Source organism: Aegilops tauschii, chromosome 5, assembly GCF_002575655.3.
Source record: "Aegilops tauschii subsp. strangulata cultivar AL8/78 chromosome 5, Aet v6.0, whole genome shotgun sequence".
Taxonomy (NCBI): Eukaryota; Viridiplantae; Streptophyta; class Magnoliopsida; order Poales; family Poaceae; genus Aegilops; species Aegilops tauschii.
In genome coordinates, this window is record NC_053039.3 from 473,331,423 (window position 1) to 473,402,874 (window position 71,452).

General features: G+C 48.3%; 3 protein-coding genes across 5 annotated transcripts; 2 read left to right on the forward strand and 1 right to left on the reverse strand.

Annotated features, from left to right (window-relative positions):
• Nucleotides 1-16,699: 16,699 nt before the first annotated feature.
• On the forward strand, nucleotides 16,700-18,191 carry LOC109782595 (uncharacterized). Its single transcript, XM_020341211.4, has 3 exons — nucleotides 16,700-17,334; nucleotides 17,438-17,537; nucleotides 17,628-18,191. The coding sequence occupies exons 1-3, from the start codon at nucleotides 16,870-16,872 to the stop codon at nucleotides 17,960-17,962; spliced, it is 900 nt and encodes a 299-aa protein (XP_020196800.1). The 5' UTR covers nucleotides 16,700-16,869; the 3' UTR covers nucleotides 17,963-18,191.
• A 263-nt stretch (nucleotides 18,192-18,454) lies between these two features.
• On the reverse strand, nucleotides 18,455-22,443 carry LOC109782596 (uncharacterized). 3 transcript variants are annotated; one of them, XM_020341216.4, is made up of 8 exons: nucleotides 22,234-22,425; nucleotides 20,771-20,904; nucleotides 20,618-20,677; nucleotides 20,463-20,513; nucleotides 20,219-20,313; nucleotides 20,028-20,094; nucleotides 18,881-19,018; nucleotides 18,455-18,747 (listed from the first exon to the last, which is right to left on the reverse strand). In XM_020341216.4, the coding sequence occupies exons 1-6, from the start codon at nucleotides 22,325-22,327 to the stop codon at nucleotides 20,091-20,093; spliced, it is 438 nt and encodes a 145-aa protein (XP_020196805.1). In that variant the 5' UTR covers nucleotides 22,328-22,425; the 3' UTR covers nucleotides 18,455-18,747; nucleotides 18,881-19,018; nucleotides 20,028-20,090. The 3 variants fall into 3 exon arrangements, with proteins under 3 accessions (XP_020196805.1, XP_073354279.1, XP_020196802.1); XM_073498178.1 differs by having other exon boundaries at nucleotides 20,028-20,313; nucleotides 22,234-22,443; XM_020341213.4 differs by lacking the exon at nucleotides 20,028-20,094.
• A 12,319-nt stretch (nucleotides 22,444-34,762) lies between these two features.
• On the forward strand, nucleotides 34,763-35,545 carry LOC109782602 (ethylene-responsive transcription factor ERF084-like). Its single transcript, XM_020341222.1, has 3 exons — nucleotides 34,763-34,939; nucleotides 35,157-35,336; nucleotides 35,501-35,545. Exons 1-3 carry the CDS (start codon nucleotides 34,763-34,765, stop codon nucleotides 35,543-35,545), a joined length of 402 nt encoding a protein of 133 aa, XP_020196811.1.
• The last annotated feature ends 35,907 nt before the right edge of the window (nucleotides 35,546-71,452 follow it).

Below are 71,452 nucleotides of genomic sequence, written 5' to 3' on the forward strand. Positions count from 1 at the left end.
TCTGGCCACACACCGACGTGCTCTGCCACTCTCTCCCCATGCGCAGCCACCGCTGATGATCCTCCCCTCTCTCCCCAAGCCTAGCCGCGACGATGGGCGAGCGATTCCCCGGCGATGGGGCGGCGGCCAACGGCTTCGACCGCTGCTCGTTGCACGCATGGGAGGCGTATTTGCTCTTCGAGGCCAACATCCCGGCGCCTCCAGACATGCGCGCAGGGCCGGGCGGGTGGAGGCTCAGCGCCGGTGGCGTCCCCATTCCCCCGCCGCCCGATGTCAATGCGCGCACCGACTACTTCGCCGACGAGGTCGACCGCGTGCGAGCGTCGCTGACCAAGGAGCAGCGCGCCCTCCCGCAGTACGCCGCTAACAACCATGAGGCGTGGGCGGCGTACTTCCAGCACCGGCAGGCGCAGCGGCTGGCCTCCGCCAATGGGGCGCCGGTGGTGGGGGCACCAAGAACAGCGAGGGGCGTCGCCTGTGGTGGGCGCCCCTGGCCGCATGCTCCACGAGGTTCTTCGGCACCTCGAGGGCGGAAACAACCCGCCGCTGACATACCCTCCCGCGGACGCCGCCCCGGTCCCCCGCTGGAGCGTCGGGCAATGGATGCCCAGGAGGTTCGGCCCCTCCTCGTCTTCCTCCCCCCGCTCCTCTTCCCACTCCTCCGGCTCGCCGACGGTGTTTGCCGTCAAGGTCGATCCCGCAGCGGAGACGCCGCTCGGCCGGCGCACCCGCAGCGCCGGCATCATCATCAACAAGGGCGGCGGGCGCGCCTCCTCCTCGGCTCCTCCCCGCTACGTCAAGATGAAGACGGAGCCGGGGCTCGCCGCCATGAAGAAGGAGCCAGGGCTCGCCGGCGCGTGAAGGAGGAGCTCGACGACGCGGCGGCCTTGAAGTGGGTGCGTGAAGACTGGGCGTGGACGGAGCTGGAGCACCAGTGCCGCGCATATGAGCAGTTCGTCGCTCAGCGCCATGGCCGCGACGAGGAAGGCGTCGTCGTCCTCGACGACGCGCCACCTCCACTGGTCCGCCAGGGCGACGCCAGGCAGGGGTCCAGCAGGGGCGGCCGCGTCAAGGAGGAGAAGGACGGCGAGGACGATGGCGAGGATGGAGGCAACGTCGGAGACTTCGCCGCGCTCAGCACATTCTTCGGCCCGTAGTTGTAGTTGCGGCCCTTTTTTAAAAGTACTTCACTTTGCTATGTAAAAAACTATGTAGGTCGCCCAAGTAATGTCATGATCGCTGAATTTTAGCCGAATCTTTGTCCCGTTTGCCAAACTTTAGCCGAATTCCTTTTTAAAAAAACCCCGCCTTCTGGGGGCGACCCTGGGGCCGGCGGCTGATACGTCCATTTTGCATCATGCTTTTATATTGATATTTATTGCATTATGGGCTGTTATTACACATTATGTCACAATACTTATGTCTATTCTCTCTTATTTTATAAGGTTTACATGAAGAGGGAGAATGCCGGCAGCTGGAATTCTGGGCTGGAAAAGGAGCAAATATTAGAGACCTATTCTATACACAACTCCAAAAGTCCTGAAACTCCACGGAAGTTATTTTTGGAAATAATAAAAATTACTGGATGAAGAAAATACCAGAGGGGGGCCACACCCTGGCCACGAGGGTGGGAGGCGCGCCCCCCTGCCTCGTGGGCCCCCTGGTGGCCCTCCGGTGCCCATCTTCTGCTATATGAAGTCTTTCGTCCGAGAAAAAATCATAAGCAAGCTTTTGGGAAGAAACTCCGCCGCCACAAGGCGGAACCAATCTAGGGCTCCGGCAGAGCTGTTCTGCCGGGGAAACTTCCCTCCGGGAGGGGGAAATCATCGCCATCGTCATCACCAACGCTCCTCTCATCGGGAGAGGGCCAATCTCCATCAACATCTTCACCAGCACCATCTCCTCTCAAACCCTAGTTCATCTCTTGTATCCAATTCTTGTCTCTAAGTCTGAGATTGGTACCTGTAGGTTGCTAGTAGTGTTGATTACTCCTTGTAGTTGATGCTAGTTGGTTTATTTGGTGGAAGATCATATGTTCAGATCCTATATGCATATTAATACCCCTCTGATTATGAACATGAATATGACTTGTGAGTAGTTACGTTTGTTCCTGAGGACATGGGAGAAGTCTTGCTATTAGTAGTCATGTGAATTTGGTATTCGTTCGATATTTTGATGAGATGTATGTTGTCTCTCCTCTAGTGGTGTCATGTGAACATCGACTACATGAAACTTCACCATTATTTGGGCCTAGAGGAAGGCATTGGGAAGTAATAAGTAGATGATGGGCTGCTAGAGTGACAGAAGCTTAAACCCTAGTTTATGCGTTGCTTCGTAAGGGGCTGATTTGGATCCATATGTTTCATGCTATGGTTAGGTTTACCTTAATACTTCTTTTGTAGTTGCGGATGCTTGCAGTAGGAGTTAATCATAAGTAGGATGCTTGTCCAAGTAAGGACAGCACCCAAGCACCGGTCCACCCACATATCAAATTGTCAAAGTACCGAACGCGAATCATATGAACGTGATGAAAACTAGCTTGACGATAATTCCCATGTGTCCTCGGGAGCGCTTTTCTCTATATAAGAGTTTGTCCAGGCTTGTCCTTTGCTAAAAAAGGATTGGGCCATCTTGCTGCACTTTATTTACACTTGTTACTTGTTACCCGTTACAAATTACCTTATCACAAAACTATCTGTTACCGATAATTTCAGTGCTTGCAGAGAATACCTTGCTGAAAACCGCTTATCATTTCCTTCTGTTCCTCGTTGGGTTCGACACTCTTACTTATCGAAAGGACTACGATAGATCCCCTATACTTGTGGGTCATCAAGACTCTTTTCTGGCGCCATTGCCGGGGAGTGAAGCGCCTTTGGTAGGTGGAATTTGGTAAGGAAAATTTTATATAGTGTGCTGAAATTTACTGTCACTTGTCACTATGGAAAGTAATCCTCTAAGGGCTTGTTCGGGGTATCTTCACCCGGACCAGTAGAGCAAAGAGTTGCTCCTCAACCTATTGAACCTACTGAAAATGTTTACTTTGAAATTCCTTCGGGTATGATAGAGAAACTGCTAGCTAATCCTTTTGCAGGAGACGGAACATTGCATCCCGATTTACACTTAATCTATGTGGATGAAGTTTGTGGATTATTTAAGCTTGCAGGTATGCCCGATCATGTTATCAAGAAGAAGGTCTTCCCTTTATCTTTGAAGGGAGATGCATTGACATGGTATAGGCTATGTGATGATATGGGATCATGGGACTACAAGCGATTGAAATTGGAATTTCATCAGAAGTTTTATCCTATGCATCTTGTTCATCGTGATCGTAATTATATATATAATTTTTGGCCTCGCGAAGGAGAAAGCATCGCTCAAGCTTGGGGGGGGTTAAGTCAATGTTATATTCATGCCCCAATCATGAGCTCTCAAGAGAAATGATTATTCAAAAAATTTATGCTCGGCTTTCTGACAACAATCGCTCCATGCTCGATACTTCTTGTACTGGTTCTTTTATGATGAAGACTATTGAATTCAAATGGGATTTATTGGAAAGAATTAAACGCAACTCCGAAGATTGGGATCTCGACGAAGGTAAGGAGTCAGGTATAACACCTAAGTTTGATTGTGTTAAATCTTTTATGGATACTGATGTTTTCTGTAAATTTAGCACCAAATATGGACTTGACTCTGAGATAGTAGCTTCTTTTTGTGACTCTTTTGCTGCTCATGTTGATCTCCCTAAGGAGAAGTGGTTTAAATATCATCCTCCCATAGAAGTAAAAGTAGCTAAACTTATTAAAGTTGAAGAAAAGACTATCACTTATAATGATCCTATTGTTCCTACTGCTTATGTTGAGAAACCACCTTTCCCTGTTAGAATAAAGGATCATGCTAAAGCTTCAACTGTGGTTCGTAAAAGCAATATTAGAACTTATACACCTCCTGAGCAAGTTAAAGTTGAACCTAATATTTCTATGGTTAAGGATCTCTTGGCTGATAATATTGATGGGCATGTTATTTATTTCCGTGAGGAAACTGCTAGAATTGCTAAACCTGGTGCTAAAGATAAACATAGACCTGTGGTAGGCATGCCTGTTATTTCAGTTAAAATAGGAGATCATTGTTATCATGGCTTGTGTGATATGGGTGCTAGCGCTAGCGCAATACCTATTTATTTATACAAAGAAATTATGCATGATATTGCACCTGCTGAGTTAGAAGATATAGATGTTACAATTAAACTTGCCAATAGAGATACTATTTCACCAATCGGGATTGTTAGAGATGTTGAAGTCTTGTGTGGAAAAACTAAATATCCTGCTGATTTTCTTGTTCTTGGTTCCCCACAAGATAGCTTTTGTCCCATTATATTTGGTAGACCCTTCTTAAACACTGTTAATGCTAAGATAGACTGCGAAAAGGATGTTGTTACTATTGGTTTGGGTGATATGTCTCATGAGTTCAATTTTTCTAAATTTCGTAGACAACACCGTGAAGAGGAATTGCCTAGTAAGGATGAAATTATTGGTCTTGCTTCTATTATTGTGCCTCCTAATGATCCTTTAAAACAATATTTGCTAGACCATGAAAATGATATGTTTATGAATGAAAGAAGGGAAATAGATGAAGTATTCTTTAAATAGGGACCCATTTTGAAACACAACCTGCCTGTTGAAATCCTAGAGGATCCTCCTCCACCCAAGGGTGATCCAATGTTTGAGCTTAAACCGTTGCCTGATACTCTTAAATATGCTTATCTTCATGAAAAGAAGATATATCATGTTATTATTAGTGCTAACCTTTTAGAGCATGAAGAAAAGAAATTATTGAAAACTCTGAAGAAGCACCGTGCTGCTATTGGATATACTCTTGATGATCTTAAGGGCATTAGTCCCACTCTATGTCAACACAAAATAAACTTGGAGAAGGACGCCAAACAACAAGTTATTGATCATCAGCGATGGTTAAATCCTAAGATGAAAGAAGTAGTAAGAAAGGAAATACTAAAGCTCCTTGAGGCAGGTATAATATCTATCACGTTGTTGATAGTCAGTGGGTAAGTCCTGTCCATTGTGTCCCTAAGAAGGGAGGTATTACTGTCGTTCCTAATGATAAAGATGAATTGATTCCGCAAAGAATTATTATAGGTTATAGGATGGTAATTGATTTCCACAAATTAAATAAAGCTACTAAAAAAGATCATTACCCCTTGCCATTCATTGGTCAGATGCTAGAAAGATTATCCAAACACACACATTTTTGCTTTCTAGATGGTTATTCTGATTTCTCTCAAATACCGGTGTCAGCTGATGATCAAGCAAAGACCACTTTTACTTGCCCTTTCGGTACTTTTGCTTATAGACGTATGCCTTTTAGTTTATGTAATGCACCTGCTACCTTTCAAAGATGCATGGTGGCTATATTTTCTGACTTTTGTGAAAAGATTTGTGAGGTTTTCATGGACGATTTCTCCGTTTATGGATCCTCTTTTGATGATTGCTTGAGCAACCTTGATCGAGTTTTGCAGAGATGTGAAGAAACTAACCTTGTCTTGAACTGGGAGAAATGCCACTTTATGGTTAACAAAGGAATTGTCTTGGGGCATAAAATTTCTGAAAGAGGTATTGAAGTTGATAAAGCTAAAGTTGATGCTATTGAAAAGATGTCATGTCCCAAGGACATCAAAGGTATAAGAAGTTTCCTCGGTCACGCCAGTTTTTATAGGAGGTTCATTAAGGACTTCTCAAAAATGTCTCGGCCTCAGACTAATCTATTACAAAAAGATATACCTTTTGTCTTTGATGATGATTGTGTAGAAGCATTTGAAATACTTAAGAAAGCATTGATTTCTGCACCTATTGTTCAACCTCCTGATTGGAATTTACCCTTTGAAATTATGTGCGATGCTAGTGATTATGCTGTAGGTGCTGTTCTGGGGCAAAGAGTTGATAAGAAATTAAATGTTATTCAATATGCTAGTAAAATTCTAGACAATGCCCAGAGAAATTATGCCACTACTGAAAAAGAATTTTTAGCAGTTGTTTTTGCTTGTGATAAGTTCAGACCTTATATTGTTGATTCTAAAGTGACTACTCACACTGATCATGTTGCTATTAAATATCTTATGGAGAAGAAAGATGCTAAACCTAGACTTATTAGATGGGTTCTCTTGCTACAAGAATTTGATTTGCATATTATTGATAGAAAGGGAGCTGAGAACCCCGTTGCAGACAACGTGTCTAGGTTAGAGAATGTTCTTGATGACCCACTACCTATTGATGATAGCTTTCCTGATGAACAATTAAATGTCATGAATGCTTCTCGTACTGCTCCATGGTATCCTGATTATGCTAATTACATTGTTGCTAAATTTATACCACCTAGTTTCACATACCAGCAAAAGAAAAAGTTTTTCTATGATTTGAGACATTACTTTTGGGATGACCCACATCTTTATAAAGAAGGAGTAGATGGTGTTATTAGACGCTGTGTACCTGAGCATGAACAGGAACAGATCCTATGCAAGTGTCACTCCGAGGCTTATGGAGGACACCACGCTGGAGATAGAACTGCACATAAGGTATTGCAATCCGGTTTTTATTGGCCTACTCTCTTCAAAGATGCTCGTAAGTTTGTCTTATCTTGTGATGAATGTCAAAGAATTGGTAATATTAGTAGACGTCAAGAAATGCATATGAATTATTCACTTGTTATTGAACCATTTGACGTTTGGGGCTTTGATTATATGGGACCTTTTCCTTCCTCTAATGGGTATACACATATTTTAGTTGTTGTTGATTACGTTACTAAGTGGGTAGAAGCTAATCCAACTAGTAGTGCTGATCATAACACTTCTATTAAGATGCTTAAAGAAATTATTTTTTCGAGGTTTGGAGTCCCTAGATATTTAATGACTGATGGTGGTTCACATTTTATTAATGGTGCTTTCCGTAAAATGCTTGCTAAGTATGATGTTAATCATAGAATTGCATCTCCTTATCACCCACAGTCTAGTGGTAAAGTAGAATTGAGTAACAAAGAGCTCAAATTAATTTTGCAAAAGACTGTTAATAGATCTAGAAAGAATTGGTCCAAGAAACTTGATGATGCATTATGGGCTTATAGAACTGCATATAAAAATCTTATGGGTATGTCTCCGTATAAAATGGTTTATGGAAAAGCATGTCACTTACCTCTCGAACTAGAACATAAGGCATATTGGGCCATTAAAGAGCTCAATTATGATTTCAAACTTGCCGGTGAGAAGAGGTGATTTGACATAAGCTCACTTGATGAATGGAGAACCCAAGCATATGAGAATGCCAAGTTGTTTAAAGAAAAAGTCAAAAGATGGCATGACAAAAGGATACAAAAGCGTGAGTTTAATGTAGGTCATTATGTATTGCTATACAACTCTCGTTTAAGATTTTTTGCAGGAAAACATCTCTCTAAATGGGAAGGTCCTTACGTCATCGAGGAGGTCTATCGTTCTGGTGCCATAAAAATCAATAACTTTGAAGGCACAAATCCGAAGGTGGTGAACGGTCAAAGAATCAAACATGATATCTCAGGTAATCCCATAAATGTTGAAACTAATGTGATTGAAACCGTAACCCCGGAGGAATACATAAGGGACACTTTCCGGAACGTTTCAGACTCCGAAAAGGAATAAGTACGTGGTACGGTAAGTAAACCGACTCCAAAACAGTTCAAATGGCAATTTTTCTCCGTTTTGGAATATTTAAGAAAATAGGAAAATAAGAAGTAGTCCGGGAAGGACATGAGGCTTCCACGAGGGTGGGAGGCGCGCCCTACCCCCCTGGGCACGCCCCCTGCCTCGTGGGCACCTCGTGCGCTCTTCGGACTCCGTTTTCTTGCACGATGCTTCTTTCGGTCGGTAAAAATTCATTATATAATCTCCCAAAGGTTTTGACCACCGTATCACGCAAATATCCTCTGTTTTTGTTTCGAGCTGTTTCTGCCGCAGATTAGAGCAAGATGTCTTCTCAAGAGTCAGTCGGGGAGAGTCGGGTGTCTCATCCGACACCAGGTCCAGGGGCAAACAGCGATGCCTACCACTTTGGGCCCTCAACGGAGGAAGAGATGGAAGCTGACTTGAAAAGGATAGATGCCATGGAAGAGGATCAAGAAGTTTCTTCTCGTTTCCAGGCAAGAGTCACGATGGGGGAACTACAGAGCTCAGCTATCCCAAACTCGGTCATCCCCTCCAATGTTAAATTTCTCTCTTATGAAAATATGAAAAGGAGTGTTACTTGTTCTCCCACAGCTATGCAGCATCCATGGGTGCAAGGAGCTTTAACCGTCACGGGTAAGCTCCGTAGGGAAATGATGGATCTTAAGTGGCAAGTCAACAAGCTCGAGGAGGAGAATCGTATCTTGAGGGGTATCATAGCCAAGAATATCACATCACCACCTCCGAAGAAGGAGACATAATCACATGGGTATGGGCACTCCCCTTGGCAACTGCCAAGCTTGGGGGAGGTGCCCCGGTATCGTATCACCATCACACTCCTATCTTTACCGTTTTTCTTAGTTCGATCCTTTTAGTAATATCTTGATCTAGTAGAATAAAGTTTTTAGTATGGTTTAGTTTTGAGTTTTGCCTTATGATCCCTTTATGTAATCAAGTCCGTGAGCTATATAATAAAGATTAGTGCTGAGTCAAGGGCTTCATTATCTTGCTATGATCTTGAGGGAATAAAAGAAAAGACAAAGAATAAAAAGAAATAAAGAGATCATATTGATCTTATGGAAAGTAATGACTTCACATAGAAAGAGTATGATGATTAAAATTTGTTGAGAGTTGACAAATTTAGTTTTGGTCATCGTTGCAATTAATAGGAAGTAATAAAGAAAGAGAGGCTTCACATATAAATATACTATCTTGGACATCTTTTATGATTGTGAGCACTCATTAAAGTATGACATGCTAAAGAGTTGATGTTGGACAAGGAAGGCAACGTAATGGGTTATGTTTTCTTATATCCGAAATAAAGTATATTGTCATGGATCATCCAACATGTTGAGCTTGCCTTTCTCCCTCATGCTAGCCAATTCTTTGCACCAAGTAGAGATACTACTTGTGCTTCCAAATATCCTTAAACCCAGTTTAGCCATGAGAGTCCATCATATCTACCTATGGATTGAGTAAGATCCTTCAAGTAAGTTGTCATCGGTGCAAGCAATAAAAATTGCTCTCTAAATATGTATGACTTATTAGTGTGGAGGAAATAAGCTTTATACGATCTTGTGATGTGGAAGAAATAAAAGCGACGGACTGCATAATAAAGGTCCATATCACAAGTGGCAATATAAAGTGACGTTCTTTTGCATTAAAATTTTATGCATCCAACCATGAAAGCGCATGACAACCTCTACTTCCCTCTGCGAAGGGCCTATCTTTTACTTTTAATCTCTTACCCTTATGCAAGAGTCATGGTGATCTTCACCTTTCCTTTTTACATTTTATCCTTTGGCAAGCGCATTGTGTTGGAAAGATCCTGATATATATATCTAATTGGATGTAAGTTAGCATGAACTATTATTGTTGACATTACCCTTGAGGTAAAAGGTTGGGAGGCGAAACTATAAGCCCCTATCTTTCTCTGTGTCCGATTAAAACTCTGTAACAACAAGTATTGCGTGAGTGTTAGCAATTGTGAAAGACTAAATGATAGTTGAGTATGTGGACTTGCTGAAAAGCTCTTACATAGACTCTTTCTGATGTTATGATAAATTGCAATTGCCTCAATGACTGAGATTACAGTTTGTTAGTTCTCAATGAAGTTTCTGATTCATACTTTACATTGTGAATAGATTGTTACTTTAGCATAAGAAATAATATGACAATATCCATATATGTTGTTGTTATAAGAATGATCATGATGCCCTCATGTCCGTATTTTATTTTATCGACACCTCTACCTCTAAGCATGTGGACATATTTATCGTTATCGGCTTCCTCTTGAGGACAAGCGAGGTCTAAGCTTGGGGGAGTTGATACGTCCATTTTGCATCATGCTTTTATATTGATATTTATTGCATTATGGGCTGTTATTACACATTATGTCACAATACTTATGCCTATTCTCTCTTATTTTATAAGGTTTACATGAAGAGGGAGAATGCCGGCAGCTGGAATTCTGGGCTGGAAAAGGAGCAAATATTAGAGACCTATTCTATACACAACTCCAAAAGTCCTGAAACTCCACGGAAGTTATTTTTGGAAATAATAAAAAATGCTGGACGAAGAAAATACCAGAGGGGGGGCACACCCTGGCCACGAGGGTGGGAGGCGCGCCCTACCCCCCTGGGCGCGCCCCCCTGCCTCGTGGGCCCCCTGGTGGCCCTCCGGTGCCCATCTTCTGCTATATGAAGTCTTTCGTCTGAGAAAAAATCATAAGCAAGCTTTCTGGAAGAAACTCCGCCGCCACGAGGCGGAACCTTGGCGGAACCAATCTAGGGCTCCGGCAGAGCTGTTCTGCCGGGGAAACTTCCCTCCGGGAGGGGGAAATCATCGCCATCGTCATCACCAACGCTCCTCTCATCGGGAGAGGGCCAATCTCCATCAACATCTTCACCAGCACCATCTCCTCTCAAACCCTAGTTCATCTCTTGTATCCAATTCTTGTCTCTAAGTCTGAGATTGGTACATGTAGGTTGCTAGTAGTGTTGATTACTCCTTGTAGTTGATGCTAGTTGGTTTATTTGGTGGAAGATCATATGTTCAGATCCTATATGCACATTAATACCCCTCTGATTATGAACATGAATATGATTTGTGAGTAGTTACGTTTGTTCCTGAGGACATGGGAGAAGTCTTGCTATTAGTAGTCATGTGAATTTGGTATTCGTTCGATATTTTGATGAGATGTATGTTGTCTCTCCTCTAGTGGTGTCATGTGAACGTCGACTACATGACACTTCACCTTATTTGGGCCTAGAGGAAGGCATTGGGAAGTAATAAGTAGATGATGGGTTGCTAGAGTGACAGAAGCTTAAACCCTAGTTTATGTGTTGCTTCGTAAGGGGCTGATTTGGATCCATATGTTTCATGCTATGGTTAGGTTTACCTTAATACTTCTTTTGTAGTTGCGGATGCTTGCAGTAGGAGTTAATCATAAGTGGGATGCTTGTCCAAGTAAGGACAGCACCCAAGCACCGGTCCACCCACATATCAAATTATCAAAGTACCGAACGCGAATCATATGAACGTGATGAAAACTAGCTTGACGATAATTCCCATGTGTCCTCGGGAGCGCTTTTCTCTATATAAGAGTTTGTCCAGGCTCGTCCTTTGCTACAAAAAGGATTGGGGCATCTTGCTGCACTTTATTTACACTTGTTACTTGTTACCCGTTACAAATTACCTTATCACAAAACTATCTGTTACCGATAATTTCAGTGCTTGCAGAGAATACCTTGCTGAAAACCGCTTATCATTTCCTTCTGCTCCTCGTTGGGTTCGGCACTCTTACTTATCGAAAGGACTACGATAGATCCCCTATACTTGTGGGTCATCAGCGGCTGGGAACCCGAAAGCCCCCACACCGATTTTAGCGTCGGTTCGCCCCAGGCAGCGATTTTACGCGCCCCCTAGGGGGCCAACGGCTAGAGATGCTCTCACATCTAGTAGTACTGAAACAGCACATCATGTACTCGGTTTTAGTTCTACTAAGCCTAAACCCTTTTGATTGCAAGGTTTATCTTCATAACTTTAACTTCCTATTTACCCCCGTCCGACTATCGTCAACTAGCACCACATCATACCCAAAGAGCATACGCCATGGGATATCTCCTTGTATATCCCTTGTGACCTCATCCATCATCAAGGCAAAAAGATAAGGGCTCAAAGCTGACCCCTGATGCAGTCCTATCTTAATCGGGAAGTCATCAGTGTCGACATCACTTGTTCGAACACTTGACATCATTCGATTTTTAATACACAGAAAATCTTATTTTGAAAAAGTGAATATTATTTGAGGTCATTTTTTAAAACCATGAATAGATTTTGGAAATGCGAACATTTTTTAAAATTGTGAAAATGTCTTGAAAACACGAAAAAATTGGAAAGTAAAAATAAAAATAAAAATTGAATTTGTTCGAAATCATGATTTTTGTTTTGGAAAGGTGAGACTTTTTCTGAAAACATGAACATTTTTTAAAACACAAAAATTTTCCATTTGATTTTCAAAAGTGGCCATTTTTTAAAAGGAAACATAGAAAAATGATTTTTCAAAAAAATAAAAGAATTGAAAAATATAATTCGAATGCGAGTAATTGTTAAAACATGAACAGTTCTTGAAAGCACGAATAATTCTTTAAAAGTTTGAACATCTTTTGTTCCAAAAAAAAATTATAAAATAAATTCCGAAAAAAACTAAAAATTTTGAAATAAAAAATGAAACCATAATAAAATTCTGCGAAATAAAATAACTGGAATAAGGAAACTCGAAAAAAGATAACATAAAATTCCAAAAACCTGCCAGGGCCCAAAACCAGGTCCAGTACGTGGGGTAGGACCATTTCCCTGGTTCACTCACTCTCCTCTGTGCGTTTCAGCGGCAATTTAACGCAACAAATGTTAAATAGGGAATGCCCTAAGAAGCGAAATCACTAGTTAAATGTACCCCTTAACTAGGTCACTCCTCCATCTTTTCTGATTTGATAAATGATCAATCCATGTACGAGACTTGTCGCTATCTAAGGGGTTGTTTGGTTACGTAGATTATAGAGAACTAGTTTTCTTTAAACTCGATTTCAGTTGTAACAACCAAAAATCTTGTTTGGATTGCCTAACAGAATCGTGGATATACAAAACTAAGTTTTACAAAAGCCCAAAAACCGAGTTTATGGAAAAACGACTAATCGACGTTTTTCTATATACTCGTTTTGGCTGAACACGGAGTCGGCCACGAGCACTGCGACGTTCTCCCAGGTACAACCATGGCGACGCTGAAAGTCCATTTGGAGGGTGAAACGTTCTATGCCAGGACATCAATGAAGCGCTCGCACCACTGGCGAGCTCGCCGCTAGGGGTCCGGACGTGGCCGCCGTCGTGTTGGGAGTTGGGACGGCAAGATGGGAGCGGCCGCCGAGGGCAGGGTGAGCATGGCCGACAAACTCCTCTTCCTGTACACCGGCGACGGCTACAACCTGATCTCTCCGGTCGCTGCACTCCAGGCGGAGGTTCATGGGAACTAACTACTGAGTATAAGTTAATCAACCAGCAAGGAAGTAATTCAACATGCACTTGAACAGCACGAGAACGGAGATGTAGTTGAAGGCCCATTCCAATCCTCCTTTTTGTGAAATTTGTAGCAACAAGAGAGCTCGGTAGAGCAGCGAATGCAGCGACGTCACACCAACTGCACTGCTCTCCGCCCTGACATAGCAGGGCGTGCATCCCGTCGCCGGGCGGTAGTGCCTCTGCACCCTAGACCCTAGTTCCTCTCCGGCTGCGGTTGAGGCGGGGTCGCGCGGCAAGCCGCCTGTTGCACGCCCTGCGTAGCCGACTAGCCCGCCACTTGGTTCGCTTCGTCCTCGACAACGCCGTTGTCGCGTGGTTCGCTTGGTCCATGGCGACGCCGTCCTCGAGGAACTGGCCCAAGAAGAGAGACTAATCGTGTTTTCTTTTTGTTTTCTATCCAAACAAAGAATTGTATACACTCACCTTAACAGAAAAACTAACTAAAACTGGTTTTCCTAAGAATCCTCTGAAAACTGGTTTTCTGAAAACTCACGTCTAATTCTTGGCATCCAAACAACCACTAAGAGTTCCTTTTTTTAGATTCGTTCTTTGAAAACGTTTTATATCTTGGACTGTCCATCCGACCGAACCAGATAAGATTCAAGTCTCTATACTCACTATGCTAGTATGGATCAATATCTAGCACATAGTACATGATGTAATATCAAAAAAAATCCACAGCGCCACGCCACCGAGATCCGCCGCCATCAATGTATAAGATGAAGCACCGCTCCATCAAAGAAGATGTCCTCTGTTCCCTCGAGCCCGTGTGTACCTCCATGAATGACGCCACCAAGGGGGAAACGACACCAGAGCGTCGTCGTCATCTGGTCTACTGATCTAGGGTTTCCCCCGGAGGTAGCAAAGAGGGGCCTTGAACTTCTCCACGGCGATGCCTTCAAGAAGGGAACGACGCAGACAACGCCACCACCGCCGGCCTTGGCAGTAGCCCAAAGCAAGTTTTCACCCATATCTGTTCGAAGAAACTCCATCTCTCGTGCACGGGCTGCCGCGTCCTGCGACGTCCCCGGGAGCGAGCTCCCAAGATCCGCCGCCACCGGTGCCGCCACAAGGACCAACCACCTGACTGCCATCCCTGACGAAGGGGGCGGCGCCACCAACGTGTTCGGATCCGGCACCACGCCAACGCCTCCGGCCGCCCCAATCACATCGGTGAAGGAGGACAGCCGACGCGCGCCCACCACCGCTTAGCGCCGCCGAACGGTGCGCGAGCCCGACCACCCGGAGGATAACCGATCTGGGGTTTCCGCCACCGCCAGCCCCCTTAGCACCGCCAGGATCCCATCGGCCGCCGCCCAAGCGCGCCAACTCCGCCTCCATGCCGTACGCCCAGGGGCGCCGTCGCATCTCAACCAGAGGATCCCCTCGTGAAGAAAGGAGGAGGGCCTGCCGTCCGCCGGGCGAGCTTCGCTCGCTGGCCTCCTCCGGTGGCGGCAGGGAAGCAGGGGAGGAGGGAGGTCGAATGCGGCGGTGGCTAGGGCGCCCAAGTCGCCCCCCTAGAGGCGACGCGAGCGGAAGCGTTTTGTAAGAGACACTACTTCAATATCTGGTTTTAGTGAACTGTTTGAAAATTGGGGGAGAATTTCACTTCAGAAACATATTGCTTGACTTTGGCTATGGATATATTTGGAGAGTCAGCCGACATCCTCTAATATTTTTATTGTTGACGATGACGTAGGAGAAGGCTAACCGTGAGATGGTCATCTCTGGTGGATGGGAATATGGCGGAGATGTGAAGTTGGGGAAGAAGATGCTTTGAGATGGGTGTTAAACACATGTGTTATTCTGGATGGGGTCTCCCGTGATGGGAAAAGAGACCTGGTCTCAGATGATATTTTTCATGTTGAAACTGTACAATGATAAAAAAAAAATCAAAAGTACAAAGGACTATTGTGTTTTTACTTGTTACTCACATGAATATCCGGTTTATATGCTTTGCATGATTAAGATAAATGTCTATTAACTAACTTGACTACGTATTAACCAAGCTCGAAAGAAAATTGGTGGCAGGGACATGGCATGAAAAAATGACATAGAAAAAGTTTGCATTATACATGCTATGTCTCCTAGTTTAGCACCATGTTTTAATGACATGATTTTTTTTCTTCGTATTTTTATAAAGGAAAAGGTCCATATTAACCGTACAGACTTGTTATCCATGCCCTAACTATCAAGAGGTAATAGTAATACAAGCCATCAGGTGACGTCGAATGGATGGTTCCTATTAATTGTTCAATCCAAGGGCTAACCCTTGTTGGCATTTTTTTATAGGAAAAATTCCGCGAGCACCACGCATCGGAGCCGGGTGTTTCTTTTTCGTGCCGTTGGTACCTGCTGTATTTGATCAAAACACGCTCGCGCACACACACAAGTGCCCGGCCGTGTCCATGATTGATGTGCCATGCCGCCAATAGCCGAGATGGAACACATTTATTTGCGAAATTGCAAGACTGACAAGTGTGAGAGGGCGCCTACACGCTGCTCACACAAGCTCTGGTGACTAGTCTGGACCTGGGATACTCCCAAGAGAGCAGGAGCCCCTTCCCATACGCTCCAGCTGGTAGCTAGGTTCTAGAGACAAAAGCACCAGGTGCACCGACCCCGAATGCAGCCCCCGCGCCCGCGAGAATGACAAATGTACGAACGACCACACACTTGCCCGAAAAGCTTCAAGCTTGACACTTGAGAGTCTGCACCCGTACCTTTCGGCTTGCCACCACGGAGTGTGGCTCCGTCCTCGTACCAGCAGGAGAGAAAACGAAGACGGCGAGCGTTTTGCATCACGTGCCCGCGGACGAGGCCGGAGCGGCAAGGAACGCGCTGCCGCCGCACACGCGTCCGTCCGCCCGGCGGCTCGCCCGTCCACCTCGTATCGCCTTCCGCTGCCATCTCGCTCTCGTACCTGCCGTGACACACGAGCCCACGCGCGCGTCCGGCCGACCTTTCCTAACAGACGGCCAGGTTTAGACGGGCGCGCCAGCGTTCGCGCCCGGCGAAAAATCCCTGGATCTTTCTGGCCGGAAGGAAGTTTGCGCACCAAGTTGCAGCTTCAGGCAAACCTTTCCTCCTTCCTCCACGCGACATCGCTCTCTCGTGCTGCAGCTGCTGCTACGAGAGCGGTAGGTGCGCACAACGACTCTTCGTTCCTGTCGTTTCTCGCGCCAAATGACCATCTACGAGATACCAGCAGCACGATGCCGCCGCGGCACGGAAAAAGTACGCGCGCGCGCGCGGGCGCTAACACGTCAACGGAACCCTGGGCACCGTTGGTGCGGTTCGGCGCCGCGACAAAGCTTCTCCAGCCACAGGAACGAGACGCCCGCCATTGGAATCGTCCGCTCCTGATCTTCCACACGCCCAGCTCCTTCACCGCCACGGTTCATTCGCCCCGTCTATTCTTGGAACCTTCCCCGCCTTCTAGTTGCTGCACATGTTCCATACCATGTCATTCCTCCCTCCCAGTATTTATACGGCCTCGTGGTTCGAAAGGTCCTCTGCACAGTCAATACTTCAGCTTCAACGCAGCGCAGCACAGGCAACGTTGGTTGAACACAAGGAGCTGACCGAGTCCAGCAATGGCGGCCAGGGCTGCAGGTACCGGCAGGCTACTCAGAGCGGCCACCGCCAAGGACAGCCGTCTGCCGTCGTCGTCTCCGGCGGCCAGCCGGCCGTCGTGCCGCATCCCGTCTCTCAAGTTCCCGTTCCTGTGGGACACCAAGGCGGCGAGGCGCGGGATCGGCCGCGCCGCCGAGCAGAGGGCGGCGCTGATAACCCTGGGAGCGACCACCGCCAGCACGACGGAGGAGAAGCAACGCCTGCCGGGGGAAGCGGGCAGCGTGGATCTCCTGCTGCCTCTAGCGTACGAGGTCACCCGGAGGCTGGTGCTCCGGCAGTTCGGGGCGACGTGGCTGGCCCTTACGCGGCGTCGCTGGGCCAAGGTCGTCGAGGCCGTCATCCACCAGGGCATCGTCAGATGCCAGTCGTTCACGCTCATCGGCGTCGCAGGATCGCTCCTCGGTTCAGTCCCATGTTTCCTCGAGGTAACCAACTAAGCGCTTCTTCATCCTCCTATATGTGTGGCCATATATGCTGCAAGTCAAGTCTTCAAAGACTGATCAAACCTTTCTTCATGCGTGTCTGTAGGGTTGTGGCATTGTTCTGCAGTCGTTCTCCTTGCAGTTCCGTGCCATGTCGCAGACGATAGATCACGCCGAGATCATCAAGCTGCTCATCGAAGCATTAGGTACGTACCCGTACTTTTAATCACACACAAGGCACCCTGCGCCATCAATCTGATCGAGTCTGTTAGTAACTATTTTCTGTCCTCGTTCAGACATGTTCCTGATCGGCACCGCCCTGCTCACGTTCGGCATGGGGATGTACGGCATGTTCTACGGCTCCCAGCGCGTCCAGGAGCCCATCTACGAGAGGCTGAAGAAAGGGGCGAGGATCCGGTCCGTCACGCAGGCCAAGTCGAGGTTCGGCCACGCCGTCATCCTGCTGCTCCAGGCAGGCGTCCTCGAGAAGTTCAAGAGCGTGCCGCTCGTCACCGGCCTCGACATGGCCTGCTTCGCCGGAGCGGTGCTCGCCTCCTCCGCCGGCGTCTTCCTGCTGTCCAAGCTCTCGGCCCATCCGCAGACACGCAACAAGCAAGCCTCCTTCGCGTGAACGTGTCCAATGTCCCTGCTGCATAAGCAGCATAACATGCATTATTCATTTGTTCTTTCATTACAAGTTAGCAAAGCAAGACATAGTACTTATTAATAGAAAAGCGAAAACCTATGAAGCTCTTGTGCCTTTTCCTCTTTTCTCTCACTGCCCGTAGCGGTTTAATTTGTAGCTTGAGAGCAATGTCAATAAAGATTTCGGAGCGACTCTCTCTCGTGCTCTTTTGTCATCAGCCACGTAAAAACTCGTGGTGTGTTTCACTTTCACGTTGCCTCAGGAAATTCCAGTGGCCGCGTTCCGGCATCGACTGGGATGGGCGGCCGAGTGATTTCGATGGCAAAGGCGTGAGTGACGGTACCTGTGGCGCCGCGGCGTCGGCTCTTCCTTATTCGACCGTTCGCGGATTCTGCTCCGCCCCTCGCTATCGCGCTGCCGCTTACAAGAGGGAAGAGGCGGTGTGGCGCGAGGAGGCAGGGATCACCGGCTCAGGCGTGGTGGTAATTTTTGGGACTGTCTATTTGATATTTGACTGTTTTACAATTTGAGAACATTCAAAAATCCTGACAAATGAACATATGACACCTGTACAGTCACAAAAACAGCTGACAGACATAAAGGACGTCAAAACGGGTCAGAGAAAGTAGCTGACCCGGTAACCCTGGACAACAAACCGCTCCAGAAAAATCGGCGACCTACCCCTCTCTTGATCTTCAGGGTCACACAGGACACAGCATGTGCCCAGCTTGCAACCAAAACCCTCCCGCAAACCACTGGACAGATCTCGCCTAACAGCACAAAAAGCGAATCAGAAAGGGGGAGAAGAAAAGAAGGGAGAACATGGAGGCGGCCATGGGCGATGGGGCAGAAGAAGAAGGAGGGCAAACAGAAACCAGAAGAGCTTCGAAGAAGATGTTGTACCTGACGAGCAGCAAGAAAGAAGGACATCAGAGGGAAATCGGCATCATGATCCACAGGTCAGCAAAAACAGTCCCAACTGCTCGCCAACTTCTCTCTTCACCTCTCACATGAACAAATCAGGGGAGGAAATTTCTTCATCTACAAAAAGAGATAGATCAACATCTGCTGTAATTCTAGGAAATTACATAAATTTTGGGATCAATTACATTGACATCATCATGGAAATTACATTGAAAACACTGAAGTTGTTTCGAAATGGAAAAAATACAGTGTAAAAAAATTCAGAAAACTTACAAGAATAATTACAGAGGAAAATAAACAAATTCCAGTGTAAATCCCTAGTAAATTCTAGCGTAAGTAGCTGGTAATTTCCAGTGTAGATCCCAGTATAAAACCTACTGCAAGTATCTTGTAATTTCCACTGTGAAAACATGTTTTACAGTGAAAATCAGTAAAAACTACTGTAATTATCTTGTAATTTACACTGTAAAAACATGTTTTACAGTGACTGTAAGTATCTTGTAATTTAGATTGTAAAAACATGATTTCCAGGGTAAATCCCACTGTAAAAACTACTGTAAGTATCTTGTAGTTTCCAGTGTAAAAACATGTTTTACAGTGTAAATCCCACAGGAAAAACTACTGTAAGTATCTTGTAATTTACATTGTAAAAACATGTTTTACAGTTTAAATCCAACAGTAAAAACTACTGTAAGTATCTTGTAATTTACATTGTAAATACATGATTTCCAGTGTAAATCCCACAGTAAAAACTACTGTAAGTATCTTGTAATTTCCAGTGTAAAAACATGTTGTACAGTGTAAATCCAACAGTAAAAACTACTGCAAGAATCTTGTAATTTACATTGCAAACACATGTTTTACAGTGTAAATCCTACAGTAAAAACTACTGTAAGAATCTTGTAATTTCCAGAGTAAATACATGTTTTATAGTGTAAATTCCAGAGTAAAAACTATTGCAAGAAACTTCTAATTTGCAGTGTAACTACTACTGTAAAATGCATGTACTTACAAGTTTTACTACACTGCAAATTGGCGAAAAAGGACACTGGAGGGATACTGGTAAGATTGAAATGAGAGAGGATAAAATCACGGCCAGACTCAGGATCAGAAACAAGTGGCTCACCATCTACTGGGAGGTCAAGGATGTCATGGATATCATACTTAGTTAAGGGGATGGATTTCCTTTTCAACTGAAACTCAGACACAGGAACATCAAACCTAGATGCAAGCCACTTAACAAGCCTAAGAGGAACCTCGCTACGGACAAAATTGAGGAGACAACCCAACCCATAATTCTGAATAACACCCTTGTACCTAGGACACATGCCATCAACAACTCCTGAGAAGAACTTTCCAGAATATCTAGTGAATGTTGAACACACAGGAAAATCAGACAATTGTTTCTGCCTCTACAAGAAAAAGATAATAAGAACGTCATTAAATCCAAAATAAACTAAATACACAAAGGGGAAACCCTAGCAAAACAAACATCAGACAAGCAATCAAAATGATAAGAAGAGAAGGAAAAAAGAAACACAAGAAGAGAAAAGAGACTTACAACATTCCTTCTACCAACAGATGATAATTTCCTCTTGAGCTGCTTGACTTTCTGTACAAAACAAATACATGAACATCAAACCAACATCTAAAAGGATAAATATAATCAGAAAAAGATAATCATGAAAAATAAAATTAGATCAGAAAAATACTTACATTAGTCACATAGAAATTGTAAAGTGCTTTATCAAACTCTTCATCATCAGCAGAGAAATCCTGAAAAAGGAAAAATTCAGACAATAAGCACAACACAGAAAATGAGAAACAGAAAAAACACAATGAAAATGAAAAGAAGACAAAGATAACTACCAAAGACATAACATCCTCATCAGCGAAATCATTAGGCACAGAAGGATCTTTTGAAGAATCCTGACTCTCAACTGAAGAAACTTGCGGAACATCCTTGGCCGAGACTTTCCGTAGTCTGCCCATTGATCTACTAGCTGAAAAACAAGAGAGAAAACAGGACTCAGTTATAGAGAGACTCCAAGTGCAAAACTGTGTAAATTTACAGTAATAATCGAAGAGAAATTTACACTGTAAGAGAACAAACTACACAGTAATTATGAATAAAATTACACTGTAAAGAGGCAACGGGTTGCAGTGTAGAACGCCATCGAATTATAGTGTAAAGTACATAAATTATGGGTACAATTACACTGAAAAAAAGCATCAGGTTACCCATTTTACACTGTAACTACACTGTACAATAACCTATAATTACACTGTAACTATGGGTAAAATAACGCTGTAAAAAATCATCAGGTTACGGTGCAACTAGAGAGTAACTATGCGGTAGTTAACGGTAAATTTACACTGTGATAACGCATCAGACTACACTATAAAACAGGGACAATGTATGCAGTAATTTAATACACATTGGATTACAGTGAAAAATCAGGACAAACTACACAGGAAAATAAACTGAAATTAAGAGAAAATTACACTCCAACATGCATACATGGGATTAGGGGGGCAAGTTAGCCACACAGAAAATTAGGGGGGCAAGTTAGCCACACAGAAAATTAGGGGGGCAAGTTTCACAGTACTTTAGTGCAAGATACAAAATGGGAAATAGGGCAAAAACAGGGGGAACAAATAAAACTACAGCACAGCTACATAGGGTGCATAAGATAGCAGTGAAGCTCTAGATTACAAGTTGCAGTGAACATATAGCGCAACTAACAGAGTTAAAAATTGAACAGCATAACTCAAGCACATATCTCTGCAAGACCTTGGTCTAACACGCATGAAATTCAAGAGGGTACACAAAAACCTTGGACTAACAAGTTGCAGAGAAGTTCATTAACCACCAGAATGAACAACATCATGGGACAAAACGTAAACAAACATGAAGAAATTCAACGACTATAACCACACCTTCACCTTCAGAGACAGGTTACGGGATCAACCACTGGAAATTAAAGCCTACTAAGCTACCTCCACATCGACAGCAGCAGAACTTATTCTCTAAACTTACCTACAAATCAACAACGGGAACACAATCGGCCCGGAATTTGGTCTGCACCCACAACAAAAACAGGAAACTACACAAGGCGCACTGCAGGCTCCTCCCAAAACTCACACGAACAACCATGGCACCGTGGCGGACTAGAACACCACGGCATCGACATGCACATCCCGCGGGAATCACATGCCGCGGACCACAAAAATCACATGCCGCGGATCCACGGAGCCAAAAAATCACCAGATCTGGAACTACACGGCCACAAAAAAGCATGGGCAAAGCGCGAGAGACAAGGAAAACGAACCAGAGCAGCCCGCGGACCAAGAGAAGAAGAGGGAGAAATCGCCTCCCCCTCTTCCGCCAGAGCAGCCTGCGGTGGATGAGCTCGAAATCGCCATGAACGCAAGCAATCGCCTCCCCTTCTTCCACCGCTCGAGCTCTCTCTCTCTCTGCCTTATCCAAATGCGAAGGGATGAGAAAGGGAAACGACCAGACACCCCGCTCCCAAATTCAAAAGAGACAAAAACCCAAACAGTGCCCGGCTGGGACGGGGCGGGCAGAGGAAAACGGGCGGAAGAAGAAAACCGCGCCCGATAACAAAAACCAACCCAAAAAACAGCAGACCGAGCGTGGATCTCAGAGCAAAGAACGGACGGACAGAAATTTGAATGTTGACGAATTGAAAAACACTTGATTGTAAAATAGCAAATCCGTAATTTTTACGGCCGTTTTTCAGTTCTCCACCCGGGCCGGAGAATCTAGCAAAAAAGTTTAAACGGAAACAAAAGATTTGTCTCGTCTCATTAATTAAGAAGATGTAGGATTGCCTAATTAATTAGTGAAAACCAGTTCAAAACCGTTGTGACGGCTCACTTAGGTAGCTACCCACGCGAAGACACGCCGTTGAGAAGAAATCATCGTCGAGGTTATCGCCGACCGTCATTGTCATCACTCCTTCGTGAGCCATCCACTTCGATTTCAGCATTGACGACCACCAGCGCAACCCTCGCCAAAACAGGCGTTGGAACCCATGCCGACCTATGTCAATCAGTCGATCACCCGCGTTGGCGATCAGATAGCTCAGACTCGGATGATGAACCTTGCATCAGAAAAGAGTTAAGCCTGCACCACAACCAGACCCTGCAAGCCAACATCGATCTCGTGCCATCGTCACCGCTGAGGCACCTACTCCGCAGCTCCGACTCCACAAAGACACGATGAGGCACAAGAACTCCTCGAACACATCGGATGACACCAACTACCGAATCCCCGCCTCAACCCAACTCCATTGGAAGTTGTCATCGCTGCCAGACAAGAAGCCATACAGCTCAGAACCAGGGTCTAACTCAAAGAACGATGTTCAATATAAAACGCCGCCACCATTCGATGTGGGAATATCTCATATCCGAGGTTTCCCCAAAACAATTATTCGCATAAAAGCTCAAAGGCACATGTGGGTTTCATGGCATGGTGGAAAATTTTAGTACCACCCTAAAAGTGGAGGAGAGATGGGACCAACATACTACCTCCGTCCTTGAAAAATAGTGTACTTCGAATTTTGTTGGAAAAGTCAAACTTTCAAGTGTTTGACCGTATTTATACAATAATACATCAATATTTATGACATTAAATTAGTAGCATTAGATTCATGATAAAATATATTTTCATCATATATCTATTTGGTTTCACAAACATTAATATATTTTTGCACAAACTCGGTTAAACTTTGAGATAGTTTGACTTTCTAACAAAGTTGGAAGTACACTCTTTAAAGGACGGAGGGAGTATAAGAGATTTGCTCCCACGTCCTATTGGATCATAAGAAGAGGAGTGGCACAAATGCTATTCATCACCCGTCTTGCCATGCCACACACGTGTCTCGTGTTTCGTGAACAAGCCGGGCTCAAACATATGTCATGTGTGCTCTTTATTTTTCCTAGATGAAACTGGATAATTAGTTGGTAATTAATTACATCTTTTTAGCGGATACATTACGAACAGCAACATCCAAACAACTCAGATCGTGCGTTCTTACCAACTTGGTCTTGGGCCTAACCCCGTGTCTCATGCCCGGCCACCAATATATTAGCGACAGAGCCATTGGCAACCCTAGTCGTCACTTAGAACAGATTGCATCTGCTCTACCTTCTCACGCACGAAACAATCCTCGTTCCTCCCGGTGTTTTTGCTTCCGGCCGACTCCATTCGGAAGACCACTGCATGGCTGCTCGGGAGAGCAGGCCTCTAAAAGCAAGGGTGGAGCGTAGTAGGGAGCAAACCGGGTCAGGACCTATCCTTTGTTTTGGAGTTGCTCTTAGAGTTTGGTACATACCCGGCCAAATAAGAGCGGATGGCCCACTAAGCAAGCTATTGGCCCGCCTTCACTTTGTTTCATGCTTCGACATTGTCTAGAACCTCGTCCTTTGTGATCCTACACCGGGAAATTAGCGATAAGGATTTTAGGGAGCGTCTCGACACGACTGCTCGCTACTGTTTGACTATATCCACGACTTCAGCTACTTCATCGACCTCCCCACCAATAACACAACACCGCGAACAAGAAGGTTGGTTCATGTGTTAGCCGTACTTGTTCTTATCATAAATGTTCCTATTCTATGCTTCGTTTAATCGTGGGGGCAATAGTTTTTCTCCCATGTGTCTTCTGCTTATGCCTCGGAATCCTCATCTTGTTTTGTCAAGACTACGATAGAAGGGAAAACCAGGTTCTAGTGATAAACGCTCGTCACGACTCCATCGTCTGGCGGGATTGGCTCATGGCATAGAGATCTTTCGCGGTATTACTAAGGTAGTGATCCATGAGGGGGCCTCTACTGCATTCGCAACCACTTAATCTCTTCTCTCATTATTACTTGAGGTTAGATGCCAGTGTTTACAGGGTTTTGGGCTATCCTTCATTGATCCATGATCTTCTGCCTCGCCTCTCTCATATTGTTGGAAATAAACTTGGGGTTTTGCATGCCATTTTGGACTCGATAAAACTGAATCTACATGTACCACACAACATGTTGGCAAGATCGATGGCCAGCTTCTCACAACCTGGAGTCCAAACTAGTGGACCTCTTCCCCACGGCTATCCGGAGAAATTTTACCCCAACAAATGCAGGCTATCCTTATGTCTCGCCCACAAAATCGTCTCTTCATCAACGACCATCATTCAGGAGAGACATTGCGACGATGGATTAGTGCCCCTTCTACCCGGATCCTAAGACTACCGATCACCCACTTTTGTATTGCTCCTCGGTTCAAACTCTTTGGGAGGAATTCACCAACCTTTGCGGGTTTATGTTTTTATTTTAGTTTCAATCGATTTATGTGCCAAAACTATATCCTTACATGTGTAATGTCGACTACGCTGGTTCGTGGGTCTTATATGCATCAACTGTTCATAACACTTTAGATGGGGTGACATAGGTTGAATCATGTTCATCGTGATGTTAAAAATTCTAAAAATTACACACATGGAAAGAATACACTCGCTGACTAGCGTAGGACTACTCCAAAAGGTATGTTCATCATGTTTTTATTATACACATGCGCTATAGTGTGTGTGTGTGGGGGGGGGGGGGGGGGAGGTGACAGGTCTGAATATATCGCCACGAGGAATGGAATAGTGAAAATAGTTCAATTTGTAAGCTCAATTCAACATGTATTCCATATATTTTTCTTAAACTCAAAGAAAAAGAAAGAAAGCAAGTTCAACAACCCTTCACACACCCCACCCACCCAACCAAGGAAAAACCCGATTGGGACAAAAAAACACATATCAACCTCCCGACAAACACGTGTTGACCATGTGGATATGTACATCCATGTATTGGCACTAGAGGCGACACTCGCAAAGCCGGGGGTTACTTTCTAACTGGTGATCTTTTTTCATGTGTTTTTTCATACTTTTTTTCACTTATACTTTTATCTTTCGCTTGTTTTGTCTTTCTATTTTGAGCTTATCTATTGACATTTTTATAAAACAACAACATAACAAATATTCTGACACACATGAGCAACACTTCTCCAAATATACAAAAAAAACTACATTTTTTGTTTGTAGAAACATATTTTATGCATGAAATTGACCTCTCGTTTCAAATAGCAGGACATCCATATGCACGTACTTGGTCATTTATAATTTTTTTCCATATATAATACTTATCCACTAGTGCATTGGTTTAGCACTATTTTAAAATTTGTTAAGTACAAACATAATTTTGGCGATATTTTTAGAAAAAAAAAAGGGTTGCGCGAGCAGCTGTCCCATTATCATTTCGCTTTAAGCTGAGCCATTGTGCTCCCTAAGGCGGCAAATATGAACTCCCAGGGAAAAAATGTCGCTTGTTGTGGCAAACATGGGAGTCGACAGACACACTTTTTTGCATCGTAAGCTGGCCCAACAAGATTTGGCACAAATTTTCATTTCACTTTTCTATTGCCTTTTTCTTCTTCCATTTTTGGTTAATTATTTGTATTTATTTTTTCATTGCATATTCTAATATTATTTAATTATTCTATTTAAAAAATTTATTTTTAAGAACATTATTTTGAAGAGAGTGAACATTGCTTTAAATTACATCAAAATTTATTTTGATATATATACATATTTGCTTTCATGTCTGTGAACATTATTAAAAAAAAGTAAACATTCTTTATTCAATACTAAGATTTTTCTCTAAATATGTGGATACTTCTAAAGTTATTAAAATATTTATGTTGAGATATATGATAATATTTTTACACAGTATATTTTCTTTATTGTTTAATAATTTTTTTATTATTCTTTTAAAACTTTCTGAAAATATAATTTTTAGATTCATAAAACGTAAAACCACTAGGTGCTAATGGCGGGCACTGTTACACCAAAAACCGAAAAACCAAACCGAACCAAACCGATTTAACCGATTAGTTTGTTTATTCGGTGTACGGTTGTTTGGTTCCGTTGGAACTTCGATCGCTATTCGGTGTTTCGGTGTATGTTCGGTTTAGTCTGGTCAGAAACCGTAATAACCGAAGTAGCCGAAATTGTTTACGATGCCTAGTTGCCGTGAGGCCGTGCCTGACTGTGAGGGCGGCCCATATGTACATCGGCCCAACATCCCGTGATTTATTAATGCGTACACATCCACACGTACTTAAACCCTAGCCATCATCCATCTCTCTGTCACTTCATCAGGCGGCGCCCTCCCTAACCCTAAGCTCGCAGTCAAATCCTCATCCAGCTGGCTCCGGCGAGTCGGTGCTCAGCAATCAGGAATGAATTCGTTTTTTCAATGAACGTCAAGCCAGCCTGACAAGTATTTCACTGGCTTCTCTAACTTTTCTAATCTCTCAAATATCAATACAAGTAGCGATAATTCATCCTGGAGCCCGGGCTCAGCTGCTCCCGGTCAGTAAAAAATTCAAAACAAATACTAGAAAAATTCAAAAAATTCCAAAAAAAATTGTGTGGTAGATAATTTGATGCGTGAGGTCCGCACCAAATTTCAACTCATTTGGATATTTGAGTAGGTCTCGGCACAAAAGACAAATCGGGTCAAAACAGTTCATGAACAGTTTTCTTTTTTACAGACCCTGATTTTGTCTTTTTTGCACAGACTTGCTCAAATGTCCAAACGAGTTGAATTTTTCAGCGAACCTCACGCATCTAATTATCTACCACACAAAAACAATTTGGGATTTTTTGATTTTTTTTTGTATTTTTTTTGATTTTTTCTGTGAGCGTGGGTGCAGCTGAGCCCGGGTGCAGATTCGCCGCACTCTACAAGTAGCTACTACATTAGTACATGACGTAACTTCATGCTAGTGATTAGTTTGATCTACTAGGAATATTGTACGTACTATTGTTTTTGCATCCAAGATTGTCATGCGCTAGTGTACAGCGGCGGTGCCAGCCAAAATAATCTGTGGGGTCAACTGTATTTTTTGTGAATTTTTTCTTCACGATGAACAGTGATTATAGGCTGTTTTTCAAAAAAGCTGTGGGGTCAGCCCCTTATAGTACGTACTTGTACAATTTCGATCCATGGATCTTCTTGCGTATATGTGCGGTGTGCCGTATCCGTGCCTCCCTCATGGAGCAAATTACTAATTATTCAATGTTTAGTGCATGTGCTTATTTTGATCATATATAATATGTATATGTATCAAATTCGGAAAAAAAAATGGTACTGATGGGTGCATGTACTTGTTTTTTCGGTTAACGGAATAAACCGAACCGATATATTTTGGTTAATATGGTTCGGTGTGTAATTTTGTCTGGTTATTTCGGTGGCCATTTCTCCAAAACCGAAATTATAAAAAACCGAATAAACCGAACCATATTAACCATATTAACCGAACGCCCAGCCCTTGCACTAGTAGCCCACACATGTTGAAACACAACAAAGTGTGAGTGAATCTCACATTTTTTAACTTTTTCAAATGCTTGATTAAAAAAATTCAAATGCATGTTTAATATTTTTTGTATTGATAGTCAACACTTTTTCAAAGGCTTGATTAACACATTTTTATACATGGTCATCATATTTGCTATACACATTTGCATTTTTCAAATACTTGATTGTCTCATTTTCAAATGCAAGATAAATTTCTTGCATACATGGTCAACTTTTTTTCTATACATATTTAACATTTTTAAAAAGCTTGATTAAAAAAAATTCAAATACTTGTTTAACATTTTTTTCAAATACTTCTTTAACATTTTTAAATACATTATCTACTTTTCTCACACATATTTTATTTTTTTCGTATGCATGATAATTATTTCCCTATACATGTTTAACATTTTCAAACTTGTTTAACATTTTTTAAATGTTTTATGTAAAGTGTTTTTTTGTGATATATTGTATTTAGAATATTTGGAAGTACAAACAAAAGTAAAAAGGAAATAAATAGAAAAGGGGAAAAACCTCAATAAAAACAATAAAAATGAGGTTGTGGCCTCCAGCGCAACTGGGCTGGCGCATCTCGTGCAGCCCTTGCCGCGAGGCTTCCCTGGGTCTTGATAGGCAGATCCCTCGTTAGCATCAAAAGGTCGAGCCTTCGATGAGGCGAGCGTAGGGCTGGTCCGGCCCACGTATGGGATTCACATGTTATTCGTTCCCTGCTGCTTTCTTCGATGTTTCCTGCGTTTTTCATTTTTCATTTTTCTTCTGTAGTTTCTTTGCTTCAGTTTTTTCAATGTTTTGTCCAGCTATTAGTCGTCTTGCTCTATTTTTTTCCTTTTACCTTTCGCTCTTTTCCTTCTCGTTTATTTTGCTTTATGTTATTTTCTTCTCATTTTTTTGTGTTATATAAAAGTTCAACGCGAATTACAAAAGGGAAAAGCTTCCCTCCAGCCGGCGGAAAATTCCAACGCGTCATCCACCTTCGCTAATCAACACGTGTCCCCATGGTCCATCCACATCTCTCTTCCTAACCTTATCTCTTCTACAACCTCTTCCATCCACTCATTTCTTCCCTTTATTAATTTGCAACCGCTTGCATCACTCGTCTTCTACAAAGCACGAATGGTGTTTGCTAGCAATGATGGACTTCCCAAGTCCAGCAACCGGCCATGATAACAGCGGTGAGCAACGTGCTTGGAGCATTGAAGTTGCGAGTTGTACCATCACGCGCACCACAACTGCGACTCGCGAGGCGTCTGAAACACAGGCGGCTACCATCTGACGCCAACAGCCAGCTCGGCCGTAGTCGGCCATGGCGCTACCCCCTCAAGCTCCTCCTGCCGCCAAAACCTTCTCCGTCATGTCAATGTCTTTATTTGCAAAAAAGAATCTGCAACATGATCCTAGTTGCAAAAAAATTCTGGAACACCACCCATGTTGCAAAAGGATTCTATCGATCTTTACATTTTCGGCAACAAGGCCTTTGTTGCAAAAATAATCTGCAACAAGACCTCTGTTGCAAAAAATAAAAAAACACATTGCCAAAATTTCTGCAACAAGACCTTTGTTACGAAAATTCCTGCAACAAGACCTTTGTTACAAAAATTCCTACAACAAGACCTTTGTTGTGAAAAATAAAAATGTATAGGCTCGGGTGATTACAACAAGCTTACTGTTGCAGAGGGTCTTCTACAACACCAATCTTATTCCAAAGAAGTGGCTACTTACGCGGGTATATCGGACGGCCATTAATGTGTCGATCGAATGGTTAGCGAGGCGGCGGATATTTTCTTATTATCCACCGGCCGACGCGTAGCGTCACCCATTACAAAAATGGTCATCGTATATTAAGAAATGTTCAATGCATATTATTGAAAAGTTAACCATGCAATATAGAAATGTTCATCTTCACAAAAATATTCAACACACATTAAGAAAATGTTAATGATATATTACAAAAAAGTTCAGCATACATTACAAAAATGTTCAATGAATACTACAAAATTTTCACTATGTATTTGAAATTTGTTCAGCGTATTTAAAAAAAATGTTCAATGTATATGCAAAAAAATCAGTGTATACTACAGAAAATATCAAGGTACATTTGAAATTGTTCAGCATACATAAAATATTGTTCATGATTTTTTAAAAAAAAAATCACTTTGTTTTTAAAAGAAACGGGTTACAAAGATTTGTTCACGTTTTCAAACTTTTATTCGCATTTTTAATAAAGATTGTTCGCATTTTTTCAAGAAATATTGAAAAGGTTGAAGAAAGAAAAAAAACAGATCTGCCATAGTAACTGTAGTACTTATAAACTAGCGCTGTAGTTTACCCAACCGTGGTCACTAGCTCGGCTGGCTAACAACGGTCGTTCGTTGCTTGAGGTAGCAAGTTCAACTCCATTAAAAAGGTCGTCATTTTGACGCACGCGGGCGTCGAGCAGTGGTCGGTGGACGGAAAGGAAGCTGGTTTGAAGAAAAATTAAATAGGCTCGTAGCAGATTCCTACGAAGCAAATCTTGCGAAGTTAAATGGGCTAGTCCAATAGAGCATTTGGATACGCGACTCCTATGAATTACTCTCTATCCTTTGCTACAAGCGAAGAATAGATGGTTACTGCTTTACTTGTGCTAATAATGTGGATATTCTTTGGGCCATGTTAGGCTAAACATATTGGATTTGCTAATGTGGAAAAGCCTAGCTAAACTTTTGTTGTTTTCAAGGTAAAGCCTAGCTAAATCTTGCTTGGAAAGAGGATAACCCACCCAACCACTAAAAGCGAAAACTGCTCAAGAAATCTATGGAAAATAAAATGTGTCACACGCCTTAAAAATGGTAAAATGAGTTACTACAGGATTTGCTTTTATTTAGTTGACTACCGTACCCGAAGTGAAAGGCATCGACATGTGAGTGCCTGCTCTCATCGATTGTCTTGAACACAGGTCACACATGTCCAGGATGCCATATTTTCCACACATTGAACGTCCATGATATTCAGTGTGAAGTATGAACACGGGGACAGTTTCATACGTTGAAATGCACATTGGCTGGATACGTACCGAGAGAAAGAGTTGATCAAGAGAACCTGCAGCTGGAATTGACAGGAACTGGATACCCACTCGTACGTGCATGCTGCGACTGAGAGGTAAACCTTGGTCGTGGGTGAGGGCATGTACAATGGTTCTATCTTAAGAATTCTATATAGGATAAATGATGAGGGGGAGAAGAGAGAAATCATAAGAAAAGGCTTGTCTTTTCTTATTTAAGAGAAGACAAGAAATGATCTCTTAGCACAATATGTCTCACCATATTTTTAGGAATAGCTACTATTGAAGATAAGGCTAAAAATGACCCATTATAGACATGTTTTTTTTGTCATCTCTAAATTAAATACAATACCTAAGATAGGACTATTTTATCAACCATTGTACATGCCCTAAGTAAGCGCCTTTGACGTGCAAGGTGTGAACTTGGAAGCTCAGATAATCCTTCCATGTATAGATGCTCCTCCATTTTCGTAGCTATGCGCGTCTTTCCATCAGCCCAATCTTGCCAGCCCAAGCTTGAGGTAGTACCGCATAGGAACACCATCGTGCATGACAGCCGTGATTTTGCCCAAGAAGCTGCTCCTTGATCTTTAGGAGTCCAGTTTTAGCTAACCCACCTTACGCATCTCCTTGCGTGAGAGTGAGACGCCACCTGCACCAGCACCCTGAAATCTGAATGCTGTCCGCGGGCCGATGCATCATTTCGTCGACCCGGTCGGGTTCTGCAGCACTGTCCACCACTGTGGCTAGCCAGGACGCCGGACGCGACCCATCTACAGTATGCATGCCGGCCTTGTCTGCGACGAGAGCAATTATCATGTTGATGCAGGGGTGTACTCCGTACCACATTTCTCTCTCACCACGGTATCCGAAAATGGCTCCTGGACTCCTCTCTTGGTCTGTCCAGATAACCTGGACCGTATGCGAAAGTAAACGTGTAGTACGTATCAGCGTATTATCAAGGAGCTAATAGCATCTGCACTATACAAACTTGACACCCGTTTGTTACATTCTCTATAAACTTTTGACGTGGATCAACAACATGATGTGAAAAAAAGTCTCGGACCGTATTCAGTTACGTACGTATACTTGCGTGCCGCCTACTGCTGCACAGTAGCACTGCGTGGTGGGTGAGCAGTACAAACGGAAATCGAGGTGAGGTGGTTGCAGTGCAGGAAGAATTGGGTTACAGTTCGCCACGAGCTGGCCGAGGACGCCAGCGGTGGTCCGTCCGTCCGCGCATGTCGCGTGTCGTCGTCGTCGTCGCACGCCGTGCATGCTCGCCGATTTTCCCGGTTCTCGTGCTGAGGGGACAAGGGATCAGACAGGTCAGCATGGACGTGACGTTCGGTTCCGGGCCACGTAGGCAATGCGACCACATGGGCCGGGCTGAGCTGTAATGTCCAGCTGTGTGCCCACAGCCCAGACCAAACCAATCAAGCAGCTAGGCCGGATTACGGGAGCGTTGCGGCCATGGCCATGCATGGGGCACTAGCCCAGTCTCCCAATCCTATTCCGGCAATCAGCCAGCTCCCAGCAGTGGCAGTTTCGCAAATACCACGTGACGGCATGGGCGTTCCCACATATCCGGTCCTCCACGGACGAGTTGGACTGGGACGGGAGAGGAGAGATCGAGCTTTGCCTTCTGCTGAGTCAATGATCGAGTCAGAGTCAAAGGACGGGCCATCATATTCATCGGGCACCCGGGTCAGAGATTCCAGTACGGGCCATGCACACCCCGGCCCTTGGAACAAGGTTTGATCAAGAGAGTTGGGGATGGCGAATCCATCTCCATGTGGACGGATCGTTGGATACCAAACACGGCCACTCTCAAGCCTACGGGACGTATTGGGGACGATCATATACATCGTGTCTCTGAATTATTTGATCATGAGAATGGTACGTGGGATGTGGATCTAGTTCGAAGGAACTTTCTTGCACCAGATGCGGATGCTATTTTGAATATACCTTTGAGATCGGCTTGTGGTGAGGATTATCTTGCGTGGGACTTGGAGAGGTCCGGTGTCTACTCTGTTAAAACGGCCTATCGTGCTCTAGTGACTCGTAAAGAGCGCTTAGCTCTAGAGGAAGGAACGATAGCGGAGACTTCAACTTCAGATAGACCCATGTGGAACGCCTTGTGAAAATTAAAGGTTATTCCCAGAGTCCGTGTGTTTTGGTGGCGGGTCTTACGTGGAATTCTGTTGGACTACGCTACTCTTCAGCATCGTCATATTCGAACGACGGAAGTGTGTGATTTATGCAAGGCGTCAGTGGAAAACTTGTGACATGCACTGATAAACTGTTCACATGCCCGGCTGTTTTGGGCAGCAGCCCGAGATTTCTTGGGTCTGAAATTACCAAGGCTACACCTGCCACTTGGGCGAGGGATGTGCTGATGGACGACATCATCGAAGACCAATAGATGCAAACCTATTACTGTTATGCATGCAATATGGTCTGATCGAAATCGATGGACTCATGACAAGGTGTCATATGATCCAGTGCAGGCGGTAAAATCAGTTCGTGATGATCTTATTATGCTTGATGTTCCGAAGCCTCCACGTGGTTTGTTAGGGCCCAGTGGCGTCCGCCTGTTGTGGGGTGGATCATGATCAACACGGACGGTGCTATCAACAATGAAGCTCGGTGTGCGGGAGGAGGTGGGATAGCTTGATCTCACATGTCGTTCATGGGAGCCTGGAGTAAACCCTTCCCGGGGGTGACAGACCCCCTCATTGCTGAGGCCTTAGCTCTACGGGAGGGAGTCATCTTCGCTTGGCTGCGTGGTTTCTCACATGTGCTGATGGAAGTGGATTGTTTAGAGGTTGTCAACCTCTGGTCGTCGCGTGACAGTTCGAGGTCAATTGTTGCGCCTATTCTAGATGATATTGGGGAGAAGCCATCAAGTTTTATCTCTTTTTCTGTTAGATATGTCCCAAAGGATGCTAATACTATGGCAGACCTATGTGCCAAACAGGCCTGTTCCTTATTGGTTTCAGACTGTTGGCTGGAGGGGAGTCCATCCTTTCTTCTTAGTAGCCTGAGGGCAGATTGTAATCATATCTTAGCTATGCAATAAAGCTCCCCAAGTTCGTAGCAAAAAAAAAAGCTTAATCAGGCCGCCACCGCCGCCCCGCCGCGGATCCACCTCCGCCTCGCCACCCGCTTCCGATTTCTCCTACTTTCGGCCGCCGCCGCCCGCCGTCGTACGACCCTAATCGGGCCGCCACCGCTCCGCCCCGCACCGACTGCGTCGCCCCGACACCGCCACCTCCGCCCGACCCCTCCGCATCAGCCCCGACACCGCCGCCTCCGCCCCGACCCCTCCTCCTCAGCCTCGACATCACCGCCTCCGTCGTCGCCACCCCGACTCCGCCGTCTCCATGCCACCGAGGAAGAGCCCGAGGGGAAAGACGGGCTTCTTTGGCGTGAGGGTGAAACCCTCCGGCAACTTCGGGGTCGAGTTCTCCGACGCCAGCCGCCACTTTTGGCTCGGCACGTACCGCACCGTCCGCGAGGCCACGCGTGCCTACGACGTGGAGTGCCGGGAGGCCGAAAGAGTACCTCAACTTCCCGGAGATCGGGACCCAGGCGGATGCGGAGTTGCTCGTGCTGGGGGGCATTCGCATGGAGGAGATCAAGACAAAGAAGAAGAAGAGGCCCACCATTGTCGTCAGTCTTGGCGAGAGGGACGAGGCGACGATGGTGAGGTTCGCACGTGAGCATCTGGAGTATGTGCATGCCGAGCAGGAGTTCTGGTGGAAGCGCGACGTGTAGCAGAAGAAAAAGAAGGAGGACGAGGCCGTCCCCTCGATGGTGATCCCCGTCGGGTCCTCGGAGGAGGACTGGGGCGACTCGGAGGAGGAGGAGGGTTGTGACGGATCGGACAAGGATGAGTTCTGGAAGCAGTTCGAGAACTCTGATGACGATAGTAGTTTTGTCTTCGGAGTAGTTCAAGTTAGAACTAGTAGTAGTAGTAGTAGCAGATGAATATAGTACCTCGAAGTAGTAGTAGTTGAGTTTGCTATGTTCTTATTAATTATAACTATGTTTAATTATGTTTAAAATGAAGTAGTAGTTGAATTTGCTATGTTTGAAGTATAGGGATTTTTGTTGTTCAGGATTGGATGGCTTCCTCCCACATCAGGTCCACGGACCATGTCTAGACCGAAAAAATGACATTTGTGGTGTCCGTTTAGGTGCTAGATTTTGAGATGTCCTTAGTCTTTAAAAAGAAAAAAATATATTAAATAATTGCTGCACAAACTTGCTCACTACTTTGTAATAAAGTTGCACTTTTTGTAGTATGCGAAAACCCATAACATAATCGTGTAATTTTCGCACATATTGCATAGTACTTGTGTGTATGCATTTATACTCATCCTACATCCCAAAAATACCTAAAATAACAACTAATAAAATAAGCTTAGAACAAAAGGAGAAACACATAAAAACAGGGAAAAATGGAGAGAGGGGAGGGCTGGTCGGCACAGCTAATGGGCTTCAGCCTGGTAGCAAATCGTTTGACCCAGAAATGTGGTCAGTAAAAAAAGGCCAAACCAGCTCGCAAAACAGCCCTAGGAAAAAGGAGCACAAATCTCAAAGCCGAAATCAATGACCAAAAAATCAACTTACCTATAATCAATTTTCAGACGATTTACATATAGCTAAAGTGATTTAATAAAAAAATTGTGCAAGTGATATAATAAAGTTGAGCAGGGTTCCCTAAAAAAAGAGAAAACTGCTCAAGAAATTTATGGAGAGTAAAAAGTGTCAGACGCCCTAAGAAATGGCAAAATGTGTTGCTACAGTTTTTTTTAGTTAACTACAGGAATTGAAAGTGGTTGACATGTGACCGCTCTGATCGATCGTCTTGAACACAGGGCACAAATGTCTAGTCCGCAATATATAGTTTCCAACTTGCCATATATTGACGCGAAATGCTCTGAGATTTTCAGTGTGAACTGTGAAGTATGAACAGGGGGGCCGTTCCTACGATGAAATGCATGTTGGCTGGATACGTGAAAGAGCTAATCAAGAGGAACCTGCAGCTGGAAATTGACAAGAACTGGACATGGGTGTTTATTCGTACGTGAATGCTCAGACGGAGGAAAGGTAAGTCGTGATTAGTAAGCGCCTTTCTTGCAAGCCTTCAGCTATACGTACTGCATACGAGCAGCTATGCTTGTCTTTCCATCAGCCCAATCTTGCAAGCCTTCAGCTATACGTACTGCATAGGAGCACCAACGTGCACAGTGCATGACAGCCGTGATTTTGCCTTGAGAAGCCACTAGTTGATCTTCGATCGTCCAGTTTTAGCTAACCCGCCTTAAACATCTCCTTGCGTGAGACACCCTGAGTACCATCCGTTCCGCGGGCCGATGCATCATTTCGTCGACCCGATCGGGGTCTGCAGCACTGTGGCTAGGCAGGACTCCGGACGCGACGCACGTACAGTATGCATGCCGCCCTTGACTGCACTGCACGGCGGCAGAGAGCCAGAAACGAAAGCAATTTATCTTGTCGACGCAGGGGTGTATGTGGTACCACATTTCTCTCTCACCACACGGTATCCGAAAATGACTTCTGGAGTCCAGATAACCTGGACCGTATGCGAAAGCAAACGTGTACGTATCAGCGTATGGTTGAGGAGCTAATAGCATCTGCACTATACAAACTTGACGTGCATGCGACCGTTTCGTACATACAGGTTCAAATTTTAGCAGACCGTATTCAGTATGTACGTTATGTGCGTACCGGCGTACCGCCTACCGCTGCACAGTAGCACTGCGTGGTGGGTGAGCAGTACAAACGGAAATCGAGGTAGTCGCAGGAGGAATTGGTTCCAGTTCGCCGCGAGCTGGCCGAGGACCAGCGCCCAGCCTCTATCAAGCTTCGAAAATTCTAAACTACGGTTCCATACTAATCTTCATCCCCTGATTTTCGGGGGGTGTGGGCCCCTCATGCTGATTTTCTTCAATCAAATTACCCCAACTAAGCAGCCCCGTAGTGCCCGTAATCATAAGGCGCGTGCGTGTAGCATTGCTCATCAAGCTTAAACCTCAACTTCAATCCCATGTCCAGGATCAAGCCATTTTTCATCAAACATACGCGCATTTCCCTTGCAAACATCGCACATTGTGTACATAGTACCCGTCACGATCCGTTTACTGCTTTGCAATTGCAAGAGATACCAATGTATACCACGCCTGAGTTACGCCCGCCCACAGATGCGTCCGCGGACACGGTCGGCATCCGTGTAACTGTCAGCCACTACGGCTCAAGGTAGCCTCTAGCTTATAGCTAAGCCAGGGAGCAGCACATTTGTCCTACAGTGCGCGGGCTCGCCCAGCACTGCACAGCGACGACGAAGCAAGTAATTATGATGGATCCGATGTGCAACGCACGTAGTACCACGCCGCAATCCCTTTCCCTGTCACCGTGCTAACTGATAAGGGCTCCCGATCTAACCCAAATATATAGCCAATGAAAAGAGATCTGTCGATCAGTGTGAAAGAATGTTCCGATATGTGCCATCATCAACGGGCCTGGTTTAAACCATGGCCGAGTTCGCCTGCTCGGACCGGCGTGCATGCATGCACGTACGTTCGTGCTTTGGGAGTTGGCGAATTGTCAAGGACGACTTTGTCAAGGCTTATGTAGCAGATGAAAATGCGATGATGCAGATGAAAATCCAGTTGAGATAAATCCAGCCTTTCCAAGGGGCCGGTGCGTGCACGTCAAGTAGCTTGCTTTAACTACTCTACTAGTGCTCTACGTACTTTTTTTTTCAAGAATGACGGGGGGCAGGGCCCCACCGGTTATTGTATTACTCGAAAGACTTGGCAGTCATACAGAGTTTTTCATCGAAAAGATAAAAAACTACCAACTAAGCAGCAAAAACCGAAGAGGGGGAGAGGGAGAGTTACAGGGCCGAAAGAAAAAAAGCACGCGTCTCCAGGAACAGCGCGCGATCAGGAGCGTTGTAACGGTGGCTCCAGAGCATGATGTGGTCCGCAGTTCTGGAGAGGATGTCGCCAACTTCGCAGTCGACGCCGTTGAACGTGGCGTTGTTCCGGGCTTTCCAGATCTGCCAAAGCAGCACTAGGAGCCCGTCCTTCCAGAGCGGAGGCGAGGTCGGAGCACCCGGGGGCGAGGAGAGAATCCCGCCAACCGAGTCGAAGGGGCCCAGTCCAAGGCGGCGCCAGGTGGAGGCTGCGCGCGCGCACGAGGTGAAAATATGCACAGCAGTCTCCTCCACGGAGCAGGAGGCACACATACTAAAGGGGGCGCAGTTCTTCGCGAACAGGTTCACACGCGTGCTGAGGCGGTCACGAGCCAGCAAGCAAGCGAAGATCTTGCTCTTCCTGGAAAGTTTGGAGCACCAAATGTCGATGGAGGTCTGACAGAGCACTCCATTGGAGGAGAGAACCCGAAACGCAGCGCGTGAGCTGAACGCTAGGTCCTCGCCCCAAGCCATGAACCGGTGGTCCGGAGTGTCACCAAGCTGCAGGGCACGGATGAGAGCCCGAACCTCTCCCAGCTGAGAAGCAGCTACAGAGGAGAGGCGTCTCTGAAGATGAAGACCGTCGAGGGTGACCGCCGCCACGGAGGCGTTGGGGCGCGTGGAGTGGGAGAAGAGCGCCACGTACTCGAAGCAGAGGGCACCACCGGGGCACCAGCGGTCATGCCAGAAGGAGGTAGTGCGCCCGTCCCCAAGCGCCACACGGGTGATGGCCCTGTACGTGGGGAGCCCCCGGCGGACGATGACCTCGAGGAAGGAAGGAGCCAAAGAGCAGTCGCCAACGTCCCCCCTGATGCTGCGGAGGAACCAGCTCTTCCAAGGGGGACAGTCCGGTTGGTGAAGCTTGTGGACGAAGTTGAGAAGCAGGCACATGTTCTGTCGTCGTAGATCGCGGATCCCGAAGCCACCCTCCTGCACATCTGCACACACATTATCCCAAGCAACAAGACAGCGAGCGCCAGAGCACGTATCCTTGCCGGTCCAAAAAAAGGCACGACGTCTACGGTCGATCATCTCAATCACACCAGAGGGAAGCAGATAGGAGCACATAAAATAAGTAGAGAGGTTATTAAGGACGGCATTACAAAGTACCATTCGGCCACCAGAGGAAAGGAGCAGGGCACGCCAGCCCGAAAGGTAACGGTCAAAAGAACGGATGAGAGGGTCATAGGCGGAGATGGGGAGCTTATGGGGAGACAGGGGGAGTCCTAAGTAGGGTTGAGGAAAAGAAGAGATAGGGCAGCCCAGGATCCCAGCCAAGGCCGCCGACAGTTCACCACTGCAGTGCATCGGGATGAACCCAGATTTGTGGAAGTTTATGGCGAGTCCGGTAGCGAGGGCAAAAGCGTCCAGCAAGGTTTTGAGGTGGGTAACCGAGGGAATGTCAGCGCGGCAGAGGATAAGGGTATCGTCGGCGTATTGCAGAACAGGGCACGGGAGGGAAGGGTCAATGGGGTGGGCGAGCCGCCCCTCGTCGGAAGCACGGCGAATGAGACGTTGAAGGACATCCGCAATGATAATAAAAAGGTAGGGGGAGAGCGCGTCTCCCTGACGCAGGCCGTTGCGACAAAGGATCCAGTCCCCAGGAACATTATTCAGGAGAACCGAGGTGTGACCGGTAGACAAAATAGCGCGAATCCAACCGCACCACTTAGAGTCAAAACCCCGAGCCGAGAGGACGGCAAGGAGGCTGGCCCAGTTGACGGAGTCGAACGCCTTCCGGAAATCGATTTTAAACACCACAGTAGGAGCTCGCCGGGTGTGGCAAACGCGAAGAAGGTCAGCAGCGTAGACAATATTCTCAGAGATGCGGCGGCCAGGGAGGAACCCGGTCTGATCGGGGTCAACTAGAGAGTGAATGTAGCGCTGCAAACGGGAGCACAACGCTTTGGTGATGGCCTTCATGATGCAGTTTTGCAGGGAGATGGGGCGGAAATCAGACGGCGAGCGAGCTGCCTCAAACTTAGGGAGAAGGACGAGGAAGGCTCGGTTTATGCGGGTGAGATCGAGAGTACCGTCATAGAAGTCATGGAAGACCCCTTCGACATCCGCAACGACAGTATCCCAGAACGAGGCGTAGAAAGAGGGGCCGAAACCATCCGGTCCGGGGCTGGAGAGACGGTTCATGTCGAGAAAGGCCCGACGGATCTCGTCCGGGGAGAAGGGGGCCGTGAGGTCACCCGGGAGCGGAGTCGAGTCGGGGTAGAGGTCCGAGAGGGAAAAACTCCAGCAGCAGGCTGGCGCCGTACCCAGGAGATCCTTGTAGAAGGTCCGGAGGGCAGCAGCTTTGTCCTCATGAGAATGGAGGTCGACCCCGTTGACAGAAAGGACGGGGATACAGTTTCGCCGGAAACGTGAGGAGGCGGAGGCGTGAAAGAAGCCAGTATTCTCGTCCCCATCCACGGCAAAGCGAACTTTGGCACGGAGCTTCCAGTACAGGACCCGCTCTTTGATGGAGAGGTGCAGGGCGTCGATAGTGAGAGTTCGGAGGAGACGCTCGAGGGAAGAGAGGGGGCGCAGCTCTTCAACGCGATCAAGGAAGCCAACGAGCACGCGGCAGTCCTGCTCACGGCGGGAAGCAGGCGCCGCCCGTCTCGTCCAGCGTTTACAACAAAGCCTAACTTGACGAAGACGAGCAACGAGTCGAGCAGTAGGATCCGGCCGAAAAGCGGAGGCCCAAGCTGCAACGACCGCAGAGCGGAACAATGGGTGCAGCGCCCAAGCCTTCTCATAGCGAAAGATGCGGGTTTTGGGGGCGGTGGAAGAGATCGACGCAACCAGGGGGACGTGGTCGGACGTAGAGCGGGTGAAGGATGAGAGGGTGGAAGTGGGAAACCTAGCATCCCACGACGCGTTGACAAGGACCCGGTCGAGCCGAGCAAGGATTGGGGAAGACTGGCGGTTGGACCACGTGTAAAGACGGTCGCGGAGGGGGAGGTCAATTAGAGAGAGCTCATTGATGAAGTCATTAAAGAGTGCGGCCTCGGTCCGGCAGAAATTAGCATTGTTGCGGTCTTCGGGAGAACGAGTAAGATTGAAGACGCCCAAAACGGCCCATGGGATGGCGTCACCGGGGGCATGGCCGGAGAGCTCGGCAAGGAAGGCGGGCTTGGACGCGTGGTCGCAGGGAGCGTAAACATTCATGATGCGGACAAGGGAATTGTCGTGACAGAGATTCAAGTCAACAGAGAGCACGCGAGGGGAGCAAAGGTTACTAGCGATGGAGAAGACGCGGGAGTCCCAAGCAGTGCAAAGCCCACCTGACGAGCCGACCACGTCAGCCAGGAGGAACGAGCGCAACGCATTTGGGAGGAAGGAGTCAGATTTGCGCGAGTCCGGGGCTACAAGTTTAGTTTCCTGAAGAGCGAGGAAGGAGGGCTGCATGGCCTCGATATCCGCGCGTACGTCGCGGCACTTGCATGCAGTGCCAAGGCCACGCACATTCCACGTACAGAGGGAAAACGGGCTAATCATGGGAATCGCGAGTCTCCAGGCGCAAAGAGAAGAAAACACACATCACAGGCTTGATTGGAATAACAAGTGGGCCTAAGGCCATTACATACCCCACGGGTAAAAAAGAAAAAAGAAGAGAGGATAACGCGCTCCGACAACCCCTCGTCGGGATCCACGCACGGGAGCACGGCAAGCCTATGGAACTAAAAGGGAGCAGGAGAGGAAAGACACATGCAGGGGGCCCAGCAGGAGAAAAACGCCGATGGAGAGCAGGGGCCCGGGGGAGTTGCATGCAGATCATGGGGCGCGGGCAGCCACCTCAGCGTGGGCCCCGGCTGCAAGAGCATCAGGGTCCACACTGCAGGGAGCACCCAGCTCCTGGAGCAGACGAAGAGGCATGGGAGGAACGACGCCATCGTCCTCGCCGATGCCCGCAGCCCTGATAGCAGCACGGAGACGCGAAGAGCCCTTGGAGGAGTCGAACCGCGCCGCCTTCACCGCTTTGGCCCGCTCAAGCATCTTCACGTAGGCGGCCGGCTCCTTCCCGGCAAGGCGCAGGCTGCGACGCCCCTCCACGAACTCGGAGTCGACGGCGCGTTTGCGGAGGCCGCGGTGCTTGCGCGCGGCGTGCTCGTGCTCGTCGTTGCAGAGGTCGGAAGGCGCCAGGAGAGGAGCCTCCGCATCAGCCGCGGCGAAGACCACCCCAGAGGAGAGGGAGGAGTCAGACGCAGCCTCGGACTCGGCCTCGCACTCCGGGACGAGGGCCGTGGCCGGCGGGAGGAGGGAGCACCAGCGGGTGGGGAAGGGCTCCGTCAGAAGGCACGAGAGGCGACGGCCGATCTCACGCCGGAGGCGAGCCAGGGCGGGGCTGTCCTGGCCGCCCGAAGCGCCGGCCGGGGGCGTGGGAGCAAAGGGGGCCGCCTCAAGCGAGAGGGACCCGAACCCGCGGAGGCTCTCGGTGTCGATGTCGTCCATAGCCGAGGAGCGGCGCACGCGCGGAGAGGGTGGAGGCGAGCCGCCGGACGGCTCGAAGTGGTGGGAGGAGACGGAGGAGCCATCCTTGGCCACGGTCCAGGAGCGGACCCGGCGGATGGACACGTCCGTAGAGAGGTCGCCGTCGTAGTTGCGGAGAAGCAGCGCGTGCGGGACGTCGTCCTCGTGCTCCAGGCGGATGACGAGGCAGACCGCGGAGAAGTCCAGCTCGTTGAGGCAGAGGGGGTCGATGCAGCAGACGTTGCCGATGGAGCGGAAGGCATTGCGGATGCCGGCCTCATGCCAATGCTCGAGGGGGAAGCCGGTGGCCGAGAGTTGCGCGAAGCACGTGTACTCCCAGCCGAAGCGGTTCTCACCGTTCTCCGGCCGCTCGAGGAGGATGACGTGGCCGTCGAAGGGGAGCGGGAAGAACTCGCGAATGGCGAACTCTCGAGCGGGCTCCGAGGAGAAGATCACCATCAAGGCGCCGTAGTGGGACGGCGCCAGACGCACCGGAGGGTTGCCGGCACGCTGCTCAAACGCCCGACGCAGGAGGTCCGCCGGGCTTGGCGATGGTGGGTCGATGAGGGCATAGGCGAAGCAACGGGAGTGCGCCATGTCCACCATGGGCACGAAGCACTCGGCGTACTCCGGGCGGCATCGTGCAGCCGGCTCATGAGCGCCAGCGGAGCTGCCGGCCGCAGGGTTGGGGCCCCCGGCAGCCGCCGGCTCCATCGAAGTGTCGGGGGAGCTCGCGCCGGAGGAGGAGGGAGCGCCGCGGGGGAACGGAGTCGGGGGCGTGAGAAGAAGGGCATGGTACGCTCGGCCTCGACCTCCCTGTAGTACCGGGTCATCCAGTGCTCACGGGGAGGGGAGCGGACGGGGGAGGTGGAGCGGGACCGGGTGGAGGGGGAGTGGGAGAGCACGTCGGAGAGCCTGCAAGGGGACGACGGCGGAGATGAGTACCGGGGAGGTGAGACAAGGAGAGTGGAGGTGGGGGAAGAAGGGATGAGCACGTGGGGATCAAACTTACATGGCGAGCTGATGTGGCCGGAACGACCGCAGTCACGGCACCGCACGGGGTCACGGCAATCTGGGACGAGGTGAGCCGAGGAATAGCACTTGTGGCACAGTTTCTTGACCGGCGAGGGGAGGAAGGCTAGGATGCGCCGAAGGCTGTGTGGAGGAGCTGCAGGGGAGAGCAGCGCCTCTTTATAGGAACGAGGCGGGGAGGGCGGGCCACGGGGGGAGAGAGGGGCCGGAGAAGCGGGGCATGGGCGCGCGGCGCCGCAGAGGCCATCGCCGGGCAGCCGGATTCGCGGAGGAGAGGGGGAGTGGCTAGGGGAGACGGGCCGGGAGGGAGGGCGGGATTCTGGGGTGAGGGAGACGGGTCAGGAGGAGGGGCGGGAAGAAGAGAGAGAGCAGGGGGCGAGGTAGGAGAAGACGGGGCGGGGGGGAGAAGCATGGGGGCGCCGCGCACGGCGCGTCCGGGCGCCAGGAGGGGATGGGCGGTCAGCACGCACGCGCAGGATGGAGGGCGCGGCTTCTAGGGCGCGCTGACCGGAGGGGATCGGGGGGGGGGGGGGGTTGGACGCATGCAAGGGCGAGGGGATCGGGGCAGGAATCGGGACACGCGCAAGGTCCACGTCAACGGTGGGGGCCGGGCCCATCTGCATGTGGGCATGCGCAGCCGCGGCAACCGCGTCCGCCCTGCGGCGGTGAAGGAGCTGCTCCGTCCGGCCGAGGCGCAGGCACGCCGTGGCGACAATGAAGTTGGCGACGTCCGGAGACGCAGCCAGGGAGCAGAAGCAGCCGACGCCATCAGCGGCCACGGAGAAGCCGTCGGGGGCGTCCGTAAGCAAGAAATTCAAAGCATTCTTGACGAAGAAAGAGTTCACGCGGGGGGACGGCGTTGCCGGAGTGATCCAGAAACGGCAAGAGTCTACCGGAAACAACCGAGCAAGGGGCGAAGCAACCATGGTGTGAAAGTTGAGCATGACCGAGTCGAGGAACGCCGCACCTGGTTTTCTGAACTCGACGTGGCCGGGATCCCCCCGCCGGATGCCGCGCAGCAGGGCGTCGAAGCCATCATTGCGCGGGGCGAGCGTGGCGGTGGAGCGAGGCAGGGGCGTCAGGGAAGGCGCTGGGACGACGACGGGGTGCCCCTCTGAGCAGGCGGAGGCCGGAGGCGCGCGGGGGACGCGCCAGGGAGGGAGAGCGACGCGGAGGTCGCACCGGAGGGGAGGACGGAGAGGCTTCCAAGGGCGCAGGAGAAGACGATGGCCGTCCCTTGAGGGAGCGGCGACGAGGGGTCGCCGGGCGGCGACGTGGGGTCGCTTCCGCCAGGCCCGCGGGAGCGGGGAGCCATCCTTTAAATATAAGTTTGACAAGCCATGGAGAGAGATCGTCTTTGTCCTATATAGGGCTGGAGCTGAGCACCGTAGGACAAAGTGGTAGAGGAAGAGTAGTCGATGGCAGAAGAATGTCTCTACGTACTTTATTATGTTTATTATGGTACTACTAAAGCAACGGCTGACAAGGACTCGCCTGTCTACCACTGATCGCTGATCCGCACCACTGTCGTATCAGGCTATCACTTTTAACTGTGCTGCCGTCTCGTATACTGATCTGGCCGGCCGCCTCTACTAATCCATACGAGCGATGCGTTTTGTACGAGAATATATTCAGCTCGTGAAGTCGATCCAAACTGTTGGCATCGACCAACATAGAGGCGATTTTATTCCCACAAAACTCGACGCCGAACCTGTTCCGTCTCTACTCAGATAGCATAGCATTAGATCTGGACCCGACGAGGTGAGGTCTCAAAGACGTACGGCCTTCTTTCTACTGCGCTTATCCGGTGGAACGAATTTGTTCGCCGGGTGCATGGCAAGATAATAAAAAACCCGGCCCCGGGAAAACAAGTTATCGACCGGGGGCTTCGTCCTCGGCTGCTACTGTCAGTTCATCCACGGAATATCTGGCTTTGCCAAGTTACAACGGCGAACGCACGGTCGCGAGACGTCGACCCATCCCCGGCCACCATCCACCCTGTGAAAGTATCAGGTGCTCTCACCCTTGGGATACTCCCGGTGCTCCAATGTCAAAAAAGTATTTTTAAAGTTTAAAAAATTTCTAAAAGAAAATGTGAATGTTCAAGAAATGTGACCACAACCCCTCAAAATTTCATATCCAAACTCAAAATGCACAATGAGCAACAAAATAGAAAAATCAGATGTCAATAGTGTCAGTGTTGTTTTTCTCTTTTGCTTTACACTATTGTGCTAAATTTCATATTTTTGTTTCTCAATGTGAGTTTCTAGATTGGATCTAAAAATTTTAGGGGTTGTGGTAATATTCCTGGTGAACATTCACATTTTTTTTTGATTTCTTTTGGAACATTTAAAGAAAAATTATTGACATTGGAGAACCGGAAGTACGTAAGGCTGGAAGCACCTGATATTTCCCCATCCACCCCCAGTGCGCGCGCGGGCGGCATCAGTGTCGCATGTTGCACGCGAGCGCCGGGAGCCGGCCATGTCACGTGCTAGACGATAGAAAAGCTTAAAAAGGTCTCTGCTTGTCGTCTTCCTCGTACCAAAATGGCCTTTGGTTAGGGCATCTCCAACACCGACTCTCGAACCTCCCGTCTCCATTCGGATGGCGGAAGTCATTATAAAACAATACGGTCCTGTATCGGTCTACATTGCGGTCCGGGTGCGTTTTCTCCCGCAAACCGAAGATAAACGTAGAGGGTTTTCCCGGTGTCCATACCACTCTCAAGCCTGCTTCTGACCGCATGGACCCACCCAAAGCCTCCACTCGCCCATCCCGCGCTTTCCATCCCACGCCCCGCGCCGCATTAATGCCGGCCCAGAGCATGCAGCGGACGGCATTGATGACGCGACTTGATCGGACGGGCAGGCAGCACGGACGGACGCGGCCTCTCAGGCGTCGCCGCTGCTTCAATGCAAAAGACGCGTCCCGAGAAACCAACTCTAGCCGTTGCGCCGCATTGACGTGGGTTGACCGCCCCTCCGCTTGGCCTGGTCGCGGCTATTTATGTTGGGGATCGTAGCAGAATTTTAAAATTTTCCTACGCTCACCAAGATCCATCTATGGAGTATACTAGCAACGAGGGGAAAGGAGTGCATCTACATAGCCTTGTAGATCGCGAGCGGAAGCGTTCCAATGAACGTGGTTGATGGAGTCGTACTCGCCGTGATCCAAATCACCGATGACCGAGTGCCGAACGGACGGCACCTCCGCGTTCAACACACGTACGGTGCAGCGACGTCTCCTCCTTCTTGATCCAGCAAGGGGGAAGGAGAGGTTGATGGAGATCCAGCAGCACGACGGAGTGGTGGTGGTGTTGGAAATATGCCCTAGAGGCAATAATAAATGGTTATTATTATATTTCTTTGTTCATGATAATTGTCTATTGTTCATGCTATAATTGTATTGTCCGGAAATCGTAATACATGTGTGAATGCATAGACCACAACGTGTCCCTAGTAAGCCTCTAGTTAACTAGCTCGTTGATCAACAGATAGTCATGGTTTCCTGACTATGGACATTGAATGTCATTGATAACGGGATCACATCATTAGGAGAATGATGTGATGGACAAGACCCAATCCTAAGCTTAGCATAAAAGATCGTGTGGTTTCGTTTGCTAGAGCTTTTCCAATGTCAAGTATCTTTTCCTTAGACCATGAGATCGTGCAACTCCCGGATACCGTAGGAGTGCTTTGGGTGTGCCAAACGTCACAACGTAACTGGGTGACTATAAAGGTGCACTACGGGTATCTCCGAAAGTGTCTGTTGGGTTGGCACGGATCGAGACTGGGATTTGTCACTCCGTGTGACGGCGAGGTATCTCTGGGCCCACTCGGTAATGCATCATCATAATGAGCTCTATGTGACTAAGGCGTTAGTCACGGGATCATGCATTGCGGTACGAGTAAAGAGACTTGCCGGTAACGAGATTGAACAAGGTATTGGGATACCGACGATCGAATCTCGGGCAAGTAACATACCGATTGACAAAGGGAATTGTATACGGGATTGATTGAATCCTCGACACCGTGGTTCATCCGATGAGATCATCGTGGAACATGTGGGAGCCAACATGGGTATCCAGATCCCGCTGTTGGTTAGTGACCGGAGAGGCGTCTCGGTCATGTCTGCATGTCTCCCGAACCCGTAGGGTCTACACACTTAAGGTTCGGTGACGCTAGGGTTGTAGAGATATGTGTATGCGGAAACCCGAAAGTTGTTCGGAGTCCCGGATGAGATCCCGGACGTCACGAGAGGTTGCGGAATGGTCCGGAGGTGAAGAATTATATATAGGAAGTCAAGTTTCGGCCACCGGGAAAGTTTCGGGGGTTACCGGTATTGTACCGGGACCACCGGAAGGGTCCCGGGGGTCCACCGGGTGGGGCCACCTATCCCGGAGGGCCCCATGGGCTGAAGTGGGAGGGTAACCAGCCCCTAGTGGGCTGGGGCGCCCCCCATGGGCCTCCCCCCTGCGCCTAGGGTTGGAAACCCTAGGGTGGGGAGGCGCCCCACTTGCCTTGGGGGGCAAGTCCCCCCCCTTGGCCGCCGCCCCTTGCCCTAGATGGGTTGTGGCCGGCGCCCCCCCTCCCAGGGGGCCTATATAAAGGGGGGAGGGAGGGCAGCAACAACACAGCCTTGGGCGCCTCCCTCCTCCCCTGCAACACCTCTCTCTCTCGTATAAGCTCGGCGAAGCCCTGCCGACATCCCGCTGCATCCACCACCACGCCGTCGTGCTGCTGGATCTCCATCAACCTCTCCTTCCCCCTTGCTGGATCAAGAAGGAGGAGACGTCGCTGTACCGTACGTGTGTTGAACGCGGAGGTGTCGTCCGTTCGGCACTCGGTCATCGGTGATTTGAATCACGACGAGTACGACTCCGTCATCCACGTTCATTGGAACGCTTCCGCTCGCGATCTACAAGGGTATGTAGATGCACTCCTTTCCCCTCATTGCTAGTATACTCCATAGATGCATCTTGGTGAGCGTAGGAAAATTTTAAAATTATGCTACGATTCCCAACAGTGGCATCATGAGCCAGGCCTATGCGTAGTTACTATGCACGAGTAGAACACAAAGCAGTTGTGGGCGTTGAGTTTGCCACTTCTTCTTGCTGCTACTAGTCTTTTCTTGTTTCGGCGGCATTGTAGGATGAAGCGGCCCGGACCGACCTTACATGTACGCTTACGTGAGACAGGTTCCACCGATTGACATGCACTAGTTGCATAAGGTGGCTAGCGGGTGTCTGTCTCTCCTACTTTAGTCGGAACGGATTCGATGAAAAGGGTCCTTATGAAGGGTAAATAGAAATTGGCAAATCACGTTGTGGTCATACGTAGGTAAGAAACGTTCTTGCCAGAAACCTACAAACCACGTAAAAACTTGCAACAACAATTAGAGGACGTCTAACTTGTTTTTGCAGCAAGTGCTATGTGATGTGATATGGCCAGAAGAAGTGATGAATGATATATGTGATGTATGAGATTGATCATATTCTTGTAATAGGAATCACGACTTGCATGTCGATGAGTATGACAACCGGCAGGAGCCATAGGAGTTGTCTTTATTATTTTGTATGACCTGCGTGTCATTGAATAACGCCATGTAAATTACTTTACTTTGTTGCTAAACGCGTTAGCCATAGAAGTAGAAGTAATCGTTGGCGTGACGACTTCATGAAGACACAATGATGGAGATCATGATGATGGAGATCATGGTGTCATGCCGGTGACGAAGATGATCATGGTGCCCCGAAGATGGAGATCAAAGGAGCACAATGATATTGGCCATATCATGTCACTATTTGATTGCATGTGATGTTTATCATGTTTTTGCATCTTATTTGCTTAGAACGACGGTAGTAAGTAAGATGATCCCTCATGATAATTTCAAGAAAAGTGTTCCCCCTAACTGTGCACCGTTGCGAAGGTTCGTTGTTTCGAAGCACCACGTGATGATCAGGTGTGATAGATTCTAACGTTCGAATACAACGGGTGTTGACGAGCCTAGCATGTACAGACATGGCCTCGGAACACACGCAATACACTTAGGTTGACTTGACGAGCCTAGCATGTACATACATGGCCTCGGAACACGGAGGACCGAAAGGTCGAGCATGAGTCGTATAGAAGATACAATCAACATGGAGATGTTCACCGATCTTGACAAGTCCGTCTCACGTGATGATCGGACACGGCCTAGTTAACTCGGATCATGTTTCACTTAGATGACTAGAGGGATGTCTATCTGAGTGGGAGTTCATTAAATAATTTGATTAGATGAACTTAATTATCATGAACTTAGTCTAAAATCTTTACACTATGTATTGTAGATCAAATGGCCAACGTTGTCCTCAATTTCAACGCGTTCCTAGAGAAAACCAAGCTGAAAGATGATGGCAGCAACTATACGGACTGAGTCCGGAACCTGAGGATCATCCTCATAGTAGCCAAGAAAGATTATGTCCTAGAAGCACCGCTAGATGAAGCACCAATCCCAGAAAACCAAGACGTTATGAACGCTTGGCAGCAGCGTGCTGATGATTACTCCCTCGTTCAGTGCGGCATGCTTTACAGCTTAGAACCGGGTCTCCAAAAGCATTTTGAGAAACATGGAGCATATGAGATGTTCGAGGAGCTGAAATTGGTTTTCCAAGCTCATGCCCGGGTCAAGAGATATGATGTCTCCGACAAGTTTTTCAGCTGTAAAATGGAGGAGAACAGTTCTGTTAGTGAGCACATACTCAGAATGTCTGGGTTGCATAACCGCTTGTCTCAGCTGGGAGTCAATCTCCCGGATGACGCGGTCATTGACAGAATCCTCCAGTCGCTTCCACCAAGCTACAAGAGCTTTGTGATGAACTTCAATATGCAGGGGATGGAAAAGACCATTCCTGAGGTATATTCAATGCTGAAATCAGCTGAGGTAGAGATCAGAAAAGAACATCAAGTGTTGATGGTGAATAAAACGACTAAGTTCAAGAAGGGCAAGGGTAAGAAGAACTTCAAGAAGGACGGCAAGGGAGTTGCCGCGCCCGGTAAACCAGTTACTGGGAAGAAGTCAAAGAATGGACCCAAGCCTGAAACTGAGTGCTTTTATTGGAAGGGAAGTGGTCACTGGAAGCGGAACTGCCCCAAATACTTAGCGGACAAGAAGAAGGCCGGCAACACCAAAGGTATATGTGATATGCATGTAATTGATGTGTACCTTACCAGTACTCGTAGTAGCTCCTGGGTATTTGATACCGGTGCGGTTGCTCATATTTGTAACTCAAAACAGGAACTACGGAATAAACGGAGACTGGCGAAGGACGAGGTGACGATGCGCGTCGGGATTGGTTCCAAGGTCGATGTGATCGCCGTCGGCACGCTACCTCTGCATCTCCCTACGGGATTAGTTTTAAACCTCAATAATTGTTATTTAGTGCCAGCTTTGAGCATGAACATTGTATCTGGATCTCGTTTAATTCGAGATGGCTACTCATTTAAATCCGAGAATAATGGTTGTTCTATTTATTTGAGAGATATGTTTTATGGTCATGCCCCGCTGGTCAATGGTTTATTTTTGATGAATCTCGAACGTGATGTTACACATGTTCATAGTGTGAATACCAAAAGATGTAAAGTTGATAACGATGGTCCCACATACTTGTGGCACTGCCGCCTTGGTCACATTGGTGTCAAGCGCATGAAGAAGCTCCATGCAGATGGACTTTTGGAGTCTCTTGATTACGAATCATTTGACACGTGCGAACCATGCCTCATGGGTAAGATGACCAAGACTCCGTTCTCCGGAACAATGGAGCGAGCAACCAACTTGTTGGAAATCATACATACCGATGTGTGCGGTCCAATGAGTGTTGAGGCTCGCGGAGGATATCGTTATGTTCTCACTCTCACTGATGATTTAAGTAGATATGGGTATGTCTACCTAATGAAACACAAGTCTGAAACCTTTGAAAAGTTCAAGGAATTTCAGAGTGAAGTTGAGAATCAACGTGACAGGAAAATAAAATTCTTACGATCAGATCGTGGTGGAGAATATTTAAGTCACGAATTTGGTACACACTTAAGGAAATGTGGAATAGTTTCACAACTCACGCCGCTGGAACACCTCAGAGAAACAGTGTGTCCGAACGTCGTAATCGCACTCTATTAGATATGGATCTATGATGTCTCTTACCGATTTACCGCTCTCATTTTGGGGCTATGCTTTAGAGACTGCCGCATTCACTTTAAATAGGGCTCCGTCGAAATCCGTTGAGACGACACCGTATGAATTATGGTTTGGGAAGAAACCTAAGCTGTCGTTTCTAAAAGTTTGGGGATGCGATGCTTATGTCAAGAAACTTCAACCTGAAAAGCTCGAACCCAAATCGGAGAAATGCGTCTTCATAGGATACCCTAAGGAAACTATTGGGTATACCTTCTACCTCAGATCCGAAGGCAAGATCTTCGTTGCCAAGAACGGGTCCTTTCTGGAGAAGGAGTTTCTCTCGAAAGAATTGAGTGGGAGGAAAGTGGAACTTGATGAGGTGATAGTCACCCCTTCCGAACCGGAAAGTAGCGCAGCGCGGGAAAATGTTCCTGTGGTGCCTACACCGACTGGGGAGGAAGTTCATGATGATGATCATGAAGCTTCGGATCAAGTTACTGAACTTCGTAGGTCCACAAGGACACGTTCCGCACCATGTCCTGGAAATCATGTTGTTAGACAACGGTGAACCTTCGAACTATGAAGAAGCGATGGCGGGCCCGGATTCCGATAAATGGCTAGAAGCCATGAAATCCGAGATAGAATCCATGTATGAAAACAAAGTATGGACTTTGACTGACTTGCCCGATGAGCGGCGAGCCATAGAAAACAAATGGATCTTTAAGAAGAAGACGGACGCGGATGGTAATGTGACCATCTACAAAGCTCGACTTGTCGCTAAGGGTTATCGACAAGTTCAAGGGGTTGACTACGATGAGACTTTCTCACCAGTAGCGAAACTGAAGTCCGTCCGAATCATGTTAGCAATTGCCGCATACTATGATTATGAGATATGGCAGATGGACGTCAAAACGGCATTCCTTAACGGCTTCCTTAAGGAAGAGTTGTATATGATGCAGCCGAAAGGTTTTGTCGATCCTAAGAATGCTAACAAAGTATGCAAGCTCCAGCGCTCAATCTATGGGCTGGTGCAAGCATCTCGGAGTTGGAACATTCGCTTTGATGAGATGATCAAAGCGTTTGGGTTTACACAGACTTATGGAGAAGCCTGTGTTTACAAGAAAGTGAGTGGGAGCTCTGTAGCATTTCTCATATTATATGTGGATGACATACTATTGATGGGAAATGATATAGAATTCTTGGAAAGTATAAAGGCCTATTTGAATAAGTGTTTTTCAATGAAGGACCTTGGAGAAGCTGCTTATATATTAGGCATCAAGATCTATAGAGATAGATCGAGACGCCTCATTGGTCTTTCACAGAGTACATACCTTGACAAGATATTGAAGAAGTTCAATATGGATCAGTCCAAGAAGGGGTTCTTGCCTGTATTGCAAGGTGTGCAATTGAGCACGGCTCAATGCCCGACCACGGCAGAAGATATAGAAAAGATGAGTGTCATCCCCTATGCCTCGGCCATAGGGTCTATTATGTATGCCATGCTGTGTACCAGACCTGATGTAAACCTTGCCGTAAGTTTGGTAGGAAGGTACCAAAGTAATCCCGGCATGGAACACTGGACAGCGGTCAAGAATATCCTGAAGTACCTGAAGAGGACTAAGGATATGTTTCTCGTTTATGGAGGTGACGAAGAGCTCGTCGTAAAGGGTTACGTCGACGCTAGCTTCGACACAGCTCTGGATGACTCGAAGTCACAGACCGGATACGTGTATGTTTTGAATGGAGGAGCAGTAAGCTGGTGCAGTTGCAAGCAAAGCGTCGTGGCGGGATCTACATGTGAAGCGGAGTACATGGCAGCCTCGGAGGCAGCACAGGAAGCAGTCTGGATGAAGGAGTTCATTACCGACCTAGGGGTGATTCCCAATGCGTCGGGCCCAATGACTCTCTTCTGTGACAACACTGGAGCTATTGCCCTTGCGAAGGAGCCCAGGTTTCACAGGAAGACCAGGCATATCAAGCGTCGCTTCAACTCCATTCGTGAAAGTGTTCAAAATGGAGATATAGATATTTGTAAAGTACATACGGACCTGAATGTAGCAGATCCGTTGACTAAACCTCTCCCTAGAGCAAAACATGATCAACACGAGGACGCAATGGGTGTTCGATTCATCACAATGTAACTAGATTATTGACTCTAGTGCAAGTGGGAGACTGTTGGAAATATGCCCTAGAGGCAATAATAAATGGTTATTATTATATTTCTTTGTTCATGATAATTGTCTATTGTTCATGCTATAATTGTATTGTCCGGAAATCGTAATACATGTGTGAATGCATAGACCACAACGTGTCCCTAGTAAGCCTCTAGTTAACTAGCTCGTTGATCAACAGATAGTCATGGTTTCTTGACTATGGACATTGGATGTCATTGATAACGGGATCACATCATTAGGAGAATGATGTGATGGACAAGACCCAATCCTAAGCTTAGCATAAAAGATCGTGTAGTTTCGTTTGCTAGAGCTTTTCCAATGTCAAGTATCTTTTCCTTAGACCATGAGATCGTGCAACTCCCGGATACCGTAGGAGTGCTTTGGGTGTGCCAAACGTCACAACATAACTGGGTGACTATAAAGGTGCACTACGGGTATCTCCGAAAGTGTCTGTTGGGTTGGCACGGATCGAGACTGGGATTTGTCACTCCGTGTGACGGAGAGGTATCTCTGGGCCCACTCGGTAATGCATCATCATAATGAGCTCTATGTGACTAAGGCGTTAGTCACGGGATCATGCATTGCGGTACGAGTAAAGAGACTTGCCGGTAACGAGATTGAACAAGGTATTGGGATACCGACGATCGAATCTCGGGCAAGTAATATACCGATTGACAAAGGGAATTGTATACGGGCTTGATTGAATCCTCGACACCGTGGTTCATCCGATGAGATCATCGTGGAACATGTGGGAGCCAACATGGGTACCCAGATCCCGCTGTTGGTTATTGACCGGAGAGGCGTCTCGGTCATGTCTGCATGTCTCCCGAACCCGTAGGGTCTACACACTTAAGGTTCGGTGACGCTAGGATTGTAGAGATATGTGTATGCGGAAACCCGAAAGTTGTTCGGAGTCCCGGATGAGATCCCGGACGTCACAAGAGGTTCCGGAATGGTCGGGAGGTGAAGAATTATATATAGGAAGTCAAGTTTCGGCCACCGGGAAAGTTTCGGGGGTTACCGGTATTGTACCGGGACCACCGGAAGGGTCCCGGGGGTCCATCGGGTGGGGCCACATATCCCGGAGGGCCCCATGGGCTGAAGTGGGAGGGTAACCAGCCCCTAGTGGGCTGGGGCGCCCCCCATGAGCCTCCCCCCTGCGCCTAGGGTTGGAAACCCTAGGGTGGGGGGGCGCCCCACTTGCCTTGGGGGGCAAGTCCCCCCCCTTGGCCGCCGCCCCTTGCCCTAGATGGGTTGTGGCCGGCGCCCCCCCTCCCAGGGGGACTATATAAAGGGGGGGAGGGAGGGCAGCAACAACACAGCCTTGGGCGCCTCCCTCCTCCCCTGCAACACCTCTCTCTCTCGTATAAGCTCGGCGAAGCCCTGCCGACATCCCGCTGCATCCACCACCACGCCGTCGTGCTGCTGGATCTCCATCAACCTCTCCTTCCCCCTTGCTGGATCAAGAAGGAGGAGACGTCGTTGTACCGTACGTGTGTTGAACGCGGAGGTGTCGTCCGTTCGGCACTCGGTCATCGGTGATTTGAATCACGACGAGTACGACTCCGTCATCCACGTTCATTGGAACGCTTCCGCTCGCGATCTACAAGGGTATGTAGATGCACTCCTTTCCCCTCATTGCTAGTATACTCCATAGATGCATCTTGGTGAGCGTAGGAAAATTTTAAAATTATGCTACGATTCCCAACAGGTGGATGTAGCGGGATCTCGGCAGGGCTTCGCCGAGCGTCTGCGAGAGGGAGAGGTGTAGCAGGGGAGGAGGGAGGCGCCCAAGGCTGTAATGTTGCTGCCCTCCCTCCCCCCCCTTTATATAGGCCCCCTGGGAGGGGGGGGCGCCGGCCTAGAACCCATCTGGAGGGGGGGCGGCGGCCAGGGGGGTAACTTACCCCCAAGTCAAGTGGGGCGCCCCCCCACCCTAGGGTTTCCAACCCTAGGCGCAGGGGGGAGGCCCTTGGGGGGGCGCCCCAGCCCACTAAGGGCTGGTTCCCTTCCCACTTCAGTCCATGGGGCCCTCCGGGATAGGTGGCCCCACCCGGTGGACCCCCGGGACCCTTCCGGTGGTCCCGGTACAATACCGATAACCCTCGAAACTTTCCCGGTGGCCGAAACTGGACTTCCTATATATAATTCTTCACCTCCGGACCATTCCGGAACTCCTCATGACGTCCGGGATCTCATCCGGGACTCCGAACAACTTTCGGGTTTCCGCATACTCATATCTCTACAACCCTAGCGTCACCGAACCTTAAGTGTGTAGACCCTACGGGTTCGGGAGACATGCAGACATGACCGAGACGCCTCTCCGGTCAATAACCAACAGCGGGATCTGGATACCCATGTTGGCTCCCACATGTTCCACGATGATCTCATCGGATGAACCACGATGTCGAGGATTCAATCAATCCCGTATACAATTCCCTTTGTCAATCGGTATGTTACTTGCCCGAGATTCGATCGTCGGTATCCCAATACCTTGTTCAATCTCATTACCGGCAAGTCTCTTTACTCGTATCGCAATGCATGATCCCGTGACTAACGCCTTAGTCACATTGAGCTCATTATGATGATGCATTACCGAGTGGGTCCAGAGATACCTCTCCGTCATACGGAGTGACAAATCCCAGTCTCGATCCGTGCCAACCCAACAGACACTTTCGGAGATACCCGTAGTGTACCTTTATAGTCACCCAGTTACGTTGTGACGTTTGGCACACCCAAAATACTCCTACGGTATCCGGGAGTTGCACGATCTCATGGTCTAAGGAGAAGATACTTGACATTGGAAAAGCTCTAGCAAACGAACTACACGATCTTCGAGCTATGCTTAGGATTGGGTCTTGTCCATCACATCATTCTCCTAATGATGTGATCCCGTTATCAATGACATCCTATGTCCATAGTCAGGAAACCATGACTATCTGTTGATCAACTAGAGGCTTACTAGGGACACGTTGTGGTCTATGTATTCACACATGTATTACGATTTCCGGATAACACAATTATAGCATGAACAATAGACAATTATCATGAACAAAGAAATATAATAATAACCATTTATTATTTCCTCTAGGGCATATTTCCAACAATTTAAGTTGTGCTCCGGCGCCGTCCAGATCCGCACCCCCCTCGCCCGAGCACCACACCGTTCTCCTCCCCCTCGCCGAGCCCTTCCTCCTCTCCAAGCCTAGCGGCGATGCCGAAGTCCTAGTTCTCCTCGGCGGCAAGCGGCCCCGGTGGAAGTTTGTCGTCGTGCGGATCGTGGTGTCACCGCCCTCATTCTCCGGCGAGGAGATAGTCATCTCCTCCGGAGACAAGCAAGACCAGCGCAACCGCGGCCCAGTCTCCTCTTGGAGACAACTCTGACGGATGAAGAATTCGTCCGTCAGACAGGCCAAGAAACGCCGTCGCTGGCCCGCGTGAAGGAGGAGCCACCGTTCCCGCCGCTGGTCCGCATTAACCGGGAGCTGGCATCCCCACTCCGATGGGGGAAGGACGAGTCGACGTCCCCGCCGCGCAACCACAGCTTCTACATCGGCAGCCGCATGAAGCAGGAGCCAACGTCCCCCTCCCCGCGCAATAATGAGGATGTTGCTTTGATTTCTCTATGACCGGTGGTCATTTTGTTTTGTTTGATCACACATTTGTAAGGCTAAACTTGTTACCTCATATGTTGCGCATGATTTTGAATGTGATGAACTAGTATGATGATGAACTAGTGATGTATATATAAATTTCATGTATTCATATGCAAGCACTTGTCAATATATGTCCTATGAATATATATTTTTTTGCGAAATTGCGAGCCCCTGGCACGGAACAGATTTCGTAAACCCGTCCCGCAAGACGCGTTTATACCAGATCTGCTAGAGATGCTCTGCCTCCAAACCGGACAAGTAGGGATTTTTGTGATTAAGGATTGAATGGCTTCCTCCCACATCATATCCGCGGACCATGTCCAGATAGAAAAAAGGACATTTGCGATATCCGTTTTGAGGCTAGCGTCGAAGGTATCCTTACTCTTTAAAAGAAAAAAATACATAAAAAATGTTGCACCAATTTGCTCACTACTTTGCAATAAAATTGCTTTTGTAGTATGCAAAAACTATTAATATAATCATGTAATTTTCGCATGTATTGCATAGTATATCTGTGTGTACATTTACACTCATCCAACATCCAAAAGATACCTAAAATAACAACTAATAAAGTAAGCTAAAAAATGAGAAACACATAAAAACAAGGGGAAATGGGAGAGAGGGGAGGGCTGGGCGGCACAGCTGATGGGTTTCAGCCTAGTAGCAAATCGACTGACCCAAAAATGTGGTCAGTCAAAAAAAAAAAATCCCAAAACAGCCCAGGGAAAAAAGAGCACAAATCTAAAAGCTGAAATCAATGGCCAAAAAATCGACTGACCTAGAAACAATTTTCTGACAATTTACATATAACTAAAGTGATTTAATAGTTTTTTTATTTAAGTGATTTAATAAAGTTGAGCGAGGTTCCCTACAAAAAGAAGAAAACTGATCTAGAAGTTTTGGAGAGTAAAAAGTGTCACACGCCCTAAGAAATGGCAAAATGTGTTGCTGCTGTTTTTTTCAAGTTAACTACGGGAATTGGAAGGGGTCGACATGTGGCCGCTCTGATCGATCGTCTTGAACAAGGGCACACGACATGTCTAGTCCGCAGTACATAGTTTCGAAATATTGACGCGAAATGCTCCGTGATTTTGAGTGTGAACTGTGGAGTATGAACGGGGGGGCCGTTCCTACGATGAAATGCATGTTGGCTGGAACCTGCAGCTGGAAATGGACAGGAACTGGACATGGGTGTTTATGAATGCTCCGAGTGAAAGATGACTCGTGATTAAGTAAGCTGTAAGCGCCTTTGTCAGGTGAGGCGTGAACTCCTGTATTTTTGCAGCTATGCTCGTCTTCCAGTAGCCCAATCTTGCCAGCCTTCAGGTATACTGCATAGGAGCACCACCGTTCACAGTGCATGACAGCCGTGATTTTGCCTAAAGAAGCTACTAATTGATCTTCCAGCGTCGGCCAGTTTTAGCTAAACATCTCCTTGCGTGAGACACCATAGTACCAACACCCTGAGTGCTATCCGCGGGCCGATGCATCATTTCGTCCACCCGATCGGGGTGTGCAGCACTGCCCACCACTGTGGCTAGGCAGGACTCCGGACGCGACGCACGTACAGTATGCATGCCGCCCTTGTCTGCACTGCACGGCGGCAGCCACGAAAGCAATTTATCATGTCGATGCAGGGGTGTACTAGTACCACATTTCTCTCTCACCACGGTATCAGAAAATGACTACTGCTCTGTCCAGATAACCTGAACCGTATGCGAAACTAAACGTGTACGTATAAGCTAGACCTGGTCATGGACAACCCGGCCCACCAGCCCAAACCCGAAGCTCGACATTCAGGCCGGGCATGGGCTCCACTTTCTGACCCAAAGCCCGGCCCGAAAGCCCAATATATATATATATAAACATATTTTAATCGAATATAGGTATAATAAATTAATATAATATCCTGAAACTGATTAATTTAATTAAAACATGTCACTGTTCATGTACTTCGGGCCGGGCCGGGCTAGGGCTTGGGATTTTTTCTTCGGGCTTTGTCAAGCATGGCCCGATCCCGACCCGGCCCGACAAATGATCAGGTTTAGTATCAGCGTACTATCAAGGAGCTAAGAGCATCTACAGCCGGCGCTTCAAACCCGCGTCATATGCCCGAGCGGGCCTCTCGGTTACTGTCCACTCACGTTTTTTTAATTCACACAAGCTCCTTAAACGGGCTGACCGGCATCCTCCATATCCAACTCAAATATGGGGCGGATATGGGGGCGCCCGGACGCGATCGGGCTCGCCCAACACATAGGACTGACGAAGGGGTCCCACGCGGACTCGCGCGGAACCGACGGTTCGACGGACGCCTTCTTCCTCGCCGCGTGTGGACGCCGCGTGGCGCCGCTCCGGCTCGCCGCCCGAGAGCAAATCGGCCTATTTAAGCCGATCGGAGTCCCGCAACCCTAGTCCATCCACCTCCCCCCGCTCCGCGCCGCCAGTGTGAGCCCATCCACCTCCTCCATCTCCCTCTCCGACGCTCTGCCCACACTCTGGCGCTCCGCCATGGTCCGGACTAAGATCGCGTACTACGCAGTGCTCACGCCGAGATCTAGCAGGAGATCCGGGGGAGAAAAGCGCGCGCCCAGCCTACATCGCTGTCGGAGCCGGAGGAGGAGCAACTGGGAGGAGAGGAGGAGGAGGAGCTGGCGCCGATAGAAGTGGAGGAGGCAGAGGAGCCGGACCAGCAGCTGCCGGCCATCAACATGGAGCAGGCGGAGGCGGAGTTCGCCGTCGCCTAGTCCGACGAAATGGCAGAGCAACGGGCCATCCTGGAGTCCATCCAGGATGAGTCCTATATGGAGGCCAACCGGGTGTTTCTCCGGCGGAAGCAGGCGGAGTCTGGCGCGCTCTTCGCCGAACTCGACGCAGAGATAGAGGCGGAGGAGGCCCGAGAGGAGCAGCCGGAGGAGCTGCAGCAGCTGCTGCCGGCCATGTTGCTCGAGTCGGGCACGAAGATCGTCGACATCTCCGAGATGAGTAGCTAGGTGATCGACGTAGTACGTAGGTTAGTTCATTTGCATGTCTTAGTATAGATTTAGGAAACTATTATATGATGTTTGGATGTAACAAGTGAAATTTAAGGCGTGCGCGGTCACTGTCTGCGGACGCGTCTGGATGCGTCCGTGGACGTTTCAGGGGTCATATGTGGCTGTAGATAACACCTGCGCTATACAAACTTGACACCCGTTCTGTACATAGTATACACATTTAAAATGTAGCAACCGGATCTACAACATGATGTGAAAAAGGGCTCTGGCCGTATTGAGTTATGTACGTACGGGCGTACCGCCTACCGCTGCACAGTAGCACTGCGTGGTGGGTGGGCAGTACAGACGGAAATCGAGGTGGTTGCACGAGGGATTGGGTTCCAGTTCGCCGCGAGCTGGCCGAGGACGCCAGCGGCAGCGGTGGTCCGTCCGTCCGCGCATTTCTCGTGTCGTCGTCGTCGTCGCCGCACGCCGTGCATGGTCGCCGGTTCTCGTGCTGAGGCGACAAGGGATCCGACAGGTCAGCATGGACGCAACCAGCAGCTGCTGTGACGTTACGTTTCGGGCCACGTAGGCAATGCGACCGCATGGACCGGATTGAGCTGGAATGTCCACCTGTGTGCCTAGTACACAGGAGTAGGCACTAGCAGCATCGAGAGCAGAATAGAACCAAACCAATCAAGCAGCTAGGCCGGATTACGGGAGCGTTGCGGCCATGGCCATGCATGGGGCACTAGCCCAGTCTCCCAATCCTATTCCGGCAATCAGCCAGCTCCCAGCAGTGGCAGTTTCGCAAATACCACGTGACGGCATGGCCGTTCCCACATTCGCCAGTAGTTGCTGCACCACATATCCGGTCCCCCACGGACAAGTTGGACTAGGACGGGGGAGGAGAGATCGAGCTTTGCCTTGTGCTGAGCCAATGATCGAGTCAGAGTCAAACGACGACGGGCCATCATCGGGCACCAGGGTCAGAGATTCCAGGACAGGCCATGCATACTTGTCAAGCTTAACCTCAGCTTAATCCCCTGTCCAGGATCACGCCATCGTCCACCATCAAATACTCGCGCATTTCCCGTGCCAGACATCGCACACTGTGTGCATAGTAACCATCACGATCCGTTTACTGCTTTGCAAGAAATACCAACAATGTAATCACGTCCGCCCACAGATCCGTCCGTGGACACGGTCGGCATCCATATAACTGTCAGCCACTACGGCTCAAGGCAGCTATAGCATGTAGCTAGCCAGGGCGCAGCACACTTTGTCGCACTGCACAGCGACGACGAAGTACTCATGATGATAGATGTGCACCGCACGTACCACGCCGCAATCCCTTTCCCTGTCGCCGTGCTAACCGATAAGGGCTCCCGATCCAACCCAAATGATGAAATGAATAGCCAATGAGAGAATGTTCTGATATGTGCCATCATCAACGTGTGTATCTGGTTTAAACCATGGGCGAGCTCGCCTCCCCGGGACGAAATTACAGATATGCCGTGCATGCATGCATGCACGTAGTACGTGCTTTGGGAGTTGGCCAAAACAAGGCGCGAAATGTCAAAACCGCCTACTTGCCCGCTCCAGCTGCAGTGTAGGGCGAAGTGCCAGATCTGTTCAGTTCACATTAAACTCAGCTGTGTGCCGAGAGCCCTACCTATGGACACATGCGTGGACACGGCGTCCACCTACAAGTAGCTGCACGTACTACCCCAAATCTCCAAGAAAAAGAGAACCTAAATCAGTTTGATTACGCGAGCACGTACCACTCCCTTCCAGTGGCAGTTCCGCGAATACCCTGCGACGGCATGGGCTATACCACCACACCTAGACGGACCTTACATGAGCTGAGCTTTCATGGCTTCACCCGCCATGCGGATGCGGAGACGGCCGGGTCGGTCCCCACGGAGAGGAGAGAGAGATTGTCGAGCCAAAGTCACTTGCCAGAGATTGATTCCCGATACGGGCAGCACAGCAGCGCCACCCCAACCAAATGCCGTCTTTAACCTTGCCTTAACCTCAACCTAATACCCCGTCCAGCAGGTCCGCCATTAACTAGCGCTTTTCCTCCACGGCCAGCCCAACCCACCCTGTTCCATGCAAGTCCCCGCTGTTGCTAGGCGCAGCATTTCGTACGTGCCAGCTGAGCCACTACTCAAGCCTCAAGGAGCAGTAGAAACGCGATGATCGAGATGAAAGTCCACTTCAGATAAATCCAGCATTTCCAACGGGCCGGTGCGTGCACGTCAACTAGTTTGCTTTATCTACGTACTAGTAGTACTTTTTATACTAAAGCAACGGCTGACAAGAACTCGCCAGTCTACCACCGGTCGCCGCTCGATCCGCATCACTGTCGTATCAGCCTATCACTTTTAACTGTGCTACCGTCTCGTATATCTGCCCGGCGGCCTCTATCTATCCATACGCACGACTCGTTTTCTACAAGAATATATTCAGCCCGCGAAGTCGATCCGAACGGTTGGCATCGACGAACGCAGAGGCGATTTTATTCCGAAAAAACTCGACGCCGAACCTGTTCCGTCTCAGATAGCATAGCATTGGATCCGGACCCAACGAGGTGAGGTCTCAAAGACGTACGGCCTTCTTTCTACTCCGCTTATCCGGACCCCAGGACGGATGGCAAAAAACACAAAATTAACTTGAGGACAAAAAGAATTCATAAACTGAACAGCTTTAGAAAAAAATTCCCTCAACTGACCCTTTCATGTGGCGCCCGACAGCAAGGCGCCACACTATATTGTGCAACGCCTAGTTCTCCGGCGCTACACGTCTGACCAACGTGGCACCGCTGGGCCCCTCGTCGAGTAGTGCAGCGCCTAAGAGTTGTATGTATTTAATCTGGGCAGCCTGGAGCTATCCAGAGACTCCAAAGAGCAAACTGGGCTCTCTAGTGCCCCAGAATCGGCTAAGTCAGTGTGAAGCGTCTAGATCTAAGGCGCTGCACAGTAGGGTGTGGCGCCATGCCTCTGTTAACTGCAGAATTATAAGATGTAGTATTGCATACATTTTCAGTCAAATTTTCAATAATTATTGATAACTTGCATCACGGAAAAAGCAGTAATGATCATAATTATGACATTTTCAACATCACTTCAACTTCAACAAAGACAACAAGTTCAACATTAGTAAGAGTTACCATCACTTCAAGTTCAACAAAGACAATAAGTCAAAGAGTGCTAAGAGTTCATCAACATGAGAAAACGAAGACCAATTCAGTCACATAAGAAAAAGATGCCGCTTAGTTCCTTCCACGCTTGTTGCCGCCCCTTCCCCTCTGGACGGCTATCTTCTTCTTCCTCCTCATCGCTCACAGCATCATCCAAGCTCGCCATCTGCGAGCTCCCACCGACCGCCTTCTTGCCTTCATTGTTGTAGTCTTCGGGTGTGAACCAGTTGATTCCCCTCCTAGGCTTTAACATGCAGGCTGACCGAGCTTGATATTATTGCAAGGTTATGTCATCATTGACCTATCGTAAAAGCAAAAAAATATGGTAAAGATCGCGCGTCATGATGAAGTTAGCAATGCATGAAAGAGATGAATATGTGCTATTGTCATACCTCTTGGGTGACCACACCCTCACCGTCCAGATCAGCTGTCGACGCAGTATCATCCTCCAAATAAGCCCCATGGTCAGATTGGGGATCAGATGGTGTAGCGGACCTAGACAACTCTAGTTCTGAATATTCGGGGTCGTGGCAACCCACAAGGTTGGATAACGCCTTAACCTTTGGCCCTGACACTGTAACATGGACAGGTTAATGAGATATCGAACTTAGCAGCATATATAACATGTCCAACTGAATTAGATGTGTACCTTAATGAATGTTCGAAGTGCACCTTCCTCTTTGCCTTTTCCAACCGGGGTCATTTCCAGAATAGCCTGGCTTCAGCCACATCCATGGAGTGTTCTTGCTAGTACTGTCAGCAAACAAAGTTCGGCTGATAACGTACCACATGTACACACGAGCACATGTACGCGATTTACATATACAAATCAACAACAATAGTGTTCCCCAATGTTTACAACTAATCTACATAGGCTAAATCAACACATATTCATTCTATTTCCCAAACAAATTTCAAAACAATCAAAGCCTAGGGTTTCACCACAAACATGAAGAATGGGGAAGGTTATTTGGATAAAAAGAAAGGGATCGGACGAGATTACCTTCTAGGATGGATTGGGCAACAAATCCCCGCAACAAATCCTCAGATCTGGAGTATTTGGGTGAGAGGGTTGAGGTGGGGAGAGGAGGAAGCCGCCGCCGCCGTTCTTCTGTTCTGGGGGAACTGCAAGGGAATGGGCGGGGGTGGGGGAGGGCCAGCGCGCGGCGGCTACTAAGAGATAGTGCAACGCCTAAGAGCTAGGTGCAGCACATTACATGTGCGGCGCCTAGCTCTTAGGGCCTGTTCTGATCTCATCCAACTCCTAACTTCACAAAATTTCAGAGAGAAGCCAGCCCGAACGCTTTTGATCGAAGAAGCTAACTTCTAGGAGCTGAGCTAAATCGCATTGCAAAAACATGAAGCTCGATCGGCCCAACTCCACCGATTGGAAAAGGAGAAGTTCCCCTTATTTACATGGAGCTGCCACCACCAAGTGCCTTCAGATCGAACCGGTACACTCTAGAAGAAATCGCTCTCCTCACTCCCTCGATCGAATCGGTATGGGGCTTCTCCTCTCGATCGATAGCCCAAGCTGGGTTGCCTCCAAGCGGCCCAAACTGGCCCAGCAAGCTCCCAGCTGGGCTGCCGCCAAGCGGCCCAAACTGGCCCAGCAAGCTCCCAGCTGGGCTGCAAGCGCTGGGAGAAGCTACGCTCGACGCCGAACGTCTGGGAATCACCAGGTGAAGCAAGAAGCTGGTTTTGTGAAGTCTTGTGTAGTTGGATGAGATCAGAACAGGCCCTTAGGCGCTGCACCGCTCGATGAGGGACCCAGCGGTGCCATGCTGGCCAGACATGCAGCACCGGAGAGCTAGACACTGCACAGTAAGTGTGGCTCCTAGCTGTCGGGTGCCACACGAAAGGGTCAGCTGAGGGATTTTTTTTAAGCTGTTAAGTTTGTGAATTCGTTTCGTCCACACGTCAATTTTGTGTTTTTTGCCAGGACGGAACGAATCTGTTCGCTGGCACATTGATCAGTCACCAGGTGCTCAGGGCAAACGAACTATCGACCGGCGGCTTCGTCCTCGGTTGCCGTTGTCAGCTCGTGAAAAACGTGTGTGCTTGTCGTCTTCCTCATACCGAAATGGCCTTTGATTAGCGCATCTTCAACGTCGACTCTAGAACCCTCCGCATCCGTCCAGGCCGTGGAAGTCATCCAATCGTGTCTGTATCGGTCTGCGGCGCGATTTAGATGTGTTTTCACCCGCAAACCAAAGACAAACATATAGGGTTTTGCGGAAGTCCGGACCGCTCTCAAGCCCGCTTCTGACCGTATTGGCCCACCCAAACCCTCCACCCTCCCATCCGCGCTTTTCATCACACGCCCCGCGCTGCTTGCCGCGCTGCATTAATGCCGGGATGGGCAGGAAGCACAGACGGACGCGACCTCTCACACGTTGCCCCCGCTTCAACGCGGACGACGCGTCCCGAGAAACCAACTCCGGCCGCTGAGCTGCATTAAAGCGGGTTGAGTGCCCCTCCGCCTGGCCTGGCCGCGGCTATTTAAGCCGCGCTCCGGCGCCGTCCAGATCCCCACCCCCCTCCCGCCCGAGCACCGCATCATCCTCCTCCCCCTCGCCGAGCCCTTCCTCCTCTCCGAGCCCAGTGACGATGCCGAAGTCCTAGTTCTCTGCGCTGGCAGGTGGCACCGGTGGAAGTTTGTCGTGAGGAGGATCGTGGCGTCGCCGCCCTTGCTCACCAGGACCATCTGTATCCACGGTGGCGGGCTCCTCCGGCAAGGAGATATTCACCGCCTCCGACGACGAGTAGGGCTAGACGTAGCAGTGGCCCCGTCTCCTCTCAGAGGCGGCTCTGACGGACGAAGAATTAGTCCGTCAGATGGGCCGGTGAAAGTGCAACTAATCGCTGGATGGTTTTGGTAATTCTTAACAACACATAGCTCATTGAACTAATATTCTTTCAAGATGATTATTTCAGAAAGTTCAGTGATTAGCATGGCATGGACTAAGAGATGTGGACCACTCAAAATGCTAAGGACAAATATTGGCAAAAGCTCAGGAGTCTTCATTTCTATTTTAATGATCCAAGATCACATTGAGTCCATAGGAAAGCCAATACTATTAAAAGGGGATGAGGTGTTGCTTAATGGTCTACTTGCTCAAAATGCTTAGTGATATGCTTCAAATCCCTCAACCACTTTCTCATATCCAAATATGTCCTAAACCTAAAGTCAAACTCGGCCCCACCGATTTGATCCATCCGGCGCCACCGAGTTCACTTGACATGGCCATTGCCACAAACCCTAAGCAGTTCGGTCTTACCGATAGGGATCTCGGTCTCACCGAGATGGGATTGCAAACTCTCTGTTTCCCTTCGTAACATTTCGGTCTAACCGAAATGAGCGATCGGTCCCGCCGATTTCGCAATGCAAACTCTCTGTGTCTCTTTCGTAACGTTTCGGTCTGACCGAAAGGAGCGATCGGTCCCACCGAGTTTGCTTGACCAACTCTCTGTTAACCCATTACTAAAATCGGTCTCACCGAGTTGAAGTAATCGGTGAAACCGAGATCATGTTTTGCCCTAACCCTAGCACATCGATCCCACCGAGTTGATCATGCCGGTCCCACCGAAAATCCTAACGTTCACATTTTTGACTGAATCGGTCTCACCGAGTTCATACATTCGGTCTGACCGAGTTGGTTCTTTTGTGTGTAACGGTTAGATTTTGTGTGGAGGCTATATATACCCCTCCGCCCTCCTCTCCTCAACAGAGAGAGCCATCAGAACGTGCCTACACTTCCAGCATTCATTTTCTAAGAGAGAACCACCTACTCATGTGTTGATATCAAGACATTCCAATCCAACCACAAGAATCTTGATCTCTAGCCTTTCTCAAGTTGCTTTCCACTCAAATCATCTTTCCACTATAGCCAAATCTGTGTGTGAGAGAGAGAGAGTTGAGTGTTGGGGAGACTATCATTTGAAGCACAAGAGCAAGGAGTTCATCATCAACACACCATATATTACCTTTTGAAGAGTGGTGTCTCCTAGATTGGTTAGGTGTCACTTGGAAGCCTCCGTCAAAATTGTGGAGTTGAACCAAGGAGTTTGTAACGGCAAGGAGATCGCCTACTTCGTGAAGATCTACCCAAGTGAGGCAAGTCCTTCGTGGGCGATGGCCATGGTGGGATAGACAAGGTTGCTTCTTCGTGGACCCTTCGTGGGTGGAGCCCTCCGTGGACTCGCGCAACTGTTACCCTTCGTGGGTTGAAGTCTCCATCAATGTGGATGTACGATAGCACCACCTATCGGAACCACGCCAAAAATCTATGTGTCTACATTGCGTTTGCCACTCCAAACCCCTCCCTTTACCTTCATATGCAATGATTTACATTCCGCTGCTATACTCTTAGAATTGCATGTGTAGGTTGATTGCTTGACTTGTGCTAAGGTGTTAAAATCTACCAAGACTTAAAATTGGGAAAAGGCTAGATTTTTATTTGGTCAAGTAGTCTAATCACCCCCCCCCTCTAGACCTACTTCCGATCCTACTGTCGGGCGCCGCCGGCGCCAGCGCTCGTGAAGGAGGAACCATCAACACCGCCGCGGGTTCGCGTTAAGTGGGAGCTAGCATCCCCACTCCGGCAGGTGAAGGACGAGTCGGCGTCCCCGCCGCGCAACCGCGGCCTCCACAATGGCGACCGCGTGAAGCAGGAGCCGGGCCCCCTCCCTGCGTAACAATGAGGATGTCGCTTGATTTCTCTATAACAGTGGTTATTCGGTCATCTTTTGTTTTGTTTGATCACACATTTGTAAGGTTAAACTTGCAATCTCATATGTTGCGCTTGATTTTGGATGTGATGAACTAGTATGACGATGAGCTAGTGATGTATTTATAAATTTCGTGTATTCAAGTGGAAGCACTTGTCAATATCTGCCCAATGAATATTTTTTTGCGGTACCGTGAGCCCTCCGGCGCGGAACAGATCCTGTAAACCCATCCCGTCAATATCTGCCCAATGAATTCAAGGCGCTGCCCCCCCCCCCCCCCCCCCCCCTCCCTCCCCGTCTACCCCAAACCGGACAAATAGGGATTTTTATGGTTAAGGATTGAATGGCTACCTCCCACATCATGTCCGCGGACCATCTCGGGATAAGAAAATGGACATTTGCGGTGTCCGTTTAGAGGCTAGCGTCGAAGATACCCTTACTCTTTAAAAAGAAAGAAAAATATATTACGAAAATGTGCACAAACTTGCTCACTCACTACTAGGAAAAACTATTAACTTTTGCACGTATTGCACTGTATTTCTGTGTATACATTTACACTCATCCAACATCCAAAAATACCTAAAATTACAACTAATAAAGTGACCTAAAAAAGGAGAAAGGGGGGAAAAAGAGAGAGGGGGGAGGGGGGCTGGGCGGCATAGCTGATGGGTTTCAGCCTAGTAGCAAATCGACTTACCCGAAAATGTGGCCAGTAAGAAAAAGCCCAAACCAGCTCGCAATACAACCCATGGAAAAAAAGAGCACATATTTCAAAGCCGAAATCGATGACCAAAAAATCGATTAACCCAAGAACAATTTTCAGACTATCTACAGATAAGTGATTTGAAGAAAGTTTTATTTTATGTAAGTGATTTAATAAAGTTGAGCGAGGTTCCCTAAAAGAAGAGAAAACTGCTCAAGAAATTGATGGAGAGTAAAAAGTGTCACACGTCCTAAGAAATGGCAAAATTTGTTGCTAATGTTTTTTAGTTAACTACGGAATTGAAAGGTGTTGACATGTGACGGCTCTGATCGATGGTCTTGAACACAGGGCACACATATCTAGTCCGCGGTACATACTAGTTTCGAAGTATTTGTTAGGAATTAATTATTGTAATTAATTATGTGGATAATCTCCACGTTGTATTAGAGAGTCGGTTAGCAATCTAACCGACGCGTCTCTTCTCTCCCGACTCTTCGAAGCATTGTGTCTGTTGGACATGTCTCTTCAGGAGATATATAAGTTGTAATCATCAGAGAATCAAGGGAACAGTTCGTTCTAGCAATTGTTTCTTCACAGTATTGACGCGAAATGCTCCGTGATTTTCAGTGTGAACTGTGGAGTATGAACAGGGGGGCCGTTCCTACGATGAAATGCATGCATGTTGGCTGGATACGTGAAAGAGCTAATCAAGAGGAACCTGCAGATGGAAATTGACAGGAACTGGACAGGCAAGGTGTGAACTCCTCTATTTTTGCAGCTACGCTTGTCTTCCATCAGCCCAATCTTTGGCAGCCTTGAGCTATACTGCATAGGAGCACCACCGTGCACAGTGCATGACAGCCGTGATTTTGCCTTGAGAAGCCACTAATTGATCTCCGAGCGTCCAGTTTTAGCTAACCCACCTAAGACATCTCCTTGCGTCAGACGCCATTGTATCAAGTACCAACACCCTCAGTGCTATCCGCGGGCCGATGCGTCATTTCGTTGACCCGATCGGGAACCGCAGCACTGTGGCTAGCCAGGACGCACGGACAGTATGCATGCCGCCCTGGTCTGCGCGGCGGCTGCCACGACAGCAATTTATCATGTCGATGCAGGTGCAGGGGTGTACGTAGTACCACATTTCTCTCTCACCACGGTATCCGAAAATGGCTCCTGGTCTGTCCACATAACCTGGACCGTATTATTGAGGAGCTAATAGCATCTGCAGTACTTGACGTGAAAAAAAAGACCCGACGTGCATGCGACCGTTTCGTACATACACTTTCAAACTATAGCAGACCGTATTCAGCAGTACCGCCTACTCCTACCGTTGCACAGTAGCACTGCGTGGTGGGTGAGCTGTGAGCAGTAGAAGCGGAAATCGAGGTGGTTGCAGTGCAGGAGGAATTGGGTTCCAGTTCGCCGCGAGCTGGCTGGCCGAGGACGCCAACGCCAGCGGTGGCCCGTCCGCGCTTGTCTCGTGTCCTCGTCGTCGTCGTCGCACGCCGTGCATGCTCGCCGATTTCCCGGTTGTCGTGCTGAGGGAACATGGGATCCGACGGGTCAGCATGGACGGGACCGGCAGCTGTTCCGGGCCACGTAGGCAAGGCGACCGCAGAGCCGGGGCCGAGCTGGAATGTCCAGCTGTGTGCCTAAGGCCAACTCCACCGCGCGACCTCATTCTGTCGGGCCCCGTTCGTTTAGGTAAAACGGACAAACAGGTCGGCCCAGCGCGCGACGGCCCGACTTCATCTGATCCGTTTTGTGTCTGGGCCGACCCATTTAGAGCGCAAACTTTTGCCGGATTTGGGTCGCCGCGGACACTGAACGGACGCGCCGCTCGTCCGCGTCTGACCGCGTTGCGGGGCGGCCACCTACCTCCCACCCGCCAACGTCAATGCGTACGGGCGGCCGGCCCCACCTATCATCGGCCCAGCGGAAGGTCGCCGTCCTTATTAAATGGG

Coding starts and splice junctions, on each gene's coding strand:
- LOC109782595 (XM_020341211.4), top strand. CDS start 16,870: ATGGCGGCCAGGGCTGCAGGTACCGGCAGGCTACTCAGAGCGGCCACC. Junction 17,335..17,437: donor CAGTCCCATGTTTCCTCGAG/GTAACCAACTAA, acceptor GCGTGTCTGTAG/GGTTGTGGCATTGTTCTGCA. Junction 17,538..17,627: donor GCTGCTCATCGAAGCATTAG/GTACGTACCCGT, acceptor GTCCTCGTTCAG/ACATGTTCCTGATCGGCACC.
- LOC109782596 (XM_073498178.1), bottom strand. CDS start 22,327: ATGGCGATTTCGAGCTCATCCACCGCAGGCTGCTCTGGCGGAAGAGGG. Junction 20,314..20,462: donor CTGTTGGTAGAAGGAATGTT/GTAAGTCTCTTT, acceptor TTTTTCTTGTAG/AGGCAGAAACAATTGTCTGA. Junction 19,019..20,027: donor CCTTGACCTCCCAGTAGATG/GTGAGCCACTTG, acceptor CTCTTTTTGTAG/ATGAAGAAATTTCCTCCCCT.
- LOC109782602 (XM_020341222.1), top strand. CDS start 34,763: ATGCCACCGAGGAAGAGCCCGAGGGGAAAGACGGGCTTCTTTGGCGTG. Junction 34,940..35,156: donor AGTGCCGGGAGGCCGAAAGA/GTACCTCAACTT, acceptor CGCGACGTGTAG/CAGAAGAAAAAGAAGGAGGA. Junction 35,337..35,500: donor TTGTCTTCGGAGTAGTTCAA/GTTAGAACTAGT, acceptor TTTGTTGTTCAG/GATTGGATGGCTTCCTCCCA.